We start from the raw sequence: 69,651 nt of genomic DNA, 5'->3' as shown, positions 1-69,651 counted from the left end.
GCAGCCGGCACGGGGCGATTCAGCTGATGGTGTCACTGGGTCTGCAGGATGAGCTGAAACATGACATGTAGCACAGCCACATCATTTGCCCATGGTTCTGTTAAAGGCTATTACTGTATTTTAGGATATCACAGCATTTAAAAAAAAAAAAAACCCAAAACGAAACACTTACATTCACAACATTCCACAATGTGAATAGATATTACTTTTCACTGAAGAGTAGAAAGTCTGATCATCTTAAAAAAAACTGAAACACTTAGAGGATGAAACGAGCAGTTGTTTAAAGAGTCCAGCACAGTTTGTATATCCTAGCTCTTATGGCCTAAGCTAGAGCTTAAAGAACTACCACAAAGCCATACCTGTGCAGCCTCCTCTCTCCTCCAGATGCATTTTAGGAATGAGACATCTTTAAACACGGCACACTTGAGACAGGATTTCCGGGGAGGACAGAGGAGACGAGGAGTAATGCATCAGAGAAACACATACGTGCCCATGCTACAGTATTGCTTGGCCTGTTGGTGCTGTGGACAAACTGATATACTTAATCACAGGGAGAACAGTAAAACAATAAGCGATGTTGTTCATATGCTAAAAATGGATTTTAGCCTGTTGCTAGGTGGTTGCTCAACATGCATAATTCAGCTTTTGTGGATATAAATAAGAAGTTATGAAATTAAAGCTAATTTTATAAGGTGTTATAGGAATGTAAAGGCTAAAAAACAGTCATTTGAGCCTGTTGCTAGGTGGTTGCTAGGCAATACCAGGACCTAATAATACCTGACATAGATGAGAACCTTCAGAAGCCTTCAAGATGTACCTTTGTGCCAAGTTTGGTGGCTCAAGTGATTGTGTGGGAGGAATTCACAGATAATGACAAACCCCTTCTCCAGCCTCGCTTCTGTCAGTCTGCCCCAGGGCAGCTGTGGCTACAACTGTAGCTGCCTCCACCAGTGTGTGAATGTGAGAGTGAATGGGTGGATGACTGGACGTGTAAAGCGCTTTGGGGTCCCTAGGCGGGACTAGTAAAAAGCGCTATACAAATACAGGCCATTTACCATTTACCCTTCATCCAGTTTCACCTGTGTGACTTTAATATGGCCACAGACTATTGCTGTGCTTGGGACAATTATCAAGCTATGGAATAGTTTAATAATAGTTTAAGTTTGAGAGCTCCAATGTGGTATAATGTGTTCGAAACTGCCTCTGCTTGGAGTATGTGGTGCATGCTCCAGGCAGCGCAATAGAAGAACTCAAACCTCTGATGCCCTCATGTTAGTGAGTGCAGAGCCTGCGGCAGAAAGCCTGAGTTAACAGACAGAGATGGCAGCGATGGCACAATTATGTTTTCTCATTTAAATCAACAGCATCACTACCTTTTAAAAGGCTTTAAATAATTCATGAGTCCACTAAGACGACCAGCCGAGTGAGTTTTAAGCACCAAAGTTAAACCTGTGTAAATAGTACAGTATAAAGACAGGATTAGCAGTAGAGTCAGTGTGACGTGACTCGAGGAGTAACTGGTCTGTTATAACTTAGAGGTCTGGCCATTAGTTGGTGTAGCAGAGCGTGAGAGGACTTTGGTCTGCAGGAAGTCCGACACGACTGGAGCGACGATGTCAGGCTTATTCAGGTGGATGTGATGATCACCTGGAACAGTCACCACGGCATGCTGAAAACACAGATGAGACCAGTCACGATGGTGAATAAAGCAGGCTTTCGACATGGAATAAAGGACTTTCCAGCCACTTGAGCCGCAGACTGCGAAGCACAGAAAGATCAAATAAGGAAGTAAAATTCAATTCAATTCAATTTTATTTATATAGCGCCAAATCACAACAAATGTCGCCTCAAGGCGCTTCATAGATACAGAGAAAAGCCCAACAATCATATGACCCCCTATGAGCAAGCACTTTGGCGACAGTGGGAAGGAAAAACTCCCTTTTAACAGGAAGAAACCTCCGGCAGAACCAGGCTCAGGGAGGGGCGGCCATCTGCTGCGACCGGTTGGGGTGAGAGAAGGAAGACAGGATAAAGACATGCTGCGGAAGAGAGACAGAGATTAATAACAGATACGATTCAATACAGAGAGGTCTGTTAACACATAGTGAGTGAGAAAGGTGACTGGAAAGGAAAAACTCAATGCATCATGGGAATCCCCCGGCAGCCTACATCTATTGCAGCATAACTAAGGGAGGATTCAGGGTCACCTGGTCCAGCCCTAACTATATGCTTTAGCAAAAAGGAAGGTTTTAAGCCTAATCTTAAAAGTAGAGATAGTGTCTGTCTCCTGAATCCAAACTGGAAGCTGGTTCCACAGAAGAGGGGCCTGAAAACTGAAGGCTCTCCCTCCCATTCTACTTTTAAATACTCTAGGAACAACAAGTAGGCCTGCAGAGCGAGAGCGAAGTGCTCTAATAGGGTGATATGGTACTACAAGGTCATTAAGATAAGATGGGGCCTGATTATTTAAGACCTTGTATGTGAGGAGCAGGATTTTGAATTCAATTCTGGATTTAACAGGAAGCCAATGAAGGGAAGCCAAATGGACTAAACTGTCATTCCTGTTACTGCCCAGCAGGGGGCGAGTTCTCCGATCGCAAAAACTGACCCTAGTTCTCTTTTTATTTCTGAAATCACTAAACATTTTCATGGTGAGTTTAAGGTCTCAATCACACAAGTAAAAAATTCAAAATGGAAACCAATGAGATAATGGCTACATCCATCTTTTTATGCAGTTTAGGTCATGAACTTAGACTAAATCTGAAAAGTCAACGTTAGTTTAGTTCAGTGCGGTTTGTAGATATTTATTTATGCACAGCTCTCCTTAGATCACATTACAGTCGGGCTGACGTCTGGACTTTGACTGGCCGATTGCAACAACTTGATTCTTTTTTTTTTTTCCCAGTCATTCTGTTTTCTGCTGTGCTTGGGATGATTGTCCCATTTCATGGTATTATTTTAGCCAAGCTTTAACTGTTTGACAGATCGCCTCGTATCCGACTCCAGAATTCTCTAGTATACAGAGAAGTTTGCGGTTGACTCAATGACTGCGAGGTGCTTGGGACCAGTGACTGCAAAACAAGCCCAAATCATTAGTCTTCCTCATCCGTGCTTCACTGTTGGTATGAAACATTTGTGCTGGTGTGTTGTGTTTAGAGTTGTGGTCAAACATCTCCACTTTAGTTCCGTGATTAGCACTTTAGTCATGTGATTTGTTCAGCACCTCCGCAAACCTAAATGTGCTGCCATTTTACTGAGAAGAGGTATCCATACTTGTTCAGTCTTTTTTTCTTATTGTGCCATCACAAAGTTTAACATTTAACATGCTAACTAAGTCCGAGATGCATTGAAGCATTGTGTTAACACACTTGTTCCAGCTTCTGATTCTATAGAGTTGATCACACCTGAGGGAAAGAGCTGAATGCTCCACTGTGCTCACCACATGCCACGCTTATCTTTTGTTGCTCAGTGAAAATCTGACTGGGAAAGAAATCCACTCAGTGGAGACGATTGGTGGAAACGCATCCTCTGCTCTCCCTCATCAGCAGCACTTGACCAAGTTCCTGTATGTAGGTCAGTGTTGAGATTCACAGCTATATAAATTTCTGCTGCTCCTGAGACACTGAGCTCATACTGCACTGCTACTCTAGCATCCATGCAGCTGTCTGTCTGCTAGGAACAATTATGCGCAGGCTTAACGGCTAAAAATAAACACGGGGATGCAAACATACCTGTTTTCCACACAAACAAACAGACTGTTAGGTGCACTCACATTTTTGTCCCTGTAGGCCTGAAGAAGTGCTGATGCAAATTTCTTTTGCTCGTCTTCAGCAAATATTTTCTCCAAGCCACTTTCTGCTCTGTAAAGACAAAAACAAATTGCAAATCTATTTAGTCTCTTATTTTTTTCCATAAGCAATAAGAGAACGAGAGGCAGGAGACCATCTTACAGAACAACTAGGACAGAGGCCGTTATCCTCGAATGCAGCTCCAGACTCTGCTCCAAATTGATGCGTGCTATGTTTTTCTGAAATTGAGAAACATTGTGCACGTTTATACCATCTGCTGCAAATGACAGCTTGGGTAGAAATGATCAGGGGAAACCTACCAGATTAACACGAAAGTCTCTGGAGAACACAACTCCTGCAAGGGAAAGAGAAGTTACACTTCAAACATAAGGGGAAAAAGAAATATAGAGATGAGTCGTGAGAGTAGGTAAACGAGAGGAAGATAAACACGCACCTCCCTCAACCTGAAGCAGACCTCGCTCCAGAAGGATTTTCGCAGAGCGTTCAGAAAGACTTTGGTTTACAGACATCAACCTGAAGGTTGCAAAAACAAAGTTAGCGCATGAGTGAACTCCTTTAAAGCTGCCGATAAGGGAAGGCGCTTTACCTTTCTACTGCCTTCTCGTAAGTGTACACTCTCTTCTTCTCCTCCATCGATTTTTCAAACAGAAGCATCTCTTCGAACCCCTGCCTGATCACTTTGACCATTTCCTTCTGCGAGGGAGCAGATATAAATAAGGACAGCAACTGAAAACGGCTCACAAGGGTGAATTGTACAGGAATAATATGGAGACATGCAACATGCAATAATATAATGTAAAGCCTTAGCCCAGGCCTAAAGGTCAAAATCGCGCCAGACTCAATTACACTGGTGGCCGCAAGTGTTTCTTAAATGCAACGCCTTTCAAAATGTCAAACCGCCTACAGCATTTTTCATTTTCTCACAATCCAGACTTCATCAGACACTGTCACAAAGTCATGAAGCCCTGAAGTGTAAATCAAACTATAATTAGCTAGAGGTCACTAGAGAGGTGTTTCTCTCTGAGGGGGGCTTCACGTCACTGCAAATTATATGCTCTCAGAAACCGAGCACCTCCTCTACTTTTCACCTACGCCTCAACGTGTTCAGGAGAAAAACTTAATTTAGATGAAGTTGCTAGACAACAACAGCCTTTTTGCATACTATAAAAGAAGCTGTCACATTAAAGTTCATCAAAAATAAATAAATAGTTGTCCACTTTTGAAAGCGTCACCCAGGTCATCTTTCTGTTTGCTGGAAAAGAAACATCGGAGTAAACCAAACAGCTCTTATTTCACACATAACAGCCATTTTTAGCTGTAACTAAGAAGTTTGTTCTTTTTTTTTTTTTTTTACTTACACAGAAGACTCTGGAAATTTTAAATAATAGCAGGCTGGATGAGATAATACAAACACAGTGAGAAGCCTAAGGATGCTTAAAAATCACACTTCACTCAGGAAGAAGTAATCAGAGACACGTCAGCGTTATAATTTCCCCCTTCATGGGTACACATGATGCACAAGAGGGTATAAATGAACCTCTGATGGGAATTGTATTTATGGTGACAAACAGTGCTGCGGAAAAGTCTTGCAATAACCTTTATTTCTTTATATTTTGTTTCTAAGGAGCCAGATTTTCTTGTAATGTTTTAAAGTGGTCTTGAAAAGCAGTTCTCTTGACTCCAAATTACACAAAAACTGGAAAAATCAGTGACATGTAGCGATGAATTCGAGAATTCAATATTTTTGGTTCCAGTTGGTGTCAGTATAAACGGAGGAGGAACAACACTGACTATCTAGGCTGTCTGGAGCCATCTGCAAAACACAGCGGAGGCTCTGCCCTGGTTTGTAGCTGCATTTCAGCCGGTGGTGTTGGAGATCTTGTCAAATTGATGGAATTATAAAAACAAAAACATATGGTCAGATTTTGATCCACCCCATCTGACTGGTAACAGTTTCATTTTTCAGTATGACAATGCTTCCAAACACATCTTCAATGCAGTAAAGTGAAATGACGGGCGACTCAAGACTTTTGCACGGCACTGTATTGCTGCTTTAACGATAACATTATTGCAGTCACGCAGGTTTCCCAGTCACATTTGAACCAAAGCTTCCACAGGTTGTGCAGAAAAGGTTTGACCATTTTTCTGATATGTAGTTTTACTTAACTAGAATAATCTACAGAGCCAGGTCTGCCTTGATGCCCCAAGAGCAACCCACATTTCATGCGGAGTGGAAATCAATTATTATGCAACATTTCTAGAAGAAGCTGGAAAGAAAATCATGGTGGACAGAACAGATTCTCTCTCTCTCTCTCTCTCTCTCTCCCCCCCCCCCCCCCCCCCCCCCCCCCCCGGGAAAAATCTCGTTTTTGGGAGAAATAATCATTGATAACCAGTGTACCAGTGATGGCTGCACTCCTGCATTTTTTGGATGCTAGTTAGCCATCATGGCTCACTGGGACACCTGCTAGAACCGTAACACCGCTACACCTGTTCTCCCCCCACTGGGCTGCTAGTGGCCTGCACTGGCAAAGGCACACCAGAGGACAGGCCAATATTTCAAGGCATATTATTTGTGGAAAACAGTAAATCATACGCAGCTACTGTTCAGTTGCAAAGTAAAACAATGCCACAGTAGCCCCAGTCTCTGGTCTACCACAGGATCCAAGGGACTGAGTTCTGAGTGAGCTTGAAAGATGCTATATGTGTATATATATAGTATAATCAGACAGTCCAATGATGCAAGAGTCACGTACAAATTCACTTTGGATGAGGTAAGACATGAGTGAGCATTTAACTACTTCAGTCTGGCATGTATATCCAACACCTTTACCCTAACCCCTTTCTAACTTTTCAATTCTTTCAACGTGCCACTACATAGGTTGGGATGGTGGTGGGGGGTGTACAGGGTTAACCGTATACCAGGTGAGTCAGAGAATGTGTGGGTATCATCTGCTGCTGTATTGTTGAATAATGTTTCCTATGAAAACAGATGTGGAGTAACAAAGGAAAAAAAAGAAAAGAAACAAGTACCTGGTCTGTAGGTAAAAATCCGTAGGAGTCCAGCAGCACAACGGCATCCACCATCTCCGGATACAGAGCGCTGAACTGCGGAAGACGCCACATGGACAATGATGCCACCCAATAAAGCACAGCACTCTCAAATATGTCTTAATCGTAAGTCACCTACCATTCCTGCAACGTTACCACCTGAAATACAAAGAGGTGGACAGAGAAATAAAATAAACGTACGCTTTTAAACATACGTTTTAAAGCTTGAATTCTTTATACAGCTGCACTCACCCATGCTGTGGCCTATAATGGAGAATTTGCTCCACTGCAGAGCTGTGGGAGTAATTTCACACATCATCAACCAGGTTCAGTATCTCATCACAGAACACAGACCATTTTTAGCTCAAAGAAATCCTCACTGCTGTGATTCAGCTGTCAGGAAGATGCATGGCAGCTCTGGCAATATGCTCGAAATTAATAACATTCATTAAAGGGCCTTTTTTTCTAGATCCATAAACTGCATATTAAATTATGTCAAATGTATATTCATATTAAAATCATCGCATTTCAGTTCAGAGTTCGCCCACTTTTTAAAAACAACAAAAACAACAAAACTGTCAAAGCTCACAAAGCATCCTGTGAAAAAGCTACAGATGCTTTTATATTCATATATTCTACATTCCCTCTGATCCACAGTGAAGGCTGAGTATTATGACACTGTTATGGATGATGCGGCAACTCATCACTGCCTATGAGCACAGCGTGAGTGGGTGAAACTTCAACAGTGGGGCTGCTTCAGTCCTCTGTGACGGGCCGTAGCTGTGATCGTGACTGCAGGATGGCTGAGCTTTGGCATAACACCCGCATCAGGTAGTTGGTGGTACTCCAAGTATAGATAAATATGTTACAGGCGCATTTATCTACACACCAAGCCACCACGGCTGTGCTCAGTTTGGGTGAAGCCACATTAGGTGATCACCGCGTGTACGTTTGATTAAACTAGGAGGAGTAGCCAAGACTTTTAGAGAAATGATAGGTCAGTTAACACAAGACAGCTCTTTCATACACTGTGCCTTTTTTATGGAAATGGATCAAACTGGCTTGCATCATGTCAAACATGTTGATGGAAAACAGCATCTTCTGTTCCACATGGGTGGCCTTTAAACCTTTTGTTTTATACTGTAATAAAAATATTGTAAATTTACCACAAAAATCCCACTGTGTGTTTTGATTATGTGTCTCATATAACCAAAACACACAATGAATCATCCTTCAGCCACAGCAGCCGCCGGCTCTAGAACAGTCCGAGTCCAGGATGTGATTTCAGCACACATCATCTACTGGCCTTCATTTACATTTTTAGCTTTTTATCCTTTGCTCTTCAAACCTCACTGTTTTCCTCCTTCTAATTCGAAAGCTTTGCCAAGATTTTTACAGATTTTTAGAATTTCACTGTTAAACTTTTTTTGTTCTGGGCTACAAGCCTGCTTCAAGTGCAAACTAAAACAATAATTATTTACATTTAAATTAACAATAACTATAACTAAAGTTTGCAGGAATGCCCAGTTATACTGCAGCCATGCTGCCTCCCGAACACCTGCGGTGTATTTATTACATACCTGTCATCACAGGCTCAGGCTTAATGCTAGCTCATGTTAACAGGACCAGTGAAGAATAGTTACTGTGCAGTCATGAATACATAAATAGCATCATAGCCCAAGCATTAGACACATCCGCATCTTCAGCCAGCAGCTGTGCTGGCTGCAGGGGCTGTATACTGCTGCAGCTTGCCTTTGAGAGCAGTAACGAGCAATAAATATGTCATGTTAGCTTTCACAACATTTCTCCCAGAGTTTCTCTCAACCTAATGGACCAAAGCGATTCCCATGGATATGAGGGAAAGCAACTAAGGGTACAGTTAAAGACCTCTTAGGATTATAAATGTGGGGTGCAGAAGTTTATGGAAGGATAACATGTAAGTTTCAGCCAAAACTCGATGATCACAAACTGCAATCCTGGAACAAACACTGATATCTCTGATGGGATTTAAAGGCTTAACTGCAACTGTCCTCGAACTCACACACCATCAACGACTCTGCGTACATCCATCACGTAGCAAGGAAAGGCATGCAGAACTCCAGGAGGACGGTGCGACGAGTGACCGTGACCTGCCAGGTCCATTGCCACATATCGGCACTCTGAATGGAGACACAGGGAGAAGACTAGGGATGGGTATCGTTTAGGTTTTATCCGATACCGGTGCCAAACTGGTACTTTTGAAACGGTGCCGGTGCTTAAACGGTGCTCAAACCGGTGCTTAAAGAATGGAGAACACAAAATTGGTCCAAAAACCTCTCATGTTCAGCTGTTTTTTTGTAAAAAGATAACAATGTTAGCCTTTTCTGCAGCTATGGGGCAAATATGATATCACTCTTGGCTGGAAGCAGTGCTTAAACAAAAACAAACGTTGTCCAAAAACCTCTCATGTTTAACTGTTTTACACTTTTTCTTTGGTCATTTTAGCCTTTTTGGCCAGGGTGAAGGGAGTATCTGCCATCAAACAAGAAGACAGCCACATGTAGCTATGATGATGTTTGCTAGTTCACCTTACATGCATTAATGTAATAACATGGTTAGCCTACTCAACGTAAATTACACACGAACATCATGAAGCTACTCACGCAGAGAAGAACGGTGTTGTGCCAAAAAGTGATTGTCTGCCAAAAACTGATTTCCGGTATTTGCCAAAAACTGATTGCTTGTATTTAAACTGCTATAAGTAACTTGTTGGGCTATAATATATGAAACATATGTCAAATGCATCGCTTATGGATGACATGAAGTCATCTTGAGCCACAAACAGCGACTTTTATAGAACCTTTATTTATGCAGTTAAAAAAAATCTCATTAACATTAAAAATGTCTTTTGTAAGAGTAAGTGGGCCAAGAGGACAGCAGAAATGGCAGCAAATATTACAATAGTTCTGTAAAAATATTTTAAGTGGGGATAAAGGACCGGATTGGTTATAATGTAAGTACAATGACACAGAGTTGTAAAGATACTTGAAAAATGGATAATTTTTTAATTCTCTATATAACCCCTTTGTAAACCCTGTTCACCGAAGTGTATTTACGAACATACGTAAAGATATTACACAGAAAAAATACACAGAAACATTGGAAATCAGTTTTTGGCAGACAATCACTTTTTGGCACAACAACGGCTGCCGCTGCCATCATCATCCGTCACCACCACACTCGCAGTAGATGTGCTCGGTGTGAGGTCTGGCAGCAAGCTATCAAATACGGCACATTTTTCTGCTTTAAAAAAAAACCGCTATGCGTCGCCAGGTGTTTCATCGGATTTGAGGTGTTACCTCCTTTGACAGTATCACAGTATCACCTTAAAGCACTTGTTGCAGCTGCTGAGTTTGCATCTTTTGCTGTGAAGTACAGCCAGACTTTGACCGCTTCGTCTTGGGCATTTTTAATCTGTAGCTCTGCTCTAAAAGTAGGTATGTACCTGGGCCCGCCTACTATCCTCGGAAACGTAAAATGATTGGCTAGAATTCAAAGTGTATGACATCTCAGGAAAATAAAGCACCGAAATGTGCGCTGCTTTTCGGTCTGGTTACTACCGTTTATGTCAGAACCGGTGCCATCATGGCACCGGACACCGGTACCCATCCCTAGAGAAGACAAACTAAAAATCGCTTTCAGGTTAATAAGGACACAAAGATAGGAAAACACTCCTAATCAGTCAGCTACAATTGTAAAATCTGGGTAAAGTGCTGTGGTAATTATGTCATCATCAGATCCAGTCTTTTTGGATGGGATGCAGCTGTTCCAGCAGCTGAGCGGCAGCACCTGTTTGCACAAGCTGTACACTCAAATTAACCGAACGCCACACACCTGAGTGAGCTGAGCAGAAGAATCTGCTGATTTTAAGAATTATTGCCCATGGGGTTCAATTTTTGGCACTGAGATTTCTACAGTGGGAGCCACTGGAGATGGTCAATGTGCATTGCACAAAACACTTACCTTTTGGCAGGAGGGGAACAAGCGTGTTGAATGTACCGCAGTTGTCAGCCCAGCCGTGCAGGCACAGCACAGGATGTCCGTGGTCAGGACCCCAGACTTTACCTCGTATCTCCCCCCACGGGACTGCCACGGAGAGCTCTGAAACTGGACACAGCGCACTCTGGTTTAACAAGACTTGCGACATCTGTCTGGTTTAGTTTCTGATCATGTGACCAACTGTAAGTCACACTGTAAGAGGCTAGAAATTAGCTGATCTGATTAGTTGATGTGAAGGAACAATCATTAAAAAAAAAAAAACTTTCCCTGGTGGACATGTGGGTGAAATATGTCTCCTCACGCCCTAACTCCCCTTTGTTTGGAGGCGGGGCTTGGCTTTGTGGGCACAGCCTTTGTTTGACTAATTGCAGATACCTGTGTCTCACTTGCTCAATTAACCGAACAGGAATAAAAGCCGTGCTCAGCTCGGGATGTCAAACTTCAGTTAATGGGCCACAAATGATTCAATCTGCTCTAAAATCTCAATACAGCAAGTCCAATATTCATACATCTAGTTATAAAATGGGTAACAGCTTGAGACTTTTTTTTTTTTTGCCTCTAAAAGGATACTATTGAAACACCTTGTCCAAGTCCCAACTTTAACTTTGCATACAGTAAGCATTACACTTTGCATTACAGTAGTAATGCTGGCCTCGCCTCACTAGGAGGAGCTGAACATCTTACTGAAACTAAAGCTATTTGAGACTTCTTAGCAGTTTTCAGACTTGCAAAGCTAGCCAGTGAGCCGGACTGGACCCTTCAGTGGGCTGGTGCTGGACCCCAGGCCTCATGTTTGACACACGTTATTCCTACAGTTAACAATACTTTAAAATCACAAGTTCAATCGGGCAATAACCTTTGCCCCACAAACCTGTTGGCTGTCCAAATATTTTTATTAAGTCTGTAAATGACATTATCGCTCATGTCGGCGCTGTAAGACTGCGAATGTGCTTTAATTGTGTACGAAGTCGCTACTTTGCAAACACTATTTCTTTCCCCCACTTAGGACTGCTTTAAAACGAGCACGAGCCTTGCCGGTTACCTGTTTGTTTCATCGTGCTGGATGTCACGTGTCTGACGCCTTTCAACGCCTGCATCATCTTTGCGCCTGAAAACACTGCAAGTAAAACCTGACTGACAACTTTTTTCCTTAAACGTGTAAACCGCTTCAATCTACTTCGGGCTCTTTGACACTCACTGTTGTCTTCCGGGTGTTGGACCGCACGCGAAATTCTATTGGCTAGACGCATGTTGAAGCCATAGTGTAAACCAATCACAGTTTAGAAGAGGAGGGACTTGCCGTTTGCCTCCCCAATGTTATGTGTAAAAGTCCAGCAGAGGGCCCCTGGTGGAATTCAGTGAGGTTTACTCACAACTGGATTTAAGATGTTGAATGCCCTCCCTAACATTAGCCCAGTAGTGACTCATAATGAATCCCTTCGTGTAATCTGCATATCCCTGTATTTTCTAACATTGTAATAGAAGACCAGTATTTTCCAAGAGGAAATGCCAAAGGAAAAGTGGGATGGGACAGGGCAGCCCAGTCAATGCACCAACTTTCAGCAGTGTAGGAGAGGTTAGAGGTGTTATAGGACACTAAATTTAAAAATAGATGGGATCTGAAAAGAATGGAAACTGATTTCGACTGAGAATGGAGGGGTGGAAAGCCTGTCTTCACTCTGACTTCATTTGTCCCTCTTCAGCCTGTGGTGCTGTTGCTAAAGTCCACCTGTCTATTCAAATTTCCCTGAGGTCACTAATGAGCAGCAGCAAGTGCTTGGTAGGGCATTTGTCTGGTCTTGCTCTTCACTCTAAATGCAGGCTGTATCTATATTGTTTTGGTGCCACACTAGTCTTGCACACTTAAGTGTGCATTCATGCTGCAGCAGATAGTAGGTGAGTGTTACATGCTGGAAAAATGCAGTACTTAACTTCAGCTTCATGCTCTTTTCCTAATGCTGCTTGCAACTAGACTTCAGAACTGTGCAGTATGGCCGTAGACATGAATGAAGACTCGTGAAAGAAGGCCTCCTAATATGTTTAGTGCAGCACTGATACTCAATTATAGCAATTGCAAACACACAAACTTCTCCCAGGAAACTGGTCAGGTTAATATTATATAGTTGACACTGTATTAGTTCGTAATTTTAACAAATGAAGGCGGCAGCAGATCGCAGCCTACCCCCCCAGTCATTAACTGTATTTGACCTCGGATCAGATGTGTCACCTGATTCCAAATTATGTTCAAATGCATCCAATCTGGACTGTGCAGCATCTGTGTTCACCCTTTCCGTTTGCTTGAGAGGCAAGCAAACATCAACACGGTGCACTTTAGCAGTTATGGGGGGGAATGCAATTTGCCTGAAAACCTAAAACGTTTACAAAGTTTGACTACTGTCCTATAGTAACTAAATGACTGCTATTGGCAGTAAAGTTCAAAATATTGACTAGGGCTTTAGTTAAGATGAGCTATAATGGGAATGTTGTATATGACTTTGTTACCGATGTGTGCATATCAGCATCACTGCAGTGCCTTAGCCTGGACATTTCACTTTGCATTTTTCTTACTGGTTGCATTTGAATAAACTAGCATAATTCTGCCGTGCATCTACCTGTGCAATGGCGTAGTAATAAATTAAAGCATGTGGGCAGCGCAGGGGCTCAGCTTTCAGGTTAGAGGGAATACCAAACAATCAGTCCTCAGTAACGGAATCTGATACATTTCAAATCGGCTGAGACTGGAAATCAAAAGAAACAGAGGTTTCATTGTTCAGTGTGTACCCTTTTGAAAACTGAATAATTAGGACTCGGGCAGAACCAAACGTACTGAGAAAATGTGATTCGCCAACACAAACTGACCCAAAACTCAAACCGGCTATGCAATCCAAATGTATCTCATGGAAATGTAAAGTGGCTCTAAAGGTTTTATTGGTTACCAGAGGAGCTTTCCTGATAATTAGAGTCATGAATGTGTGTACATTAATTAATTTTTCTTATGCACATGGTAAATGATTTTTATACAAAACATTACAGCAGGTTTATACTGAACAATTAAGCTGCTGGTGTCTTACATAACCTTGACTTCCTGGGTTGGTGTGCATTCCTCTGAGTTGGTGAGTGTGTCTGTCTGCACATATATTCTCCTGGTGGAATTTCAATCAGGTATTTTGTACATGTGGTTGCGGGTATTATCGGGATTTTATAGCATCCTCTTTAATTCCTTAATTACATTAACAGTGCATCAGATCTTGCATACAGTCATGACCACAAGTAATCTTGGCTGTTGGATATAAAGATTCCTGTATTTCCACCAACATGGCAGATAATCTGATCTTAACTGTGTTGAAATGTTGCTATTTAAGTGTGAAATTATGAATCAATTAGCAATAAAAACCTGACATGGTGCACAGCTGTTCTTGCATATAAAATTCTGCAACGTATTGGGAAAACTGTCAGGATTCTGAGACTTCTTCCTCCCATTAGAGGGTTTTCTAGATTAATCATAATCTAAGTGTCTGTCCTCCCCACCCCTGAAACTCAGGTGGTAGAAATCATAGTAATGTGTGTAGAAGTGTCCTTAAGTGTAGCATGGAAGAAAAGGGCACAGACTATTGTAAGCTGACAGGAGCGCTGTTAACAGACCCCAAGTGTTTTTACTGCAGGGTTTTTCTAGTAAACTAAAATCACTGGCTAGACTCAAGAAAATCAAGACTGAAACAATTCTGACATTTTAATACCCTTGGAAGCAATTTGATCAAATTTATTACAATTGAAACCCACTATCTGAATCTAAAGTCAAAATTAGGAAATTAATCTAGAAAGGTTTGATCAAAGCAGGGAAAGATCCTGAAGTATAGTGTGTGTGTTCTGCCTTGACATTATATCCATTGCTCCAATGGAGCAGAATTACTGTATCTCTGCAGGTTTTACTGCAGAACTATTTGAGTAGCTAATGACAAACTGATAAGTGAAAATACTGGACGAAGTTTTAGTGCAGGGAATTGCTGTGAAATCCACCTGCTGTGTCTAATGTGATCAGGCTGCTCTAAAATCACACATGCAAAAATGCTTTAAGATGCTAGATGTGCAGCTTGGAAAGGTAACACTAAAACTAAATTCTCAACTAGGGCACTATTTTGTATTTTTTGTATTTCCTTTTTTTTTCTCTCTCCCTTGATAAATGATCTACTCATGAGACTACCTGGGCCACTTGATGGCTCAGCCACAAAACACACCAAAGATGCCCCAAGTGGCTAAGTCACCTGGAATTAAATTTCCAGGTAGACGTTGGAGGCATTGGGAACATTTGGGAGACGTGCAGTAAGAGGCAGCCTGACCAGAGAGCTGGAGGGGGGGGAACAAAAACTTGGTGACAGGACAGAGGGAGGGAGTATAAAAGGTCAGCTCTGGGGGGGTTAGTCAGGACAAGAGGAATTTGGTGTAACTACACAGGATATATTACAAGCTTGCAGGTAAGGCAATGGATTCTGCAATAATATAATTAAACAAACAATATATATCATGACTTGGGATTTAAACATTTCAGGGGGAATTTATCTTAAACTTTTATTATTATTTGTTTTCTTTCAGAATGCTTGGGGAATCTGTTTTCCAGTTAAAAAGGGGGAAATGTAAAATGTCAACACTGCTAAATTAAAAGCTATCTTAATAAACGAGCGTAAGTAGAACAAAGGAAATGCATGACTGATTAGTGCACTGTGGGATAATCTGTAAAAACGTCACTTTGTTTACATATCTCGCAGCATTCTCATGAGCTCAAATGCATTAAAACTAAAAGTGAATCTGATTTCACTTCAAATAAACTATTTAAAGCTACACTAAGGTTGCCAGTCAGACTCCCTGAGTTCATCTGAGGTAATATATCCATCTTTCACAAATTGTCCTTGACTGAAATTGTTGTTGGCTCTCAGCCATTAACTCAAACAGAAGTGCAGTACAGGATAACTGCATCTGTAACTGACAAGCTTCATATAATCAGGCAACTTTTTTTTTTTTTTGGATGAAGTCTTCCAGATATAATTTTTTTTCTTTTTTTTTTTCTCTCCCCTCGTCTCCTCAGATCATGTGTGACTTTGACGCAGTTCTGAAGCACTGGGGACCAGTGGAAACAGACTACACTGGCTATGGGAGCCTGGTTTTGAACCGGTCAGTGACTCTGGAAAGAAAAATAAGATTGTACTCTTTGTAGGTCACATTACTCAGACCTGTGGCCAGGAGTTTAAAAATTCATCTCCTCCAGTGCAGTTTAAGAATAGAATTCATGTGTTATTTATGCCACCACCTGTCTAATTGCACACTTGGCAACCACTGCTACATCACTAACTTTTATGATGCCTACATTTGTGTTTGTTTAAAACACGGAGGTATTAAATCTCTTTGTCTTAAGGTCATGGTTAATGTTTGACTCAGTTATATTCAGTTGCTTCAGATTTCCTTCCCCCTTCTAATTTGTGTTAATGGACAAGAGGAAAAACGCCATTAACTGATCTAATTTAATTTCCGCCAGTGCCAACACAAACATGAGCATACTGAGGATCATAATGGTGGCACAGGAGCTATTCTACTGAAGGAGATGGGATGGGCCTTATTAAAGCGGTCCCGTGTGTTTGTATCCAGTCTTATCACAGCCAGGAATAAACATTTTGTGCATAAGAGTGATGTAATCAAAGTATGATAAATTATGGCGTCTACACTCCCCACCCTAAATGGCTAAAATGCAAACCATGATCTGTGTGGTATGACCCTGCTGCTCTATTTCCTCTTCAGTTTATTCACGGAGCACCCGGAGACCCAGAAGCTGTTCCCCAAATTTGTCGGCATCCCTCAGGGTGAGCTGGTGAGTAGCTCTGATGTTGCTGACCATGGAGCCACCGTGCTAAAGAAACTAGGCGAACTGCTGAAGGCCAAAGGCAACCATGCTGCCATTCTCAAACCTCTGGCCAACAGCCATGCAACAAAGCACAAGATCCCCATTAACAACTTCAAGGTGAGCTTGGTGTGCAAAAGGACAAAGTTTACTGTAGCTCCATCACCTCATGCTTGCCGTTAAACTGAGCTTGACTGAAGTAAATGAATTTTTCTCCTTCCAGCTGATCTCTGAGGTCATCATTAAAGTCTTTGCAGAGAAGGCTGGACTCGACACCGCTGGACAACAGGGCCTGAGGAACGTGATGAGCAAGGTCATAGCTGACCTTGAGGTCAGCTACAAAGAGCTGGGCTTCACAGGCTGAGACTGACTTACTACTCTTCCATACAGAAATGAAGGCATGAGAAATATCCACATGCAAATGATTTATAGCAAATTGAAAGCCTCAGTAATCTGTATGTTACACTTTCTGGAATCAGTTTCATTCAGAGTTGCTTGGTTTACTGTATTCAACTGCTTTACACTTCTAGTGTCACTCAGAAATTAACAGTTTTGTGTTTCAGCTAAATAAAATTCTTGATCTGCATTCTTGAACTTGGAAACGCATAATACTGAAATCACTCATAACAATAAAACTCTCTGCACTACTTTGTCCTTCGAAGTTCTGTTTGTTTTTCTCATTGTACATATTTGAATATGCATTGTCCTGACACGTTATAGTTAAACTTGATAGTGGCTGCTGACTGATCTGAAAGTCAACTGAGGACACTTGTCAGACTGTCTTGATAAGCAAGTAAAGAGTGAAACCCTTAGTGTTGGCATGCATGCCCGTGGTCTCAAAGACACCCAAAAAACCCTCAAATTGCTCAGTATTAGACTCTCACGCAGGGTATTATCTTTCAGACTCACTTTCCACTCTTGGTCACATTCATCCTGTGAACAGGATGAGACAAAGACTTTAGCAGTCCCTCTCACAGGGAGCTATTAGGACCTATCACCTGATCTGTGGACGTTACAAGATGCAGAGTCCCTCACATGAGCAGCTTTGGGACCTCCATTACTTCAACTTCCTGTGAAGCTGTTTTCAAGAGATAATACTCTTCCTTTCTACCCGTCCCTGTGTTCAATGTTATCCTTGCTGCACTCTTTACAAATTTGGAGCCCCCTCATCACCTGTTTCTTGGTTGTGTCCATTGTTTCCAGTAGAAAAAAATCTATAACATATGAAAGCATTGAGTTTTTCACAGGAAAAAGGCAAAATCAAACAATGCAGTGAGTATTTTACAACAGGTAAATTCACGCTCTGAAAAACATAGCATCTGGTTTTCAAGGCACTGCAGAGGTTTTGAGGACAGCCTGATAATCTGATTAAAGTGTTGTTGCCATAGAAACTAATAATATATACCCACTAGTCACTTTATTAGGTATATTCAACTACTCATTACTGCAAATACCTAATCAGTCGCTCACAAGGCAGCAGCTTAGTGCATTTAGGCACAAATACTTGTTTAGGACGACCTCCTGGAGTGCAAACAGAGGATCTGAGGTGATTTAAGAGACTTTGATTGTGGGGTAGTTTTATTTCAGAAACTGATGATCTATTTTGATTTACTCCTACACAACGGGTGTGCATTTGTCAGTGTTACACAAATTACAACCTAAAATGAGTCGGTGGTACTGAAGAGTCGTCCTTGGATGCCTCAAGTAATTAAAGACTCATCACTATTTGCACACTTTCCACATTTTGCCTGAATAAGAAGTGGAAATCACGTCTTATGGTTGAGCCATCAACTGTTTCTGAGAATGTAAAATGTGAAAAACAGCCGAGAGGGTCAAAGATAACAGCTTTATCACTGACATATCTCAGTCCCACTGACTCCTTGTTGTCCTTCCTGTTCCCGACTTGATGCCAAAACAGTGTTTGGTTAACTTCCATTACGGATGATGATAACCTATTATTAGTGAGTGTGTTAGTGCACGCATGCAGACGTGACATCAGGCACAGTGCCTCTGGCCGCATATCTGTGGGGGACACCTCTGCTTTCCTGACTCCGCCCCCTCTAAGCAGCTGTTGACTGAGCTGAGGTCAAACGCTTTTCAAATGCATATCCACGGGACAATAGTCTCAGGTTACTTATCCATTTAGTGGCACACAGAACAAGTGTTTTTTCACGTAATTTCACCGGCCTGGTTCTCAACTGGTACCAAAGATGGGAACGGGGGTGCTCCCTGCAGACAGTTCTTCTATTATTGTCATTGTCACTGCTCCTTTTAAGACTTTTCTTTTTGATGGGGAGGCTGTTTAGAAAACAAAAGAAGAAGTAGAAATCACACCTAACATTTAAACACGAAAGACTCGGAGAGTTCAAGCCTCTGCCAATCACGCAGCTCACTCTTTGTAGAGTATTTATATTTACTTTTATGGAAATGGGATTGCATTTATTATGTAAACATTTTTATTGTTGTTTTTAAATGAACTTTAAGTAGTGCAGCAATAACAAGTGCAAAGTGTTTCACTTCATCGGGTGAATTTTTTTTTTTTGATCATCAGTTTATTTTGCTTTCCAAAGAAGATTACAAAAAAAACCCCTTAGTTTGGAACATTATAAATGTATTCAAATTGTTTTAACGGTTATGACTGGTTATTATAAGGTACGTAAGAAAGTCACGATCAAATTATGCCAACAGGTTCTTGTCAGTCTGAAAACCTGTTGTTATTTTAATTGGCTCTATATTATTATCATTAACACATTCATGTTAGGTGTGTCTCCCTGACACACGGGATTGGTTCCAGCCCTCTACATCCCCAAAATGGATGAGCAGTAGATAAAATAGATACACTCCCAGGTTTTTGCACACTTACATCAGATAATATTATCCTGTCATGTGAAAAACTCCAAGATTGAATTTAGAAATATCCTTTTATCAAAAGTGTAACCAAAATAAACAGACATGTATGTTGATTATTTTAATGTTGCATGGATCAGTAGATCCCCCTTTTTCCTGCTTTAACAAGTTTTCCATTAAAATAGGTCACACAGGTGATTCAAATAGCCATAAAACACTTATGTAAGTCCCTGCACTTTCACACACGTGTTTACGATGTGACAGATCAGGCAGCTGCTCAGGCTGAAGATGGGTGGGCTGCACTGAATCATCAAACCTCATTTCTGATGTCTCAGCCTGTCTGCTGTGACAACACTAACCACAGGGACCAGCCGGCCACAGGTTGTACAAGCCTACAAGGGATTAAGAAGTAGTCCATGTATCCTCAAGTGTGCCGTTTGCAAATGATGAATACATTAAAAAAAAAAAAAATAGTCATTAGCCGTCTGTTATACTCGTCTAAAAAATATTATGTTTGCTGCTGTGAACTTCAGACCAGCTTGTTATCATTTTTTTTTTACATTGATTTCAGATATGAAAAATATCAACACAATGTCTGGAATTTTAATTATTTCCCGCCGAAATTGTTTTAATGTGCTCATCCTGAAGATAAACCAGAGGATGATATCAGAGATGCATTAACCTCTTAAGCCCCAAGCCTACCTGATCTCCTGCCTTTTGCCCCCGTATCAGGGGGCGTTGGGGCTTAAGAGGTTATAGCATAAAACAGGTCAGCGTGCTACAGCATGTTTGTACTGAACACCCGTCTCTATACTTAAGAACCAACAGTAGTCGCCCATCATTCTCGGATTCAATTTCTCAATGATGTCGGTTTTCCATCACTTTTATATCTTGATGAAATCTCGTCCCTGAGTCGAGCAGATTTGCTGGGTATAAAAAGTCAAGATGAGAATGTAAAAATCACGTCGTCTGTGACATTCTGCACTCATTAGCTGATATGCTTTCAGCATGTTATCCACAAGCTCAGCATAATTCTCTACTCTGTGACTGCATGAATGCTTCGCCTGCTGCTGACTCAGTTGGCTTCTGTTTCCTTTCAAACTAATCGTCATGTATCAGTTCTCAGATTTAAGGAGCAACAAAAACACTTTCCTTAATTATGGCTTCACTTTTATGGAGGATGGAGGCTTCTGGCACGACTTCACCTATTACCAAGGTGCAAGGCGAGCTGCACCTTGTGGACCACTGTTATTTGTTTATATAGGAAACATGTTCAGTTGATGGCAGCTGTCACCACCTGAGCAGAGACTAGTAAAAGCAATAACAAAAACAACAACTGGTTACCATGATGGTGAGGTGGCTCCTGGACTTATACACGAACATGTGTCCTGAGTGATCAAACACAAGAGAACATTTGCATTATAATGAGATCTTCACTGATTGTCACAGATTAGATCCCGCTTCCACTCTCCACATGCTAACAAATATGAACAGTTAATTCTTGGACAATGACAATATTTTTGTAGTTTTTCCTCTCGTCGCCATCATAACGGATTTTAAACTGAAACCAGTCAATATGTGATTGAAGTGCAGACCTTCAACTTTAATTTAAGGGATTTAACAAAATGGTTGCATTAACAGTTTAGGAATTAAAGCCGATTTTATACACAGTCCCTCAGCTTCAGAAGCTCAAACTGAAGAACATGATTTTAAATATGAGCATTTTTGTTTGTTTGTTTGCTTGCTTGCTTTTTAAATAAAATAACCCCTAAATGGAGTAGCTGAAAGAAGGATGAAAATGACCACCGGATATCACTAAATGCTGTTTTTCCTCCCTTGAGATGCTCTGCTAGGTCATTACTGCAGTTCCTGCTTGTTTGTGGGTCTTTCTGCCCCCAAAAGGTTTGTTTTTTTTTCAGTAAGTGAAAAGCATGCTCTATTGGGTTGAGATCAGGTGACTGACTTGACCATTGAAAAATATCCCATTTTTTTGCCTTGAGAAATTCTTGGGTTGCCTTTACACACGGACCAGTACCTCCTGTTTGCCTCCCATCACCCTCTGGAACACAAACTTGGAGTAATTAGGACCCTACACCACCGGGCAGAACATGTTCCCTCTAAGCCTGAAGGGAAAAAGAAGGAACACACACATGTTAAAGAAGCACTCAAAACGTGCGGCTAGCCTAAATGGGCATTCGTAAAGTCAGCAAAGAGGCACAGAAAAGAAGATCAGGCACCAGCGAGGGAGGATAAGAAGGACAGACGCAACAACATTGTCATCCCCTATGTAGCCGGTGTATCAGAGAAACTCAGGAGGGTTTTCTCCAAGCATGACATCCCGGTGTACTTCAGACCCAGCAACACACTCAGACAAAAACTGGTTCACCCGAAAGACAAAACGCCAAAACACAGACTTAACAATGTGGTGTATGCCGTACAGTGCAGCGAGGAATGCCCAGACCTCTACATTGGAGAGACCAAACAGCCACTTCACAAGCACTTGGCACAACACAGAAGAGCCACCTCCACAGGACAAGACTCAGCTGTCCATCTGCATCTTAAGGATAAAGGACACTCTTTCGAGGATGCCAATGTTCACATTTTGGACAGAGAGGACAGATGGTTTGAAAGAGAAGTGAAAGAAGCCATCTATGTCCACTGTGAGCGACCATCTTTGAACAGAGGCCGTAGTTTACGACACCAACTCTCTGCCATCTATAATCCAGTTTTGAGATCCCTTCCCAGACGCCTTAACGCCCACTCACATCCTGGGCCATCTGACCTCAGGAATTCGCATGATAAGGTGGGGCCAGGTTTCACAATGAACTCACCCGAAACTCTGGCTGATTGGGACCCACACCCAGTTCCACACCTTGGCTCAGGCGATTAGAGGATCATCAGGGGGTCCTTTTGTCCCTCTGTGGGGGGACACTCCCACTAGGTTTATATCTGGGACTCTCCACCATTTGACCTTAGAACTGAAGAAGCTTCTCGGATGAGAGGTGAAACGTCTTCAAGTAACTTAAAGAAGTCCAGACGCTTTTCTTTGCAAGCTCCTTTGACTACGATGACCTGGATGACTGAGGACCTTCACAGACATATAAGCAGCTAGCTAAGCTAAGCGCTCTGTTGGTGGCTAGCATGGAGCATTATCGTGCCAGACTGTGTATGAAACATACATTGTGTGCATTTTGCATTTCATCTAGAAAAAGAACATGTTTATTTTGTGTGAAGGGACAAATGCCTATTAGTATTTTTATATGAATATTTTGTTTATTTTCTGTACATTTCAGTTTAATGATCTAAGTTTGTTTATTGATTCATAATCTGTTTTTGTAAATTCTTACATTCAATTTAATCTGTAACTTAAAGGAAAGGAAAGAAAACAGTCTGGAGATATATTGTCTTACAATTAACAGAGACTGTACAGTGTTATTAAGATGTTTAATACTTTTGTATGTATGTTTATATTTCTGAATCATTCGCAATGAAGCTGCTGAAAGAGAAGCATCGTGTCTGAGCGTTGTCATTGACTTATCCCCTTTTCAGCCCCTTTTCAGGGTGTAACACAAACGTCAAGTACAACACATCAGTACATAAATGAAAAGGTCAGCAGTTCACTGCCGCCATCTCATGACCTTCTACTTAGTTTAGGCGCCAACATTTGTCTCAATAAGCAAAAAAAAAAAAAAGGGGGGTTATTTTTCTTTCTGTATACAGAACGTAAATGCGTGAAAGAGCCGTGAGAGTCAAAGATATCAGTGTTATTGCTGACATTCTCCAGCCCTACTGACCCCTCGCTGTCCTTCCAGTTCCTGGCCTGACACAATTACAGTGTTTGCCTAACCTGCGTGATAGATAATTGCTGTGATGATAACCTAACTATTAATAGTGTGTGTGTGCGCTGGTGCATGCATGCCGATGTGATACCAGGCACAGTGCTATTGGTCACACCCTGTGAAGGACACTCCTCTCTCCTTGGTTCGTACCCCCTTTGAAGTCTGAGCTGTTGACTGGGGCTGAGGTCAAACAGTTGCTGCTAATAAAAACGACAGGTTGTTTCTTCATTTAGTTGCAAGCTGAACAAACTTTATTTTAATCATTCTATATCGTCCAAGGCAATGTTCCCTGCGCGCGTGCGCAATTGCGCACTGCTGGCACGGTCTCTGCGCACAGAAAAAAAAAAAATCTAACCTGAATTGAAATAAAATGAATACTTTAACAATTCTGTTTTGCAGTGTTAGTCAGTGAGTGACTGGCTGCTCCCGTACGGGATTAGAACGATGCCACCATCCCATAGTCCAGCCAATAATGCGATTCACATTCGTATATACGCAGCTAATCAACGTTGTTGACAGGCTATGACAGCGTCTTTATGTGCCGACACCGGTGTTTTAGCTAGCAAAGTGGCGTGGCTGATGTGAAGGGAAGCCAAGTTAATGACCACGTGGACAAGCATCGGAGATGTGAGCAGGACCAAGGTTATTATCGTTAACAAAAACTAACGAAATAACGAAAACTAGAAGTGAAAAAACATTTTTGTTAACGGAAATAAAAATAAAAACAAAAAAAGGAAAACTAACTAAAACTGGAATGAGTGTTCAAAGGAGCTTGCAAAGAAAAGCGTCTGGACTTCTTTAAGTTACTTGAAGACGTTTCACCTCTCATCCGAGAGGCTTCTTCAGTTCTAAGGTCAAATGGTGGAGAGTCCCAGATATAAACCTGGTGGGAGTGTCCCCCCACAGAGGGACAAAAGGACCCCCTGATGATCCTCTAATCGCCTGAGCCAAGGTGTGGAACTGGGTGTGGGTGCCAATCAGCCAGAGTTTCGGGTGAGTTCATTGTGAAACCTGGCCCCACCTTATCATGCGAATTCCTGAGGTCAGATGGCCCAGGGTGTGAGTGGGCATTAAGGCGTCTGGGAAGGGATCTCAAAACTGGATTATAGATGGCAGAGAGTTGGTGTCGTAAACCACCGCCTCTGTTCAAAGATGGTCGCTCACAGTGGACATAGAACCTTCACAGACATGGAATGAGTGTTCACAAAACTAACTAAAATTAACTGAATTTATAGCAAAAATGTGTTTAGTTTTCATTGATGTGTGCGTGTTATACAATAGTCAAGGGTGAAAATGAAGTTTAGTTTCCAGATTTTTTTCTTGCTGTGTCTCTTTTTGCCAGCAGGTGGCAAGTACGTTAGTCGAGTCGTCTGTGTTGCTGCTCCATCCACGCGCAGAATCATGTCAGGAAAAGTCGGAAGAAAGCGCCAGAGTCCAATTTGGGATTACTTTGAATATGACTGTGTTTTGGATAAAGCAAGTGTCTTGTAGTGGAAACAGACAAATTATGAGGGACATTTCTAAAGGGAAAAAAAATCCCACAAACCTTAAAGTGCACTTGAAAAGCTCACACAAGAAGGCTAACCTAGCTTACCTTAAGAAGGTAAGGGAGCACACTCAACCCTCATCCCCAGAAAACAGAAGCTACCCCCAGGCAAGGCAGCGTGATGCATCCCGAGACAACAGGACTGGGATATCTACACAACTGTGTGAGTCAATTACCTTCAAAAAGTTTATCAATTCACTTGAACCAAAAACGACGAACACCCGGTGCTGCAAGAGTTAATAGTCTCATTGGGGCCAAGATATACATTTTATAGTTGCCTGGTATCAATGGTTGTTCATCTGCCTTTATTTATTTATTTAAAGAACCCATAGGTGGAAATGTGAGTTGTCTGTCTCTGCATGTTAGCCCTGCGGCAGACAGGCGACCTGTCCAGGGTGCAGGGTATGGTAGCTGGAATAGCAACATACCCAAGGATAAGCAGAAGAGAATGACTGATATGATGAAACTGGGATTTTGTTACATTTAATTATTGCAAACGCAACTAAAACTATAACTGAAACTAATCAAAACTAAACTGAAACTAAGGATTTTCAAAAAAATAAAAACTAAACTAGCAAACAATTGGTAAAAACTAATTAAAACTGATATAAAATTGAAAATCTGAAGTCAAAACTAAATAAAAATAAAAACGAATGAAAATTGCAAAACTATTAAAACCCTGAGCAGGACAGACGGAACAATTGAAGGAAAAAGTGTGGACTTTATACCAGTTTTTAAATTGTGTTGATAGGTCACTAAAACCAGAGTTATGATAAAAATATATGCAATGTTTGGATTTCTTCCTGAATGCTGTCGTTGTTTATATTTACTGAAATGGTAAAAAACGGTGTTTTATAAGAAAAACGCTCGAAAGCACCTGTGATTAAAACCAAAAACCCCCCACTCTTTCCTATTGGTGGAAAAATGTACCATGTCGACCAATCATAAAATGATATGGCAACATGGCATTTAGTTGTTTAGGAAGGGCGGGGGGTTAGGAGTGAATCTTGTGTAGTTAGTGTGCAGTGTAGTCAATAGATTTGTTGTGTGTGTCAGAACAATGAGGCGACTGCTGAATGTTACAGGTGTTACAGGAGTGATATATCTCCTGTTGTCAGGCCTGCAGGTATCAGGCTGTTGTTCTCCTTTATCTCATAGTGGACAGAAATTATTTTTTGGAGTGGCACAAATAATTTGTGTGGCATCAAATTTGATGCAGAACAGCTGATTGTTCTGTAAATAGTTTGAAATGTTTATTTTAAAAAATGCATTGGCTGAATTTTAGTTAAACAGCTGCAAAAAACTTTCTTTGCATAACTCAGTTACTTTTTTGAAGAAGTAACTATATAATTAATTGCCCAGCATTGGTCATTATATACTGCATTTTGCAGACAGAGAGTTACAGGACTCTCTCCCAGACCACAGACTCATAATACAAGTCAGAGCTTTATAAAAAAAAAAAAAAAAGAAAGAAAGAAAGTTGTGTTTTCAAAATTGGAGTTCAAGTTATTTTTACTTCCAATAGTGTTAACATACTGCACAGGTCATGAACAAGATTTTTTTTTTTAAAATTTCATTGTAAGTGGGATAAAGCAGTTAATTAAAAGTGTCTAACATAAATGTAAATGCTGTAATTTGATTATTTTAATAAACCATGTAACTTGGATGGATTCGATGGTGGCGTGACCACAGTGCACACGTCTGCTGTTGCTCACAGTGGTCCAAGGGATCGCTCAGGGAGTTTGTGTGTTCGCTCAGACACATGAAAAATTAGAGGGAACATTGGTCCAAGGTAAATACCACCTTTATTTTAGGCAGCTTGGTTCTGGTAATGGCTATTCATGCTGGGACACAGAATTGAAATCATCATTCTGCTTTTATAATTTAGTATTATTGCCATTTTCATTTATATATGGAAGTCTTTTATTTCCAAAATAGAGACCCTTCATTTTTTCTTGCATGGAGTCAGACTTTCTAGTATTTTTTACTTCGATAATTGGCATCTTACACCCGTTTTAAGTCTATTATCAATTAGAAAGTCCTACATTGCTTCATTCTTGAGTTATCACATTCACAATCTTGGGTGTCCACGTTGCCTGCCTGCCCGCCCAGCAGGCTGCTGACAATATCTCATCAGGAAACTAAAATCGGCAACAACAGGTCTTTAGGAGTGACAATCCAGTTGTGATATTTTTGGTTGAAATCATTATGAGCGTGTGGAGTAAGTATGGAGGCTCTGACATGGTTTAGAGCTGCGGTTCAGTCGGTGGTGCTGGGGTCTTGGGAATTATGAACACATGATAGTAAAGCAGAAAAGTATCATCAGGTTTCGATCCACCATACAAAACCATCTGGAAACTGTCTTATTGGCAAAACACTACAACACCATCAGTCATGGATTGGCCTCCCCAGAGTCTGAAGCAGTGTAGGATTCTCCTGATAGAGAGCAGAACAAAAGGCAGCCAACATCTAAAGAAGAGCTTTGATCGTCCCTTAAGAAACATAGAAAAATGATCCTGAATGAAGACATGTCTTGATCAATGCTCAACCAACCAGGTAAGAAATCTAAAAAAAGTTGAATCTGTTCATGGACGTAGCGCGCAGAAGTCACTTGGATGAGTGATGAAATGTTTCTCCCGCTGAAAACGCTATATCCAGATGAACACAATCAACTTTTTGTTAATTCAAGAAATGACAAGAAAGCTTGCCTAAGAGAGTTCAGACTGTCTTGGAGAATAAAGATGGTCATACCAAATACTGACTTTAAAACCGGTTAGAATGATTTAAACTCTGTTTTTGACTTTTTTTTCTGTATTTACACCTATTTGCCATATTTGTAGCAAAATATGAAGAAACAAGATGTGGGTTTTACTTGATTTAAAACTGTTGGACTGTTTTATTCATTATTTATTTTAGTTGGATTTATTTGTGCACTGGAAGGATTCAAATTTTGCCTCCAGTTCACAACTTTTTTTGAGAACCTAATTAAAAACATGGTATTAATGTAATGAAACTCCAAACAATCATATAAAGCCCACTGAAGAGTATTTACATGGAAATTTTTAAAAATTATGTTCAACCCTTTAACGCTTACTGCTTCATATACGGTCATGAACCAGAAAAAGTTTTCCCAGGATCTTGTACTCTGTGAAAAACTAAGTAGAACTGCTGATTCCAATGGAATCGGGGGAATTTGCAGCCAAACGGGTGCACTTGATTAATAGATCATAAGCAAGTGTGACCACCACTATAAAAGCAGAAGCTCTGGCACTTTGTAGATTTGGAGTATTCAGCTGTTTGTTAACAACAATCTTCCCAGGATTGGACAACCCAGCAAATTCATCCCAAGGTCAGAAAAAATAAACAAACACTCATCTACATCTCAGACTCTACAGACCTCAGTTAGCATGTTAAATGTTAAGGTACAATTAGAAATAGGGTGAATAAGCATAGTTTGCCGCACAGTTTAGGTTTGCAAAGTTCCATCTGAACAAACCACAAGCAACGTTCTTTGGACAGATGACACCAAAGTAGAGATGTTTGGCAATAATGCACAGCACCAGCACCATGGTGGGAGAAATCCAAACGCAGCAAATCAGCACGGTGGGGGAGGGGTGATGATTTGGACCCTGGAATCTTGCAGTCATTGAGTTGACCATGAACTTCCTTGAACATCAAGTCGAGTCAAATGTGATGCCATCTGTTTGATAACTAAAGCTTGGCTGGAAGTGGGTCGTGGACAGTAGCAAATTTACAGCAGAATGTCTGGAAAAGAATCAAGCTGTTGCAATGGTCCAGTCAAAGTCCAGATCTCAACCCGAAATGACATGCTGAGGTGGGACTTTAAGAGAGCTGCTGTAAACAAATGCCGCAAACTTCAATGAACTGTCACAACGTTGTAAAGACGAGTGGGCTGAAAGTCGTCCACAACGATGTGACACTTTGATAAAGTCATATGAGAAGCAATTAGTTCCTGCTGCCAAGGTGGTTCTACGATATTGAATTGTAGGGTGTACTTGGAGTGTTTTTCACAGCACTGTTCATGTAAAACATAATGTAATGGATCATTATATACACCTGGTAACATTTATTTGAAAAAGCAGACGTGTAACTGTCGACATTAACAACTTCTACAAATAAATATAAACATGATAAAGTAGAGGAAGTTATCACTTTAAAGGAATCAGTCAGAGGACCTAATCAAAGCTTGGCTGATCGATGTCCAGGGGAAGCGTGCACCGAGTCAGGTTAGACACGTAGAGAGCAGTGGCAATGGGAACGAGGCCGGCGGCCACCTTGAGGATAGTCAGCAGCCTCTCTGTAGCACTGGCCACTCCATCTGGAGTCTGTAGGGAAGGAAAGATTACACGGGATGGCTTTTTAGGAAACGCAAAAAGACACAAAAATTACATTTGATGTTTTATTGTCAAGAACAGCGCACAACCCTCTAAACTACAGCGATGCTGAGCTACACAACACACGCACACAAACAGCTTTCCCTTCTGAGTTCAATTTCAGGCTTTTCCCTCTGTGCAACTTCAGCTTTATGAATCAGTCAACAAAAAAGTTGCTTAGCCATCATACTGCTGAAGAAAAAAGAAAAAAAGACAAACAGCCAGAAGCTGTTTCACAAGCCTGAAAACGATGACTACAACAAGTACTGGATGTTTAATAAAGCCAAATAAATCCTTATGCAAAGATAACAAAGCTGTAATTTTGTTCTGCATACATTTCAACAAGAAATGTGTTCAAGAAACACAACATGTGACAGTGTGCAAGGTAAAGGTTTACTGAGAACATATACTGACATGCATTCAGATTAAATGTGTGAAGGGCTAGATTCGGATTTCACACACGACTTAAAACATCTTCAGTGTTTGTGACCCAGACTGCTACAAACCTGATCCTCCGCAAACAACAGGGGACAGTGGAGCGACGCAGCCAGCTTCCTGACAGCATCCAGGCGCTCAGCGGGGGCGGAAGCGTTACGAGCTACAAGAAAGAGAAGCATGAAAGAGAAGCATAAAAGGTCAGCTGGTCAGACACAAAAAAGGCTGAAAGTACAACAATATGTGTTGTGGGTGGTGTTCAACGGTGAAGTAAAATGTAAACAGTGGTAGACAATTTCTCCTTGATTTAATCTCAGCTTATTTTTTTCCCTCCTTCCTGTGAATCAAGGGACTGGGGAAAAAACAAAACATAAAACAAAACAAGACAAAAAGAAAAACACATAAAAGGATTTTAACCGTTGCCATACCATTCGTAACCATGAAGCAAACTTTTCCAAGGAAATATCCCGGGTCCAAATATTTCAGGGACGTTTCTGCTGACTGGAAACTACAACAAAATAAAACAAAACAGAATAAAGCACTGCTACATCGTATCATGTTCGAACTTGTTTTTAACTTAAAATATAAAATATTTTGGACAACGTATGTCAGAGGCATCGGGATCTTGTTTCTGCATGATGACATCAAGTTTCTCCTTCATGAAACCTCAAAATCTGAGGTTTAGTGCTCAGTTTGGGTGAAGGTGACGCTTCAAGTAAGGCGGAGTTTTAAGTACTGGAGATCTTGTATTGAAGAGGACTGAGTGGCACCAGAATGAGCTGTTGATAGTCAGAGTGAATCATTGTGATCATCAACACCATGGTGATCATGGCATCTGCCTAGGATGCCCAAACCACCTGGGCACCTCCTAGATGAGGCGTTTTGGGTCCTACTGGAAGGAGGCCCCAGGGCAGTCCCAGAACACACTAGAAAAATAAAGTCTCTGGGCTGGTTTGTGGCAATTTGTGTGGTTTAAAAATGACATCTCACTCTCGTAACAATTAAGTAAGAACAACACAAAAACAAAGCTGTTATATGAAGCAGAACCTGTGTGTTCAGGTGGCCAGTACAACAAATTGCATCTGGACATGTATGTATTTTTTCATCTTGGTGACTAGGAACAAGTTCAGGTTCCCTTTCAATAGACACTCACTGAAATCAGACAAAAGGAGGGTACCCCTGGATCAGGCCTCCGCGGACTGTGGAGTTTGCACCGACTTCTTCCCACAGTCCTGGCTTAGGTGAGTGTGAGTGTGAATGGCTCTTTGTCTCTCTGTGTTTGCCCTATAACAGATTGGTGAGGGTGTACCCCATGACAGCTGGGATTGGCTCCAGCACCCTCGCAACCATGAAATGAATAAGCTGAAAATCGATGGATGGATTTGAAAGTTACCTGAGCTCTGAGGTTAGGTTGATGATGAACACAACCAAGTCTATTCTGGGACGGCTCTCATCATTCTCCATGGGCAAAGGAAGGCTCTTAGCTAGTCTCCTGTTAAGTACAAAAAGCGATGACAATAATGGGACTCTCACCCACCTCAGGTGGTCTTCACACATCTCAAAGTCATTGCATAACTGAGTAATTCGCTGCAGCTGCAGAATAACAGTGCAGCATCACGTACGAGTTCCCCAGTCAGAATTGCACAATTATTTAATCATAAAGTCAACATTACATTACCAGCTGGAAACCTGTTATGACATTGCAGTCTGAGTAGTACAAAAGTCCTTTTCCCAAGTACATATCTACTTGTTTGTTATTGATTATAAAAAATATTTTGTTACTAAATAAACGTCTAAAGTCATACTGTTTAAACATAAATGCGACTGATGGTAGAAAACAAATCTTGTTTCGTTGTGAGGATGGCAGACTCTGTTTCCATTTGTGTGCTGCAGCCACTTTCCCCTGACAGATAGCAGACTTCAGCAGTTTGAGGGTTTGAAGCGAGCTTTACTCACACGTTCACGGTGACACTAGTCTCCTCCACCAGAACATCTGCTAAACTCTGCTGAAATTGCTCCTCACTCTCCACCAGCTGCAGGAAACAAAAACTAGCAGTCAGCACAAAACCTGATGATCCCACTTTACACCGTTCCGCAGGTTAAAAAAAATAAAAAATAATCTCTTAAACCTGAAAGAAGAAACATTTTGCAGTCACAGTTCAAAGATGTTGCCGCTTTTGCTCATATAGAGATTTATGATGATAAAATCATATATTACAATGCAATAAAACATTCTGAAAAATATTAATTTATACAGACTGTGATCTAATTTGACTGTAGTTACAGTGAGAGGCTATGGAAAATAAAAGGACCACCCTCTGCGCCACCTACTGGCCAGAGATGAGCAATTTATCCAACATCTGTTTTCAGCTGTTGCAAGGACAGATACTTAAAGCCCGTTATCAATAATCATCTGACCTCCTGAAGCAGCCCTGAACCACAAAATGGAAGCAAACGCTCTATTTTGGAAAATATGAATGGATTCTTCGCATTTTGTTAGAGTTGTGTCAAGGGGTATGTGCACAAAATAATTTAATGTATTTAAAGACACATAACAGTGGAGTGATGGGTTGGTTAAAGTGGTTAAAGAAAATGAATGGCTGGATAGCTTCTGTATAATGACTACTTGTACCTTCAATTATATTTTTGTTCATTTATACGAATGCACGAGTAAGATTTTAACAATTTTCAGTATAAAAATATTTCATCTCCTGTGTCGTGCCATTTTTAATAGCATGTGTGCTGCTGCAACAGCCTGAAAATCATACTCAATGTTTCTGCAACAATTTTCTCCTCTGTATTTATTGGGAACGTGGTGTATCAAATCGTCTGTTATAATACAAATTTTCATATGATATAAAAAAATGTCACTGATATAGTTATGTCATGGGTTTATCCTCCCTAATGTGGACAACAAGATGTATGCCTCTGGTGAAGACCTAGTGAAAGATACTACAAAATAAAAGCACAATGATTTGCCAAATACGCACAAAAACTATTCTAGCTGAAGATGGAAGCTACAACATTGTTTCTTCAGGCACAAACACACCATTGAGGACAACCGGGATATGTAGGTGTGCAAGGAGGAGATACTAACAGCTGGTGAAGTGTGACCAATTTTAAACAAGGGCATCGCTGGAGCACTGCACTCCATATGACACAAAGAGCATGTGTTGGATAGAAATTAGTGGTAAAGTACAGGTTTATGCAACTGCACCTAAGATGCAACATTCCAGCGAGAATATATTTTTATTTATGTGACAGTGTTGTAAGGGTTATTTTAGTTTAACTGTTGTTAGAATGTTTTGTTTGCTTAAAATTTCCGGGGAAAATACTACCTAGGCTACTTTTGTGCTTACATTTGACTTCTGCTGTGTGTCACTATTACTCTATGTTGCTGCTGGCAATGGATTCACACCCTGAACCAGGTAGTCTGCCAGGTGGATGTAAGATACCCTTCATATTTGTTCGCGCTAACAAATCTTTTGCCTGCAGTAAATAAAATATTGTTCAGTACTTTTTTCAATATTGTAATAATACCGTTATTATAAATTTCCTTGAAATATTGCGATATAATTTTGAGGTTATATATCAGCTGGCCCTAGTATTTACTTAAGAGAAAATATTCTGAAGGTTCCCCTGAAACAAATAACAAAAAAAATCCTGCCTCTAGTTCTTCTTCTGCTGCTCACTTCAGGGGTCACCACAGCAGATCATCTGCCCTCATCTCACACTATCCTTAGCATCCTCCCTGTCACACCAATCCTGTGCACATCCACAATCCTTCTTTTCCTTAAGTCCTTCTCACGCCTTTCCTTCCTTCTTCCTGTCTCTAAACACGCCTTTCCTTTTCCTTTGTCTTACAGTAGCACGGTTTCCACCAGCACCGCAGGCAGTCGCTGTCATCCCGGTATGGAAAGATCATTCTTGATGACCCGCATGTTTGTTTGGGTTGGCAAGATTTTGTACGCTTCCTGACACAACCCTCCCCTTTTATCTGGGCTTGGGATCCCCTCCCCCCCCTCCTCCCGACTGAATTGGAAACGCCTCTGGTTGTGGGTGTTATAGAATAAAAGTATTAAAAAAACGTTGAGATAGTGTTTGTTAGGTAGATCTACAGAAAAGTCAAGATTTATCCACACAACACCGACGACGCCAAACAGCTGCTAGACTGTGTAAAAACCTCTTCCTGATACAGTGATATTTGTCTTTATTTAAAGCTTAAATGTGATTTTGCTAGTCCAAGCTGACGACCATATATCTGGGATATTTACGACTAGATATCTCCCAATAAAAAACACATCCAGTCAGCCGTTAGCTCGTCCTGAAAACAGCTACAGTCACAGCACACAGCTCGATATTTGCCTTTTCTTTTTAAAATTTTATTTCTTAAAGTGAACAACTCACCAAGATGTTCGCTGTGTTCAGACCAGGGAGTTTACTAAAAGGCTTCAACAACGACATCCTCGCTAAACTTGATAAAGTTTTGTAAACAAACCCGGGGCGGACATTTCTTTCTCTCGCGCTTCTTTTCCAAACATGCGTCTGGCGCATGGTCTGGCGTCATGACGTATACCAATCTTCATTGGCTGTTTTCTTCTGCCACCTACAGGCCGCCGGGAGTCATGCACCTTTGGCAAGCGTGGACCTACCTCACATTCAAATTAGATCAGCTACTATACAACTGGTTACTATTCATACATTCATCGCATATAAACGGGAACTTGACAGTATATATACGTATATACAATATATAGGTATTTACAACAAAGAATATACAGCATGCTTTGATTCAGCAACAGTATATGAATGTTTTAGTGAAGACGATACCTTGTTTTTTGCATTTTATGTAGTTCTCACTCTGATTTTAATTTCCTCATAACTGTCATGCAACGTCATGACAGAAAGAAACGTGTACCTTCCATACCTGTAATGTGTACAATTTTAAATATATCTACATAGTTATTCATATTTTAATATCTTACTTTAAATCCTTCAGTCTAAGTACAACCTGCGGCAAAGATCATCAAAACTGTAAAGCTCAGACTTTTCCAACGTTTTCCTGCTATCTTTTCCACCACCAAAAGCAGGTCCCGTTACCTGAAAAATTTGGCTTCACTTTTGCATGAGGAAGTGGAGCTAGGGCATCCATCTTTACGAACAGCACCAGGCAAATGTTTAGACATGGTGAGTGTGAAGTTGTATGGATTCATACTCAGTGTTACATGAATCCATAGGCATGATTATGTTTTGTCTTCTAATAACCATTACCGCATAATCACTGGCAATTTTATTAGGTAAATCTTGCTAGCACCAGGCTGGACCCTCTTTTGCCCACAGAACTGCCTTAATTCATCAAGGCGTAGATTCAACAAAGTGCCAGAAAGATTCCTCAGATTTTGATTCATATTAACAGGAAATCATCACAAGGTTGTTGCAAATTTGCCAGATGGTGACCGTGGAGGCCATTTGAAATATCCATCAGAAGCCGGGTACACTGTGGTCATAAAAAAATCTGTGTAATTGAGCAGCAATACTCAGTATGTGGTGTTTAAGCAACATTCAGATGGTCAGGTGTGCCAAGAAAATATCCCCATTACAACACCCAAGTCTCAGCATCCTGAACCTTTCATATGGACAAGACTAGATAAATGCTTTCATGTTTTAAGCCCAATTCCAACCCTACCACCCACATCTCACAGCAGAAAATGAGAATCATCAGAGAAGTCAACATTTTTCCAATCTTATGGTTTCTCCTGCAAATTGCTGACAGGAGTGGGGTGGGGTCTTTTGCTGCCACAGCCAATCTGCTTCAAGGTTCAACGTACTGCAAATTCAAAGATGAGCTTCTCCATAACTCGGTTGTTACGAGTTATTTGAGTTATTGGCGCCTTCCTATCAGCCGTTCTCCTCTCACATCTAGAATCAAGAAAATATTTCCAACCAGAGAACATCAACTTACTGGATATTTTCTCTTTTTCAGACCATTCTGTGTAAACCCTAGATGGCAGTGTGGAAAATCCCACTAAATCATCAGTGAAATATTTTGAAATATACAGACCGGCCCATCTGACACCAACAACCATCCCCAATATACCTAAACCACCGCCCATTTTGATGGTCAGCTTGAACCTGTCTTTATGTCTAAATGGACCTAGTTGCTGCTGTGATTGACTAATTAGTAGCTGAACAGGTGTACCTAATGACGTGGGCGGAGTGTGTATGTGGTTTTCAGTAATGTCTCTATATAAGAAGACAGCATTTTTGGGTGATTTGTTTCATACACATGGAATTACAATTCACTGAAAACCAACACAACAGCTCTGCCACAACCTTCTTCACCCTTAGGCAACATCATCAGGAAGCTGTGATTAACTGAACTACATTTCTTTCATTCCATGATAGTAGGGAAAAAAATAGAAACCTATTTGTATAATGTTAAAAACGTGTCTGACTATAACTGAGGTACCAACCCCCCCCCCCCCCCCCCCCCCCCCAAAGCTTAAAAAACAAAAACAACAACAACAAAAAACTGTTGCACTCCAACCACAACTTTTGCTGCCAAGGTGGGTTTAATCTGATGCAGCTGTAAAAAGCAGGAGACAAGTTAGAGAGAAATCTGGATAACATTTTTTGTTTGAATGGAAGCCAAAAAATAAAATAAATACAAAATCATTCAATTAATGGTGGCACAGCAAAGTTGACCCCCCTCCCCGGTCTGAAAAGTGTCAAAGTCAAATATTCACATAATTTATATACCTCCTGGTCTAGGGAGAAATACTCGGATGACATCTTTTGGGTGGGTGAGAGTGAGTGAGTTTATATTCAAAGTACAAGCTCATCACGGCATCTTAACCAATGCATGTCAAATCTGTGAAATGAGATTGTCATGGCTTGAAGGCAGCAAGTAAAACACAACCATGAGAAGTGCCTTCAGTCATTCACACCTCATTTCAAGCATTACTGCAAGGGCCACGCCACATTATCAAGACCGAACGTGCTACTGAAACGGAGGTTCCTAAGGGAACGGGATAAACTGTATTAACATTAAACTAAGGATAAAAAAATACAGCACTTTGTGTGAGTAAAATAAAAATGGACTTAAAGCAGGGGTGCCGTCTTCTCACCACTCTTCCCCTCATCAGTGTGAAAGTAACTGTACACAGGACCATTGACATGACATGAAAAATGACGACTACACTGCTTCCAGATCAGCCTTGCCTCACTCTTATAAAACTGGTTTGCATGTTTCTGTGACCACCACCACCGACCACCACCCCACCTAATATACATGTCCCGTTTTCAACATGAACACGTATACAAAGTCAACACAAGCGCACACACTTGCACCAGCAGGCTCACATCTCTCCATGCTCTTATTATGTTTTTTACTAAATAATATATCCAAATTAAACTCTTTGGAGGCGCCCCCTGCTGTTCATATCTCCCCGGACTCTCGCTCTTCCGAGCTGGACCGTCGGTCCCGTTCGCACGACACGGATCTCTCTCGTTCCTTTTCCCTGGCCATGTCTGGAGAGGTGGACCTCTCCCTGTCCTCCCAGTCTCTGTAATCTGCTCTGTCGCCACGCCATCCATCTCCTGCACCCTCCCTCCATCTCTCCTGAGACACTGAGCGCTCTCTGTCGCGGGTGTGAGATGATCTGTCCTTGGAGGATCTGAAAAGTGAGAGAGAGAAAAAACAAAACAATCACTGACGTCTGCTATGGAATGAAAATGCTGAAGAAAGGTCCATGGTTAGGAAGATGGTTGGTAATATTTGGCTGGTTACATTGAATTTTAAACATGTGACCACAAAACCAAGAGGTTTTGCACAAAGTAGCTACTTGTCAATCAGAATGTACCACATTTTCCCTTATTTATGACTAATAGGGATCATATTTTACCAAATACGTATCATTGTCTATTCTTTAAGAACTGAAACTAGCAGCCGAGACCTTAAACTCATCAGCTTTTTGTTTACTCAGGTAATAAATGCAATGGGAACTAGGATAATATTCTCATACTTCTAGGACAAACCACTGGTTGACGTTGCAGTGGCTATGTCCATCTTTTAAATACCGTCTATGATTTCTGAATGTCAAAATGATCTATAATCCAAGAGGAAAAATGATCAAGCACCTTATATCCATATACATATTACTATATATAATGAATAGATGTTATAAATATGTGCAACAGTGTGTAAAGCTCCAGTACTTGTAGTATTCATTTAAAAGAATCACTTAAAAGGTAAATTTTAAATAGTTTCCATTCAGATGAATGTTACGCCACACTGGTCGTGATGCAGATTTCTGCAAGTTTCAGTGATGAATAAAATCTGCACCTTTTCTTTTTGCGTCTGTGTGAGTGGGAGCGTGAGCGATGTCTATCCTTGTGTCGATGTTTCCTCTCCCTCTCCCGATCCCGTTCCCCACCTTCTTCTCTGGAGCGAGAGGAGCGGTGGCGCCTTGAACGATGAGAGGACGAACTGCCTCCATCCCTGGATAAATCATTTTCAGCAGGGGAAAAAAAAGAAAAGGATATTGTTTATGTCTAAAAAAAAAAAAAGGGTTGGCTGTACTGATGTGTGCTATAGATTTAGATAAAGACTTTGTAGGAATTCGGAAGCATTTTGTCTTGTAAATGACATCCTGCACGAGAAGTATACGTCACTAAATGCAAGAATTTGCCGTTTTCCTCTCTGCTCTTTTACCAGGAAAGCAGAGGTTTTAGTATTTTTGTGGCATATTTGTGTATTTTTGGTGATGGCATTAACAACCCCACTGCGTGTATTTACAGATACCGCACCATTCGGCTTTATATTGTGTGAAATTACAAGTCGCCTTGCCAACCTGGGAAAAACAAACTTATACAGTGATGCTTGCATACCTGTATCGGTCTCCACTCCTAGATCTTGACCTTAAAAAAAAAAGACAAAGACATTTCAGTTTCACGATGACTTGAAACCGTTTCACAGTAACGACAGATTCTGATCATTCACCTCCTTCGGTCCCTTTCTCTCTCCCACTCTCGCTCTCGTTCCCGCTGTCTTTCTCTCTCTCGCTCCCTTTCCCGTTCTTTCTCCCGCTCCCTCTCCAGCTCCCACTGTCGCTCTCTTTCATCTTCTCTTTCACGTTCCTCTCGCCGCCTCGTGCGCATTCTTTCTTGTTTCTCGATAACAGCTTTCTGGATTAAAAAAATAAATGAATGAAGTCAACAGGCCTAACAGGGAGACAAACGCCCAAATCTGTTCTTATCCCTCACATCTTATGACTTTCTGAACTGATCAAACTTGTTTGACGTGCAAATTAATTCTTCTTGTTTTCGATTTGATTCCTAACGTGTTTCTTGTCACTTTGAAGCTTTATTTGGAAAAGTGTTGTATAAATTAAATGACTAAATTGGATACAGCTGAGCATACTGCCTCTTTAACTGTAGTTTGTATAACACTGTACAGATACATTTGTGGTACTAATCAATGCTCATGCATATAGTACCATAGACCTGCTCCAGAACATCCTTACCCTTAGCTTTTCAAGCTTCTCACGGATTTCAATAAAACCGAGGTGCAGCTTCCCCCCAAAGTGGTCAGCCAGGCGACGGTCATTGTCATGGAGACCCAAGTAGGCAGAGCACACCTCACACACTCGCAGTTTTTGCTGTTGAAAGCTTGAGGCAGGCATTGAGTTCCGGTAAATATCCTGCAGTCACAAATGTTATGGTTATAAGGAGCAGAATAAAAATTGTTCAACCTGTATCTCATTATTCTGACCTATTATGCAAGCTACAGATTGGGAGCTGATAAAATGTGTGTCCAATATGAGTTCTGTTACTTTGTGAAGAGTGCGAAGCTGCTCTACTCAGACAGGCAAGTTAACACTGGCATGAACCATGAACTCGCTGTCATTAAACCACACATTTAACCTTCATCTATGGTGTAAACAGACTAGGCCATCTGTTCCATCTACGAGTGCATCCAAACCCCCATAGTCTGGTTCACTTAACTAGTGTGTTTGCTGTGACTGTGCCCTAGTCCGGTGCTGTTGGAGTCAGGCACAGTATACATGTAGTGTGATCGCCACAGGACAGATCCCCAATCCCAAAACCACTTTATTTCTTAAGTTATTAACAACTGAGAGAACAGTGTGTCATTTACTTCCCCAACGGTGCCACAAAAAGCATTAAAAATCACAAAATTTTCACAAGTAAATGGCATGAAAGAGAGACCAGGTGTGACAGGAGTTGAGGTGGTGAAACAAACTGGTGTTTACTCAGGCACGGACACATAAGTAGAGTAACTGTGAGTGGGGCTGGTGAGCAAATGTGCTCGAGAACAGTAAACAGAAACTGCACCTCTCATGTGGCTGCAAACATCTTACCACTTAGATAGGTAACACATTTCTAACCTCTGCTTCCTTCTTTAATGCCCGGGTCTTCTCCACTTTTTCCAGCAGCTGCTGGGCCTCTTCTACATTCCCCTCGCCTCCCAGCTGCTCTGCCCGGGCCAGCAGCTTCCCGATCTCTTCGTTAAGCTCGTGGACACGTTCAGCCTTTTCATGACAGGAAACAAAAAGAAAAAAAAAAAGAAAGAATGCTAAGCTCATAGTTTTTAGGCAGTGTGTAGACTCTTCTTGTGATAATTAGAGCTAAAAATGTCAACAGTGCGTCACCTTTGCAGCCACTTCAGCGCTGATCTCATCCTGTGTTTCTGCTAGTCTTTTCTTGGCCAGCTCAGTTCTGCGGTCACAGTCAGCAATGAAAGACTGAAGGTGTTCAGCGGCCTGAGAAAAAATACAGAAATAACCGAGAAATATTATATTACAGGATTCTCAAGAATATTTAACAGTGGCTGAACTAATTAGTCTGTACCTGCTATGAAGTGAGTTTACAAACGCGGCTATAAAACATTCAGTTTCCATACATTTCCTGCTCTCATCTTAAGCAGTTGTTTAAAGCTTAATAGCAGCACTTACACCATACGTTTGATAAGCCTGGAGAGAGGGATGCCTTCTCATTGACATCTTAATGTGGTCTGGACTAATTTACCACCTTCCAGGCTATTCTATGACATCAAAGTAGCCTTGTAAGCAAGGATGTTGTGAACTGTGTTAATGGAAAAAAAAAGAAGCTTCTCAATCCTTTGGAATTACCAGGATTACTGATTTGATTATTCAAATATGGTTTCATCTTCAGCCAAGTCAAAATGACAAAAACACAAAGTTTTACTTTAATGTCCACAAAAAACACAGTGACTTAAAATATATACTTCAGTACTGGGAAAAGTAAGTGAACTTTTTGCTAATGACTTCTGGAAAAGCTACGTCGGACATCAGTCCACAAAAAAGATAAGCTAAAGACAGCAGACTACAAAATTGTGGAGCATAGTGGTTTGATTCTGCTTTGCTACACCAGGGCTTGAGCACCAATTGAGGAACTATACATTTACATTGGTATTAGGAAATTTTACTGGGAAATGTCAGGGCGGCAGACCATGGCCTGAAGCTTAGCAAAGACAGTGACGCAACAAGACAGTCATCAAAAGACCAATGGTGACTGATGCTGCTAAAAGAGGCTTGAGTTACAATTCAAGGGTTAACTTTACTCAGTGAGTTCCTATGTTCAATAAATGCATGAAAACCGAAGTGACATAACTTGTTACTCTGAAGTCCACGAGTCTGTAATACATAGACCACACAAACAAATTTTATGAGTGATTTGATGAATAACCTCTACAGAACCCCTGGTAATGCTAGAGGCATTTTTTGCAAATGTGAAGGAAAGTACATTTGAAGTGTGCAAAAATATTGATTAACGTCTTTCACTAATAACCCTCTTGATCACAAACTATGATGATCCTGAGTTAAAATTAAATACATAATTATTCTTCAACCAGAATTAGTTTTTCTGTGTTAGGACATTCCAGTAAGTTTGGACACAGGAAAACTTACTGTGTCCAAACTTACACTCATATGAACAAATGAGTGTGTCCTACCTTCTGACTAGTAGTGTGTATTTCTGTGTGTTTCTGAACAGTCCTTTAGGTAGAGCTTGAAACTAACTTTCTTGAGAAAAGTCTCAGCAATCAAAGTAGATGTAGACATTCAAGAGAATATCTTTGTGGGTGTGGGCGTACAACTTACATCAAGTTCAAAGAAGTATTCCTGCTCCTTAGAGGCAATCTCGTAATCAGCTCGGAGTGCCAAGTCATGCACTTTCATGCACTCTCCCAGGTCCATTCTCTACAGGAATCAAGATGACAATGATGTTAGCTGACTGCCTCATTTTACTAGTACGTTTTAGCCCAAAATCTGAAGAAGAACAAAAAAGCTACAAGATAAAATGTTCTGGACACAAGAATTTTCACTGACATCACACTGAAGAATACAAATGTGATACCCTTTAACTTGAGGCAAAGCTAACACAGGTCTGATGATTTCTATATACACTATTCAAACTGTCTGTTTATATTCAGTGCTCTGAATGTTCAACTTCAGAAGAGTCTTTTTGAGTCCAGTCCAGTCGAGGTTAAGGAACAGAAAGTAAGAGGATAAGTCAATGAATAAAAGCAACAACACATCATCAGAGGGGTAAAATGAATCTATCTCACAATCTGTCTCTAATCCCAACTCATATTTGTTATTAAAACAAAGTCTATGACTCTCAGGCCACATCCCCACTAATACATTTGAATGTTTAAATACAGTTTTAAATGAAACCAAACCAGCCTTTTTTTCAGCAGCCAATCAGAGAAAAAGCTCACCTCAGAGTCGTTGGCCTTGTGAGGAAGATAAAGCAGCATGTTTTAGAAAGTGAAACTGTGCGCTAGCTAGTGTGTTATGCAAAGCTGTTCTAGTAGAGTGGATCAGTAAAAATAGAAATGCTTATTAGTATGTTTGGATGTGTGTTTATTTCCCATATATATAAAAGTTATTTCATTTCAAACCCATTGACAATAAAGTAGAGCTCAAACACATCTAAGCTCTCCATACATTTCCTGTCAGCCTTGTGTGTGTGACTGTATTTACTGTGTATATTATACGGCTGTGTGTAAATATGATACAGCTCTCCTCTGTGTGTTCAGGCGTGCGTAAACACGATACTCACGGTGCCTGAGAGGATGTCATGAGGACATGAATCCAAGAGGTGACTTTTGCAGACTCGCTCATCTGTGAATTTGATTCTCTGCCGCATGGTGTCACCTTTACAAAAAAAGAAGGAAACCAGAAAAGCAGGCGTTCATGCAAAGTACAGTATTTTACTATCATACTGGGTTATTAGCCCGCACCTGTGACGGATTAAGTCATACATCTCTAACCACTGTAGCATCCAGGTACAGTAAACGTGTCCGATAAAACTCCTCGTGGTTAAAAAATAATAATAAAAAAACTAGGGAGGAAATGGAGGGAAGAAAAAATGAACACATGACTATGAGCCAAATAAAATGCCGACATAATGTTTGTTTTGGATTGGTTTTGTAACAGATGTGTGCGACAACCTAACTTGTCAAGCAAAGTTAAATACAACAGGTAGCTAGCCGGCTAGTTAGCATGATTTGTAAAGCATGCCGCACTGTCACCATAAAGTATGCTGGTTAGCTTGTCGGCTAATGCTAGCAACAGTCATACACGCTGCTGATTTTGTAAGTAACCAATCTCAAACACAGCGAGGCCCCTCTCACCGTCTCTCCCCGTCCCCATGAGCTGGTCCAGCATCGCTCGCATCTGTGCCTGGGCCGACATGTTTACGAGTGCTCAGATAACGTCGCCAGCAGCGGTCTTCAACACATGCAGCCTCCTCAACTGCAAGGCCTCGTCTCTTCCTCCAACAGCACCGACCGCGGATAAGTTTTCCCACCAAGAGGAAGACTCCGAGCCTTTAACCAGCGAGCTGCTTGTGTACAGCGTTACTTCAATGTACTGGTTATCCCTGCACTTCAACAAAAGCAAATAAATGTGACTTTGTGACGTTGGATGGCTTCGGGTCGGCCGAGCAAGTGCAACGTCTGTTTGAAAACTGCTGCCCGGGTCCGCCGGTCGGGTCGTGTGGTGAGTTGAGACAACGGTGACTGAATTTAGACGGGGCCTTTGTTAGCTAACAAAATCTACACAGAAATAAGTAACCAGTTCCACTGCCACACAGACAGATTTCTAGCGAGTCAGCTAGAAGTTATCAAGTTTGTTCAGCGTCCTGTCTTCCTTCTTCCTATTCCCCCTCCATGCGCGTCCCCGCGGAGCGCGCTCTAGTGCAGCGGCGAAGGAAGTGCTGCAGTCAGCCTCGCGGGCTTGTTTGGTGACGTTACATATCGCCAACAAATATTATTATTATTATTATTATTATTATTATTATTATTATTATTATTATTATTATTATTATTATCCTACTTCGTTTTTTTTCTCATATTCACACATATATGAATATCAAAATGATTGCTATCCTAGAGCAGACTCATTGCACAACACTAAAGACCACCTAAAGTTATAAACATTGTGAATAAGACACTGAAAGTTAAGAGTTTTAATATGAGAAGGATTGGCTAGTCTCAAGTGCCCACTCCCAGCTGTGATAAGGGGGATGTTATTTTGACACTTCACTCCATAGAGGCCTTTCTTGGTACCAGGCTGTAAACATAAATGTTCTGCCATTATAACAATGAAGTCTGTGTGGGCTGACTTGCTTTTGGGCCCTGCCTCAAGCGGCCACTCTCAGAACAGCAGTTTTAGGCACGTCTACATTAGCTTCATTTTACAGTCTGTCAGGCTGGTACATCATTCTTAATTTATGCTACCGTTGTGTCTGTTTGTGGAGGTATTTGCTGACAGATACCCTATGGCAAGGGTTTTCAAAGACCACAGAAGTGCTCCTGTGCAGTCCTCCAAAATCCAAACATGATCAACATGGATGCTAGGAAGGAAAGGGAGTGGCTCCTCCAAGAGGATGGCACATCAAAATCTGCAAATTTCACTTCAGCTCTCCGTAATGTTATGACTCAGAGATTTCAAGGGGCAGGCAGGTACACAAGGAGAGTTAGGACAGCAGACATCGTCAGCAATGACTAGTACTTTCTTCTTTGTTTGAAGAGGAACATGAGGAGCAGTGACCTCCAGAGGGTTACACAAATGTGCATGTTTCTAACCAAAGTGTCACGAATAACATATGTAAATATAAAAGAAAAAAATTCTTGAGACCTTAAGATAAACAAGGAGATCATTTAATTTGTTTTTTCTCATACTTTTTATACTCATTTGTCTCATTGAGTCTAAAAAGTTGTTTCTGTCCAAACAGAGGTGATAAACATAAACACACAAACTGGCTGCAAGCCCTGATTTTACCCCAGTTTAAGATGCAAAGAATTATAACCATCGGCTAGTATTTTACGTTATTTCTCTTCAGTTTCAATCCTGATATTATAATAAGCTGATAACTGTGATTGGTTGCTTTTATAAAGGTTTACTGTGTTAAATATGAACATAGTAAATTTTAAATAAAGTTTAAAAGGCCCTTAGTGACTTAACTTCAGCTATGTGTATTTTAGGGCCACATATATCTATCGGTAGCAGACCATTCAACTATAGTAACAATACATTAAGATGGAATTACTCATCATTTACCTGTCAAACCGCAAGCTACGCCCATACAAGGCATCCCAGTCCCACCCATATGTGGTCCAACCCTTAGAAACGTCCCATTACCGTCACAAATACAGGAAAAATGGCGGCGAGTATGTTGCGGCTCCCGCTGCGACTTTCCTCCAGAAATATGGGGATAATGACCCATAACACCGGCTTGAAGACCTCAAATATACCTAGGACGACTCAAAGCAGGACCGCAGTGTCCACGCCGTCTGGAGCAATTCTACCGAAGCCGGAAAAAGTGAGTTTCCAACGTCCAGTTTACAGAGGTAGCCGAGCGGAGTTTTACGAGTGGGCGGGACAGCGGTGGTTTGACGGAAGCTTTGACGAATAGAAAGACAGGATACGCACCGGACTTGTTAAATCAGCCAATGAACATTTGTTTTGTTAAAGGGAGAGACTGTCAAAGGAAATAAGTCACTAGTAAATTTAAAGGTCATTTATTATTCAAAGACTCGTTTTATTTGGGGAAATGTAGTGTTGTGTCGTTAAAAAATACGTCCGCTGGACAGCCGCTAATGTTGGCGAGTAATTTATAGACTTGAAGCCTAAACTCGTCGATGTTCGGGCAGGACATGTCCAGTTGGTCGCGGAAAAGAAAGGCTGTTTTCATGTCGCAATAAAAACACAAATACACGTTAATAAGAGAAATTGATATTTAATGATCGATTGACGGAAACTGCCCTGAGGTCAAAATGATCTGCTCTGTAACCACACACACTTCGTCCACTCTTTTTGGGCCTTCGACATTTGTATATGATTCTCTGCTGGAATCTGCTTCACGACTGGCTGAGGGGTGTTAACTCAAATACATGTATTCATATGGAGATACCCATCGACCATGCTTTACGGAGCCAAGTCAACATGACTCAGAATAGAGCTTCAGTGTAAGGATGTAATGACCTGGTGACATCAGTTGTGCTTTTAGTGAAAGCATTTTGTGTTTCAGATATTCTGAAACACTCCTGCCAGTTTGGCCTCAGTTTTTTTTTTACCTGGAAATTCGTAAAACGTCAGCTCTGTTACAACCAATCTCCCCTGAATCCAGCTGTGCCACAACACCTGCAGAAAACCTAGTTATGTTTAGTGATCTGAATAGTTCTTGCATCCTCTTGGTTTAACCATAACTTTTCTCATTGTTTGATTTTTGCAGACACCATTTGGTCTCATCCGCATGACATTAGTGGTGGTGCCTTTCCTTTATGTGGGAAATCTGATCAGTAAGAACTTTGCTGCCCTCCTGGAGGAGCACGACATCTTTGTCCCTGAAGACGACGATGACGACGATTGACCTAACTCTGGAAAAGTAAATGGTAAAGTTCAAGTGCTTATTAGCCACACCTTATGCAATCTTTAAGCATTGAGGCTGGGACCTTTAGTCACGGTCTTCTACTGTGTAAAGGGTGTGTCAGCTGCATGTCAAAGGAAGTAATCTGTGACATTTTTCCAGTGATGACAACTGTGTTCTGTTTTTTTCATTTACATCCACAGGGTGCTTTGCAATATTGACTGAAAGCATACCAGTCGGCACAAGGAAGATGGGGCACTTTGTCTTCCAAATAAATCCCTCTGTCTCCACCCTCTTCCTTTCCCTATTCTCTAATATTTAACTTGTTTTGCCTCCAAGAATTTATGAGAAATGTCATATCATGCGAGGCTATCATAACTACTAGTTTTGGCCTCGCTCCTGTTTGCATGTTTGTGTGTGACTAATAAATAAAGAGTCTCTTATGTGGAAAACACTTGTTGTTATTTAATCTTAACACCCATAATTTCTTAATTCTGGCTCATTTTAGGCTTATCAGGTCATGATAACATATATTGCTTTTTTATTTTATTTTATTTTTTAAATATTGGCTGGTTTTCTTTGTCAAAGTACATTTTTTAAGGCGTGTCCTCGTAGGTCAGGTCTGTCTTGCTCCCTCCTGAAGGGCAGCGTTGGCCAGTCTCAGGTGTTCATTGAGTGAGCCCATCTCCAGCTGGCCACGCCCCCTTGTGTCACTTAGCTCTACATATGCCTCCTTAAAACGCTCATAAGCGACTTCTTTCTCCTGGAATAAGGACAGACATGGTAAGCATAGTTAGGCCATTTAATTGTTCTAAATTTTTAATGTGTATTATTTCTGTGTGATAAAAGAGATTAGACTGTAAAACATACCTTTGTAAGAGATTGCACTTCATTCTGTAGACAACTGATTTCTTTTTTAAGATACTGAACTTCATTTTCTTTTGCTCTGAGTAGAGTCTGTAAGACATTAAACACAACCTCTTATTCAGTAAAAGGACTAGATGTTACAATCCCTGATAATGCATTGTTTTAAATTGAGAAAATCTTGAGGGATGGCTGTTATGAGAAAAGGCAGCCCAGAAACGTTACCAGTTTGGGACACATTGTCAGTAGTGGACCTTGGATTCATCGGGTGTTTCAGCCATTATCACTAGACACCCTCATCCAAGGAGGCCACTGGTTTATGTTTATGTTAAATTGTTATTTCTCTTCTTTCTTCTGTTTAGTTTTCTACAGTTTATTTTCTTCTATCTATTCAATGCAACTAAAACATAATACTTACCTCTTTAACATTTATGGAGCCTCACTTTTTCAAAGGGATAGAAAAGGTGATAGAGAGAAGTAAGACAAGAGGGACAAGATAGGAGAGAGCAGAGAGGAGAGCTGGAAGGGGGGCACCCGATCTGGCTTCCCACACCTCCCTGCCGGATCGGGCTGTACGCTCTACCTCCCCACTGCCTCCCAGAAAAGGGAAGAGGAGCAGAGGGAAGAAGAGCGAAAAAAACCCACCAGATCAAAAATGCAGAGCTGCCTGCTATGGTGACTCATTGTAAATAAGGAAGCAGCTGAAAGTAGCTTATCTTACTATATTCATCTAATTCATTTGACTATTGTCATTTTTTAAAACAGAGTTTACACAGTTCTTTAAATTTCAATGCGCTCACCAGTCACATTACTAAGCACACCTGTTCAACTGCTTGTTAGCACAAATATCTGACGTGTCAATTAAATGCCAGCAACTCAATGCATTAAGGTATGTAGGCATGGTCAAGATGATCTGCTGAATTTCAAACTGAGAATCAGAATGGAGAAGATAACTGATTTTTAACACTGTATAGTTGTTGGCATTTTCTGAGTATCTTTAAATAACTGTTGATCTACTGGAAGTTTCCCGCACGGCCCTCTCTAGGATTTACAGACAGCGGGTGAGTGTCATTTCTCTGGGAAAAATGCCTTGTTGATGCTAGATTGCTTTACTATCATAGGAATCAAAGTCACCTGAAATAACCACTCATCACAACCAAGGTATGTAGGTATGTCTGAAAGCACAATATATTGAAACTTGAAGCAGAAGGGCTACAGCAGCAGATGACCACACTGTGTGAATTGTAGCCTGGGCTCACTAAAACTAGACAAAAGAAGATTTGAAAAACGTTGCCTGGTCTGATGAATTTCTGCAACATTTGGTTGGAAGGGTCAGAATTTGGTGTGAACAACAAACATGGATCCGTCCTGCCATGTATCAACAGTTCAGTTATTTTGTAGAAAATAATAAAGAATCTCCATCAGAATTTTAATTATCACTTTACAGTGTAATAACAATGGAAAACATTTGACAGGCAGGAACTTGAGGAAAAGAAATGATTCAAATACATCCTAGATGTGCTTAGATTCACGAGTCAATTGATTCACCAGAGATGCGCAGGATGATGATGTACTTTATTTCAGCCTGTAGGTGGCGATATGTACTGCAGCTGAATGCTCAACAAAAATGAGGCCAAGAAACAGGTGACGGCCTCCACAGGGGGTCATTAAATCAGGATACAAGGCAAAAGAAAACACTTTGATCCTTTTGTTTTTATGGCATGGGTTCAAAATCCCACAGACATAGATCAGATGCTGTTGTGAGGTTCCCAGTGATGACAGTAACGTCAACATTTGTCCTTTAATATTTCCACACAGCTATAAATAAAGTTGGTTTGAGCGGGGGCAAATATATTTTTCAGCTTATCTCTTTTCATATAAGAAACTGTAATCAATACCTCGAATTCTGATGCAGCGCACTCAGTGTTGCAAAGGGATACCACATCCGACCTCTGACCTGTGATGAAATACCGCATACGGCTGATCTCTTCTGCCAGTTTGGCCTTGAGATCCTGTAATTGAGATGTGTAGCTCAGAAATAAGAAGTATTACAATGTATGTGCTTCTTTATTGTGTTTTCTCAATATGTAAATGTATAAGAATAAAATAAAGAGGATGTGAAGGTCATTGTTTCACTTTCTAACACAACATGTTGTTCTGTATTCAAATTCATTTGCAAACAAAGGCTGTGCAGAAACCTGGTTCTCTCTTCTGAGCTGCTCCAGCTCCTTCTCCTTGCGTCCGAGCTCTTTCTCTCGGCTCTTACTGCTGTGTTCAGCGCGGTCCAGCTCCAGGCACTTCTGAGAGTAACGCTCTGACAGCACATCTAACTCAGAGTGCAAGACATCCCCCTGGAGCCTGGCATGCACAAACACATGAGTTGTGAGGTTTTTGTGAGGTCTTAATTATAATGCATCACAACAGGCGTGTGGTCAAGTGTAGAACATCTTCAGCCTGCAGCGAGGAGGGCTATGGTACACTTACGCCTGCCCTCGGCATGATGAATCCACATGTGCCGCTCCTGCGAACGACTTCCTGGCCTTCTCCACTTGTCTCTCCAGCTCCTCTCTGTGAGCTGCTCTCAGTGCCTCCATAGCTTTTGATGAACAGTTAGTTAGCTAGTTAATGCATTCGGTAAACAACCTTAAAACAAGAACACCAAAAGTAGGCTTGCAGGTGACAGCAGCATCAGTAGGTAGTACTGTATACAGTAAATACCATATATTCTATTTTTGCACCACTGTTTTGTTGCACTATGACTCCAAGACCAGTTCCTTTTTTGTGTACACACTTGGTATTAATAGGTTTCTCATATGTGTGAGCTGATGATTTCTTGACTGTCATGTATCAGTCAAGAAATGCTAATTTTACTGAATTGCAAATCAATAAATGCCTTTTTTGGCATGAAATACGTTTTAGTGCAGGTCCCTAAAAAGTTTAAGTTTAGATGAAAGAATGAATGAATCAATTTCTTCACTTAGATGACGAATAAAGAAAAGTAATTTCAGTGCGGCCGTTTCGCACTGTCATCCTCGGTAGGTCTAATAATGGCTGAAATGATTTGTGCACAACTTTAATCTTTTCCAGGATTTAGTCTGAGCCATAAGAGGGAATTCGTAGAAAACACCCTCACTGGATTAACTGGCTAAGACAGTGGATACTGCCTTACGGTCATAAATTAATGGTCCCTCATACCTAAAGCAAGATCTTTATTTTCAAAAGATTAACTTTCAAAGTAAATTGGAGTCTAGTATCTACTCTACTATTGTGAGGTTTAGGACTGAAGAAATTAAATCTTGATAAATGATATGACTGTGTAACATGCATGTAAGGGACCAAGGGCTAAGATTCATAAGTATTTATTTTAGTTAAAATAAAAACTGCACCCTGCAGAGAGCAAAAAGCAAATCCTCATGTTTAGCTGAAGCTGCTGTTGCTGTTGATACTCCGTGACTCACCTTTAGCAGCTGCTTGGCTCTCCTCCTGTAGCATCCTGTCTCTTTCCTCTTCTAGCTTTTTTATCTCCTTGGCATGCTTCTCCTGCAGCTCCTGCAGTGCTTTCCTGTGTGCTACTTCCATGGCCTCCAGTCTGGCCCTACAAGGTGCCCCAGTGCCACAGGGACTCTCCACCTCTATACCCATGGCTGCACGCTCCCTCTTAATGCTCTCTACCTGCTTTCGAAGAAAAACAGCCTGGAAGATTGTTTTATAGAAAATGTGTAGGGGTAGAGAGGAAGGAGGGGAAAAAAAGACTGAAAACCAATCCCTGTTGGATAATAGTATAATTTTCTTGCCCTGACTCTGTGCATCGCTATTTTTTAATTGAAAGTTCTCTCCTACCTCTTTTTGCAGTGCTTCAGCTGTATTCATTGTGATCTGGGCGCCATTTATGGATGGAGGAGCCTCCTTCATGTTTGATGTATCGATTTGTGACCCGGTGACAGACTGGTTGACCTCTTGAGGTGGTGAGTGATCTCTCTGGGGAGTAAGTAGAGATGCAGATGCCTGTGCGGTGCTTGACTGATAAGCCTGGGTGCCTATGAGAGACTGTGAGCTCATGTCCTGAAATGACATTGTCTCAAATTCTGCCCACTTCCTGTTAACTTCAGAGTCCATAGTTTCAATAACAGGTACAGGTACACTCCCCTTTTTCAGCTCCATGGACTCCCACCTGCTGCCCATCTCATTGACGGGGAGCTCCTCCTCAAACCACTTGTTCCTCTCCTCCAGTCGTTTTGCCTGCTCACGGTCCCAGCCCTCCCCTTCCTCTCTCTGACTGGCTGGCGATAAGTCTGCACCCAGATCTCTGTCTGCTGCTTGGTGGTGGATTTCGGTCTGGTAGGAGTTTGCAGCTGTAGTGGTGGAGGTGCAAGTGGCAGGTTCATAGCCCGAATCCTTGCAGGTGAACTGAGCAGGGGGTTGGCATGGTGACGGTCTCCAAGAGAGGGGGTTCTCTTTCTCGCTGCCGATGTCTGATTGGCTGAGGTCCGAATGAGGGAAATACAGGAGAGTAGAGTTACACATTCAAAGAAAGATAAGAGAGACAAGGTCCGCTGCAGGCAGACCACCCAATCATAGCCGTGCTCCACAGAAATGTTCAGATCTTGTTTTTGGAGACTGAGGATTTTAGCACTATGATAAACATCAAGTATTCACCATGTAGGGTGTTTCTGTTCTGTGTGCCATTAATTAAGATCAAGAGATACCAGTAATTTTAATTTAATTTAAGATCATTTACTTTAACTTGATTCCAGCTTTTTATACTGCTTTGGTAATGAAATGCATAAAGTCTATGAAGGGCGCAGGTACAGGGCTAGTTAATTCTATGAAAAAAATAATAATATAAAACTATAAAAATAAGAAAGTAGAAAGAACTTTTGCAATGATGCCTCACAGCAAGAAGGGTTTCTTTTGGCTGGCTGGGCCTTTTGTAAGGAATTTTCATCTTCTTCTTGTGCACGTGTGGGTAATCCAGCTTCCTCCCACAATCCAGAGAGATTAAGTTAATGGGTGATTCTAAATTGGCTGTACGTGTGAGTGTGAGCATGAATAGTTGTCTGCCTCTCCGTGTTAGCCCTGCGACAAACTATCTGTCCAGACTGTAACCTGCCTCATCGGCTTGCATCCACCTCGACCCAGAATCGCCTTTATTTGACAGTTTCAGTGAAGAGAGACAAATCAGGGAAATGACGTACAACAAACAATCCAGCCAGACTGTTTTACACGCATCAGGTTCTAAGTTAAATGAAATGACTAAATAGTGTATGTATGTAATAAATAGTGTATATGGTTCTTGAAATGAACTCCAGTTCCAGCAGCTACAACAGTCACAGTCTGCTGCATTAAGCCTAATGCATTAATAATAGTAATAAAACAATGTAATATGTAAAAGCAAAACACACTGATCACATATTCTATGTGCACTAAGAATTTGGGCACATTTTGCAGATATTATTTATTTTCTGAATATTATTACAATATGTTTACACTTTCATGTGTTCCTTAAGTCCTAAGTAAAGGATCTGAACACTTCCTGTCTCACTGTCTCCCACCATAGTGCCAAACTCACTGTGTGTTGTTCTGGATCGCCTGCTTCAGTAACTTCAACCAATTTTTCCGAATTCTGGATGTCACAGCAGAGAGAGTGAACACTGCTCCTTTTGTCTGGGGCAGATCAAAAGACACAACCACACGCACGCACGCACACACAACCACGTGCACGCACGCACACACACACGCACACGCGTGCGTTAAACAGGAAGCAGCCAAGCATCTATTTGTCTGGCTGTGAAACTGGGAGTTGGGTGGGTGGAGGTGTGATTATTTGACAGTGTTTTCGTCTACTGAGCAACACCATTAATAATTCAAATTGAATTCAATTTTATTTATATAGAAAAAACAAAAGTGCTGTAAATACATACTTGTATTTGGAGTCCGTAGTTCTTGTCCACATCACAATCTGACACATTCAGGCAGGACGTCAGGTCGATCTCTCCATCCAGGTCATCTAACTGCAGCACGACAAGAGCAGCATAACTTTAGCTGAGTCAAATAAGGTCACAGTTCTCCCCCAAACAATTCATTTTTCAGGAAACTGACCTACTGGTATCAAAAAACAAACTTCATAAAGTCTTCCTGATTGTGCAAAAACAGCACACCAGAAACTGCTTTAATGTCATACCTCCTTAGCCTCTGAGTCTCTGTAGTATCTCAGCGAGGTGTCACAGAGAACAAACCAGTGTTTCCTCCACTGCGGAAAGCACAGTAAATATGGACAACGATGAACTAACTGGTGCCATGACCATCAAACCCATTCGTTGGCATTCATTTCTACAGTATGTTGAGTCTTTTCAAGATGTTTCACAATGATGAGTCACGTTGGTGGTGTTTTGAGCCTGTCTGGCAGGTTTTATGAGGATGTGGTTACAGCTAGAATTAGCATCTTAGTTAAATATAATAAGATTTTCAAAAGAATACCTTTACCTTGCCATGTTCATCCAGTCTGGACATCCACCCCTTTGAGAAACAACATCTGCAATTAAAGAGATACGAGGAAACAGAATGAAAGAGCTCTTTTTGTGGTTTATCTCTCACACTTCATTGTGAAACTAGAGGAAGCGGAAACTGTCGGAAACAGACGACTGCACTCTTGAGATAAATAATACAGATCGACGCATGTGGCGAGGTGCAGATAGAGAAAAATACAACTGAACAGAAACATTCAAAGAGGAAGCTGTGTAGTTTCTGTGAACCATCAAACTGTCAGAGGGAGAAAGGGAGGGAAAGGGGAACCAACGGTACATTATTAGAACGATAGTACGAACTGAAAAATACTCACCGTGTATGACGAATGTGATCCGTTGTTATCGTAATATGAAGAGGAGGAGAAATAGAGGAATTAGGTTGGAAGAAGTGCCCGATGTGATATGTAAAGAGGATGTCATAAAAGTTTCACACATACAGAGATGCCTACATATGGAAATGCTGTGTGAACTACTAAAAAAAGTTTTCAACAGTGAAACAGAAACATTGTTGAATGTTTCATTTCGTGGTCATCCATCAGTGTACAGTGACTCAGCTGTTTTAGTCATGACAGCACAACACTGCAAATACAGGCAACAGTAAACTGAAACCGTCCTGGAACCTATTAATAAAGATGATAAATCGAATGAACATGCTGCCCTAAAACACAGAGTGCTAGGTAATGACTTCTGCCTGCGAGTGTGTGTCTCTGCGAGGGGCTGAAATACATGAATGACCTATTTTCCTCCAAATGCTTGTGTGATATATACAGACGCAGGAAGTCATGAGACAGTGCTCACCTGTGTCTGCAGGCGTTCAGGAGGAGCCGGTCGCTCATTCACCTTGGAGGATCTGTGTTTTCCACTCTGGCTATCTGAGGTCTTTGATGGATTAAACAGACAGGACGTTCTTGCCTTTTTAAACACAGCTGTTTGTGATAAACATGCCTGCAGTGACTGCATCTTACCTGTGTATGAAGAGATGCTGCCGATCTTCTCCGAGATGATCGTCCGTTCTCAGAGTCTCGACATTTCTCCCGTCTGTCTCTCCCTCTCTCTCTGCCTCTCCCCCTCTCATCTGACTCCAGCCTTGAACTGTAGAACTGGCTCGATCTGTCTATTTCATCTTGATACCTTAAAGTTAATGTGTAGAGGAAATGAAAAGAGGAAACATGTTTTGAAAGTGAATTTTTGCAGACCTCTGCAAAAGGTTCAAGAGCATGTTTATTTTCTCAGGCCATAAATTAATGCTATCAGTTACCACATCAGATAAATACATATCTTCAAAGAGTTTTCTGCCCACTAATTTTCCAGCTAGTAAAGGAGTGACGCACAGATCACAGCAGATTGTAGTGCACAAGTCCAGACTTTACACACTAAGTGAAGCAACTGAACCAAAGTATTGCACTAACTGTTTATGGATTACAGCCATTTTATACAATTATCAGAGAGTGCAATGGAATGAGGTCACTAGTGTTTACTGGTGATGTGACTGCTCATAGAAGTAGCAGGATGAATTGAGCATTTACAGGGCTATACTCTGTGGTCAGGTTCCGCCAAATGCCGAAAAATTGATTGGACAACTCTTCAAGGTGCAAATGGATAATGACCCAAAACATACTGCACAAACATCTCAGTTTCTCAAGGCAAAGATTCAATGGCCAAGTGAGTCAGCTGATCTCAACCTAACAGAGCATGCCTTTTAATTTATTTTTTTTAACTGAAGCCAAAACTGAAAGCAGAGAAAGCAAATAACAGCCAGCAGGTGGCTGCCCTGAAGACCTACCAGAGCATCTCAGAGGAGATAATTCAGGCAGTCACTGACTACAAAAGACTTTTATCCACTAGTTCCTTTTGGTAGCAGTTAAGTAGTGAAAGGCAATATGAAGTGCTGTTAATGTTGATTTTGGTTCCTGCAACATTACAACTGAAGATTTATAAGGTTTAAAATGTGGTAAGAAAACTTCAACTATAACTGCTAAAGCCTATTTTGGCTACTGTGTGCATCTCAGAACCTCTGTCAGTCTTGGATGAGCTAAATATTTCTGTGTCCAACCACATTTTGGTTGGCATTTAGGTAAGGCCCAGATGCAAGTGCTCAAAACCAGCAGTGAGACAATGCCACATCACCAACCTGTATGTCCTGAGTCTCTGGTCCCTGCATGGACTGGGACTCTGGTTCCTCAACCTCAGCCCTGGAAACTCTTCTTCTGACTCCACTTGGATCTTGGGAATATCAGCCAGCATTATGTAATCATCTATGGTCATCCCCGCCTTAGATTAAGAAAAGATTTAGCACGTTAGCATGTGGCAAGACTGATTTTTATATGGTGTTTGTTAAACAAATAGATAATTCTAAAAACTGAAGCAATTGCAGGAGTGCCTTAAATCTGCATTCATTTCATTTATATGGCATAATGGAATATTTACTTTACCACTTTAAACACTTCCTAATGCGTTTATTGTGTCAGTTGCTAGTTGTGAATTAAAGATTAAGTCTTTTTTCTTAAGTTTAGTCATTCTAAGTGCCAGAAAGGAGCATTATTCACAGTATGTTCATTGGCTAACAACTCAAGGTTGACAATCAGCCAAATTCCTGCTCACACAACTTATTTATTTATTTACCTCCTCAGCATCTAATGCAACCTTTTTGGGTTCAGAGACCAGCAGGGTGTCCATGCCTCGTCTAATGGCGCTCCTGCTTCGGTCACCTATGACTTTGTTTTTTCCTTCATCGGCTTCATCTGTTCCTGTAATTGTAGCTTGTGACAGTGATCCACCAAAGATTTGCGAGACTGTGCCCCGCCTCGATGACGAGGATCCAGGTGAGGCCGGGATGCTGAGTAAAGAGTGTGCGGACCCCTGCCATGAGTTTTGTGGACTCAGCTTGCTGTCTCTGGAGCAGGGTTCTCTTTGTGGGGAGTGGCTGGTGCCGTAGCCGTTCCTGGATGGTGAAACGTCACGACTGTTCCGAGTTCGAGTGTTGGTCGAGCTGTTGACAGCTGTTCTGATTCGTGGGGATGGTTGGGATAGCTCATATGAATTTTGCTGAAGAGCTGACGAGCCACGACGGGAGATAGACTCGAGATTTTTGTACAGCTTCTCAGAGTCTAAACTGTGCCTGTTCGAAGCTTGTGATGGACTCCCTGACTCTCGACTATATCCCTTTTTAGCATCATATTCATCATTCTGTGAGAGCAAAGAGCCTGCACGCCTGTGAGATGGTGTGGCCCTGGAGGGAGACACGGTGCGAGAGGCACTGGACAACTTCCGGCAGGATGGACTGGACCAGCCTGACGTATGGCAAGAAGGACCATATGATGGAAGCTGTGGAGAGCTGTGAGATGAAGTATGAGACCGAGTCTGACTCCTACAGAGGGAGCTCCCTCTCTGAGCTCCCACAGGCGATTCGGTGAGCTTGTAGCGTTCTGGACTCATAGAGCTGTGACGTGTCGGAGAATTTGTCGGTGAATCTCCTCGTCTAAAGTTTGAGTGGTATGTGTATCTCTGCGGGGATTCACTTCTCCAAGTTTCCTGCATATATGTCTCATGATTTCTTCGCTGGGAAGGCACTCCCAGGTTGACGTTCCTGTAAGGGACACAGGCCTTGGGCTCGGGAACATAGTTGCTTGGAAGGGGATGCCCCCGCTCGTAGTAACGAAACTGACGTTTTTTGGCCTCCTCAATCTGCTGCTCACCATCACCTCTTCTGTCGGGAGAGAAGTAACCACTCTCTTGTCCCCTATCTCCCCAGGACTCTGAAAATCAAACAAATCTGTAATCATTGCCTTAATAATGTAAATAGCTTATCAGAGAGGATAATCTTTCTGTAAAATGCTCATGATGGAGTTTAGTTCTAACTGGGATGCATGCCTGTGACTGACCTGACACCTGGCGGGACCTGTTTCTCCCTCTCCTCTCATCCATCCAGGAGCTTTCAGTGCCTTGTGGGGGAGAGGAGTCCAGCCGTGTCATTTCTCTTTGAGCCACACAGTACAGCTCCAACCTGGGGGATCGGCCCCTCTCTGAAGAATCCAACTGATTTGGAGAGCTGGGAGAGGTAGCAGACAATCAGTCGATGGGCAATAAATTGTTATTTGAATGCATCTAAAGTGTTTGCTCAAGTTAGTGAAGAAGTGCTTCAAGAACATCTTTATACATCTGCTGTGCTGTCAGTCTAAGATTTCCATCAGCTTTGTCTTTCATTAAACTCTTGGCATTAAACAAAGAAGGAAAATAATGTTAATCTTCTTTTTCCATACAGGAACTTTCAGAGGAACTCAGAACTTAATTATGCTCAGCAGAGGAAACCATCAAAACAGCCCCCGCTCACATGGTATTTAATTTTACGTACAAGAATTTTGGGGGTCGGGCTTGTAGAGCTGAAGGATTAAGACTGATCACGTATTCATTTTATGGATTAGAACCGTCTGTAGGTTATATATAAAATATATATTTCTATAAACAGCATTGATTTTTTTCCTAGGTCAATTAAGTTACAGATTAATTTAATTATTATCTTAATCAACTTAATTATTGGCATTATTAATGTATTAGTTAGATGTTATCATGTACTTAATTCATCATTTATATATCATTACTCCTTCTTAGTATGCCATTTATAAAAGCAGATGTATTCTTAAGACCATCTTCAAGTTTCAACAGACTTTTCAAATAAATATAAAATGCTAGAGGAGTGTGTAGAGACTCACCGGTGCTGCTGCAGCTGTGATAAGAGGAAAAGACTCAGTGTACGGAATATAGAGCCTGAGTTATAGTCAGAGACTCTCTGAGATCACTACACTGTGAGAGAACAGTGCATATTCAGTGATTTGAACAGAAGCCCTGAGTGCTACGGTAGTTATTATGGAAATATGATGAGAGCAGATTTATGTCCACACAGATGAAGTGTATAAAACACTGATGTAATTATTACATTTTATGTTGATAATTATGCACCCGTTTCTATGCTGAATTTCCAGATAGGAAAGCTCACTGTGTCTGCACTATCAATAAGCAGATCAGTTATCATTATTGTGGCACTAAAACATCCAGCGCCATCAGCAGTCAATCAGGTCCTCTTCCTCCTGAAAGCCCCACTTAGTCTAAACCTTTTCCTCAAAAGTTTAGAGCTCACCAAAGCAAGAACATTTAAAATATCAAGAACTATAAATTGCGTGTTTTTTTTGTTTTTTTTTAACTATCAGCACTTTAGACTCTGGAAGCTAGGGATCAAGTGAGGTTTGTGGTTTGCTGCCAGTGGTACTGGTACGTTGTACAAAAATGGTGAATTAAAAAAAAGGAGGACCAAATTCTTCCTCCAAATTCATCAACTTCATCTCACATCGACGTCTTGAGGCTTGATCCTGGGTGTTCCAACATGACAATGATCCCAAACACACATCAAAACGGGTTAGGAATGGATAAAGCACGCTTAACATTAAGCGTTTTGAATGGTCGTCTCAAAGCCCCGACATCAACCCTATTTAAAATTGAGGACTGAAGCCACAGTTGTGTAAGGAAAACCAAAAATGTAAATGAACTCTACCAATACTGCCATAAAAAGTGATCAAATATGTATCCAGAATTATGCCAGAAACGACCAAAACAGTTTGGTTGAGGTTAGGGATGCACCGATACCACTTTTTTGGAAACGAGTACGAGTACGAGTACTTGCATTTCAGTACTCACCGATACCGATACCGAGTACTTAATAAAAACACAATTTAAATTTACAGGTAACAGCTTTAGTCCTATAATTTAACAACAAACAAACAAACAAACAAGGGACTAGTTTGGAATTAAGAACATTTATTTAAAATGAAAAGCATGTTGTATGCAACATATTACAGAATAAATAATTATGAAAAAAAAATTTAAACAGTGACAGTGCAACTCAAGTATTTTTTTTCAGTTTATTGTATAGTGCACAATATTTGAATAAACTAACAACATCCACCGACATAGAACTGTGGCAGTCAGTGCAATTGAGGTAGGTATTAACATCAAGTCTAAGATGACTCACTTAATGGAGAGAAAAAGTGAGTGGCAGGGTTTTTTTTTCACTAGCACAGTCACAGCTGGGATGACATCAGAGGCTAGTGCGTCATAGCTGCTCACTTTTTTAGTTAGTTCCTCAAAGGGGGCGAGGATGGCAACAGTCGTCTCCATAAGAGCCCATTGGTGAGCAGTGAAATAGTCAGGGAGTTCGTGCTCGGACACGCCCAGCACTCGCTTTTGCTCAATGAGGGACTGGAGCATGTAATACGTGCTGTTCCAGCGCATCTGTACGTCCTGCTGCAGTCTCTTTATTGGCTGGTTGAGCTGTCCCTGAATGTCCTCGAGGCGGGAGGAGGCTAAGGCGGAATGTTTAAAATGCCCAACTATTTTCCGTCCCACTGCTATAGCATCAGCTATGCTCCTCTGTGCTAATAAGTAGTGATGGGATTTCCGGCTCTTTTTAGAGATCCGGCTCTTTCGGCTCGGCTCACTAAAAAGAGCCGGCTCTTTCGGCTCCGAACCGGCTCTTCAGGTTGTTTTGTTGCTTTAATTATTTAATCATTAACAATAATATAAAATTATGCAGAAAAGGAATTACTAATGTAAAAAAAGTGGTTTTATTTATATGTGTTTATATATGGCCCCTAGAGACAAAGCACGTACGAACTCTAAAGCATATACAAACTCCAAAAAGCACGTACAAACTCCAAAACACATTTCTAGCGTTTACTGAACTTCCAAAACAGAGCTACCCAGATCACTTAAATTACACAATTGAAAACATGTGTGTATTGTTTGTGTATTTATAGACAAGCACTCATATTTATTCAAATAATTAAAAAAAAAAGTTCATTTACCTGTTACTACCACACACCAAATCCGGTTGTTGATACTTCCTGGCTTGTGTAGCCACTAGGTAACAAAAGCTCAACACTGCGCCCTAGAAACCTGGAGCACTTCTGTTGTCTTTTGTACGTGCTTCTGAGTTTTTACATGTTTTGGAGTTTGTACGTGCTTCTGAGTTTTTACGTGTTTTGGAGTTTGTACGTGCTTCTGAGTTTTTACATGTTTTGGAGTTTGTACGTGCTTCTGAGTTTTTACGTGTTTTGGAGTTTGTACGTGCTTCTGAGTTTTTACGTGTTTTTACGTGTTTTGGAGTTTTTATGCGTTTTGGAGTTTGTACATGCTTAGGAGTTTGTACGTGTTTTGGAGTTTGTACGTGCTTTGTCTCTAAGGTCCACCATAAATATACTTTATTTATTCACTCCACATAAAATGTAATAAATAAATCATATAATACAAAAAACAACAATCTACATTTTAAACTTTTAACTATTTAAATTTTCAGCTTTTTCCTTTTAAACAAATTTAACGTGAAACAACACAAAACACTGCAAACCACAACACAATTAAATATAAATTAAAATATTAAAACAAAAAGAAGATGCACATTCTCTGTCATATGGGCCTGCATGATTTCTGAATCCTTTATCATCTGCAACTGAAAATAGTGGATGATTACTATACCTTTTTAATGTGACATTGTTGTCCCTCGCTCTCTTTCTCTTTGGCTCTGTTCCTGTGCTACTGCCAGTGTAACTAACGCCCCTCCCCCCTCTGCCCAGCGCAAAGTACAGGCCGCGCATGCGGAGTTTAGCGGAAAAAAGGGCGAGAGAGAGGGTGAGAGAAAAAAAAACCAAAAAAAAAAAAAACCTCACGGCTCCCAATAAGGAGCCGGCTCGCATCGTTCACTTCAAAGAGTCGGCTCTAAGAGCCATTTCGTTCGCGAACGACCCATCACTACTAATAAGCATGGGTAAATAAGCGTGGGTAAACTCTTTGTACTCGTTGTCGTGTTGGGATTTTAGGTGCTTGATTAAATTACTTGTGTTAAATGCGCTACCTTTTGAGCCTCCTCTGGACAATTTCGCTGAGCACAATTTGCAGTCCGCCTTTGTTTTTGCGTCTTCGTTCACTTTGAAATAGTTCCACACGGCTGACTTGTCTCGCCTCGCCTTCTCCCCGCTCTGAGATGCACTCAGGGCCTGGGGGTGGGCACTCTGCGCCTGTGATTAACCCCTTACATGCCGCTCAAACATAGACAGGTCTCAGACCGTGGTATCGGTCCTCGGTATCGGGGGACTTTTAACAAGTACGAGTACTTTAGAAAATGTGGTATCGAGGCTGATACCCTAGTTGAGGTGCAACTTTTTAAGGGACATTTAACCAAATATTAATGAGGGTATACTTTTGACCCTGTGTGGATTTAAGAAAATCCAAAATACATTAAAACTTGTGCACCCAGCTCTTGTTTTTAAAAATCTATACAGTGGACATTACAGTTCACATGATTAAAACCCCAGAATTACCATGACATTCACACCCATGATGAGTGTACGTAAATTTATGATCACAACTCCATGATTGAGCTAATAGATGTTATTGAGCTGGCTGGTCAGTGTATATAGTACAGGCAGGTTCTTGGTAAAAAGTGGTTTCTTAAAAACGGGACACTGGATACACTCACCTGGATTGTATGTCAGTATCACAGATATTAAGTTCCCACTCAGGACTCAGACTGTGCTCTAGACTCCACTCATAGGTCCAACCGCCTCTGACATCATCACTACTGGCACTTGTGGTCACCTCAGACAGGGCACATGTGTCGTCATCATCATCATCTGTATCCTGGTTTGTGGGGAGCAGAAACATATCTTAAGCATTTGGATTAATAGTGACAATTAGATATTTAAACAAAGAAAAATGCTGTCAATCAGAATGTTTTGTCTCTATTTTTGAAAACTATTTAAACTCAAAGTAAAAGTGCCGAAACAATGTCTGCTTTTTTTTTTTTTAAACAGTTCAGTAATAACATGTTTAGCAGTCCTAACTGGAATAATTCAACCAATTTAAAACCAAAAAATGACAGAATTCAACAAATTTATGGGAACCAAAATTGTCAGTTTGGCATAGCTACTGCAGCCTTGTCTAATTTGACTTATTCTGCAATTCTTAAAAAAATATTTAACCTCCTAAAAGTGCAGGTTTCTTAGTTATTTGGATTTACAATAAACCAGCCAATGCTTATATCTAATTATGACCCACTAAAAGCTTCATACAGCAACTATGTGATGGCATGTGTCTACTCACTTTAAAAATCAAACAAGTCACAGCAAAACAAACTGAATTTTTATACAAAAGTAAAAAACAAACTAACTTCCTGAGTCTGAGCATTAACACAAATTCACTTACTGTCACTGATCACTGATCTTCAGGCAAATCTGCTGTCAAAGCTGTGTAGCCACTTCTGTCTTTGCTTCTCCAGTCGTTCCAGCTAAGCCAACACATCTAGCCTGCACAGGACGTAACTCAAGCTAGTCTCTGGTCATGCTCATCATTATTTCATTGCTCCAGTGCTTTTACATCACCAGAACTGCCCACTTACTGTCTTTCTTATCATTATCTTGATCTCTCCTTCAGGTCAGCTTCTCATTAACACAAAACTTTTTTTCTCATTTTAGCTCCTGATGCTTCTTGGATGCAGGACTAAATAAAATGCATCTGTTTTTCTCTGTTTTCACTTGAAAATAAAATCTACATTAGAGTCATGATGTTGACTAACGTAAGTTTCACAATGACATTGCTCTGAATAATAAGTTAAGTGGGCCGGTGTTGCACGAGGATATGTGCCTGCATGTGTAATATGGGCGTATCAGATTACAACCTATTCCCTAAGGATGGTAATGAGCTTTCATTAATTAATGATACAGAATCAAATGCCACCATCCTTCTCCCACCTCCACAATTTTATCACTTGGTAATTGTATTACAGGCTGACATCATTCTTGTAAATTGTCATTTTATTTGATTTTAAATGTTTATAAAACTGTCGTATAAGCAAAGAATCTGAGCATCTGGGTAGTTTTGCTGCCAACCTGAACCTTTGGTACACAAATATATAGAACTGTGCAATGTTGACCCTGTTTTGCACCCATCGTATGAATTATAAATATGGGCTGGTTACCTAGGAAACAAACCAAAATAATGTTGCGCTTGTGAATTGTTTTTGAGCTGTTGGAGTGAATAAATCACAAAAGAATGGATCTACAATTTTCATCACCTCAATGAGGGCTTCCAGTCAGAGACCATGAGGGTAAGGCGGTATATCTGTGCTAATCAGAAAGTTCTTCTTTACATCCATGTTAATCCAAACTTGACCTTTTACCTTTTGGATATAAGAATTCATAGCTTCATCATTTTCAAGTTTGTGAATAAATTGTTTTATCAAAATTCTTTCTTTGGCTGCTTCACCATAACAAACAATCTGCCTCCAACCTTTGACTCTTCTTAGCACAGAGATCCTGACCATCTGTTCAAGTCAAAGCTATTTAAATTTTATTCAATTTTATTTATATGGTGCCAAATCAAATGAAATCAAATTAAATTAAAGACTCTAGAAAAACACAGCGAAAACCCCAACAACCAAACGACCCCCTTTGAGCAAGTACTTGGCAACAGTGGAAAAGAAAAACTCCCTTTTGTCAAAAAGAAACATCTGGCAATATATGTATGCATCCTTAATGAAGCAGAGGATTACCACACAGATAGTAGCTAAAGTAAGACTTACAAGTTTTAGGTCACTGTAATAAAGGGTATTCTGTGAGACCATAAAAACCTTTAGTTTCCATTCTTTAGTACCTTTAGCAACACAAACATGACCCTTGCTCCACATTTGGTTTTTTGGGATCTGGTCAAAAAGACCTGGGAAATGCTCAAATCCCTCTTCTAGGTTTAAAAACCTGTAAGTGGCATTGTGATCAGTTATATGATCAACTGAACGATGCTTTATCTTTAATTTAAAGACTTTGTACATACCCAGGTGGCTACACAGAAAGCACAGTAGCTGATGTAGCTACATACCAGCTCCTGCAGAGTATCCTGTTGTGCAGCATCTGCTGCAGGAGCGCTGCTGGCGTGCATGTGATCTGGCCGCAGGCAGGAGCTACAGCGGGAGGGGTCAAAGGTGTTGGGCTGGAACTGGCAACAGTAAAAGTCTTCAGCAGGGGGCGACATGGTCCTGTCCTGTCCTCCGAAGCTTAGGGTGCACATTTCCAGACACATTACTGCTCTAACTCCATTTGAGTGACTGGTTTCATTGGACCTGGAGTGCTGTTATTTCCCAGGAGGCTCTTGGTGGGAGTTCATTAGCATAAACACAATCAAAACAATTGAATACTTATTATACTAATTAAGCAGACTTTAGGAAATTAAAGGTTAATTCTCTAGCTTTTTATATCTGAATTGCTTATAAGCTGAAGCATGATTCTTAAAAAACAGCCGCTCTGTTGCTATAAATTGATCTCATTGAGTCATAGCACTTACAGTGGTATGTATGTAATGCTGAACTAAAGTGAAATACACACCACTACTGCTTGGACACCTTTACACCTGCTCACCTGCTTGTAAAAGAACCCCCCTATGGCTTGTAAATCTCTAATGGAAAATAAGAAAATTGTTTACCTTGGTGACATAATCCAATGGTTTACAGAGGTTATATCCAAAAAAGAATCCTCCAGCAAAACTTGACATCAGAATGGAAATGATCTCGTGCTACCATGCAGGAGTTAAAGACTGTGGTCTTTTGTCAGAAAGCAAACTTTCATTGGTTCTCACAGGGCCCCAATATGGCAATTGTGTCCTATCAGGTATCATCACCTTTAGAAAATGAAACTGAGCACTAACTCCTCTTAACAGATGTCTTATGGCTGATGATGTGCTGCTGCACAGATGGTTGCCCTCACCCTGAAGCCTCAAAGGAAAGAGATAACTGGACAGAGAGTACAACCAACATAACACGATACACATGACCAAATCATACTGTATCTTAAATAATAATTTTCACTGGGTGCAAGAAAGTAAACACAGAAACTGATGTTGTTTAAATTAAATTGTGGATGTATGTCCTCAACCTTTGTCTTATTTATGTGTATTCACCACAAACACTAAACATCAAAAACTTTCAAATAATCGTTTTTTGGGATATTTGTTCTTTAAGCCAGGTGCTGAAACCTCTGAAACTACATCAAGCAGCTTAATAGCTTAGCTTGGCAAAAAGACTGGTAACACTGGGAAATATCTAACCAAGTGGGAACACCAGCAGTTCCGCATAAGGGTTTGTCAGCTGGTTGATTGCAATTTCCTGTCTTTATATTAAAGTAAAACAAACACACTGTTTTACACTGTAGGGCCTCTCATTTTTCTGCCTAAAGCCTGTCAATCGAGTAAAAATGTTTCCAGATTTGTAATTTTTTTACATGCAGTCCACTCACATTTAGATTATCAAGTATATAAGACAGTTTAGTAAATTTCAGTGATGAGTCTGAGGCCATTTTCCTGCAACTACACAATATGGGGGCTACAAATAAACACCATAAGTCCTTTGTGTTATTAATATTGGCTTGATACCAGGGTAATCACAGTACAGAAACTTTAATCTAGCAACACTTAGTGGTGTTACTCGCTGATGCTCATATGGGTGTTAAATGTCTGTAAAGTTGTAATGATGGAGGCCATAGCAGCTTTGTAGCAAGAAGGTTGTGGGTTTGAATCCAGTCTGGGTGGAGTCTGCATGTTCTCCCTGTGTCTGTGTGGGTTCTCTGCAGGGTACTTTCTTGGTCCCCAACAACCCTGAATTGGAAAAGCAGAAGAAAATGTTTTCCCTGAGTCATAACAAATAAATATATTAAAATGCAACAGTTCTATGGATAAAAATGTCTTGTTGATGCCAGAGGTCAGAGGAGAATGGCTGCACTGCTTTGAGCTCATAGGAAGGCAACAGTAACTCAGATAACCTTTCAATACAACCAAGCTATGCAGAAGAGCATAAATCTAAATGCACAACACCTTGACAGCAGCATAAGACCACACCGGGTGCCACTCCTGTCAGCTAAGAATAGCAAACGGACACAATACTTCAAACATTGCCTGGTCTGAGTATATGTTTCTGCTGTGATATTCATATTAAGACAGTTCTCAAGACAAAAAGGGGCCCAGCCCTGTATCTCTAATGGTGTATCTAATATTTCTTTATATCAAATTACTTGATGGATTGAATTCAAACAACCTTAGCCTAAACAAAACGGGCCACAGAAAAATAGTTAAGGTAAGACAGAACATGAACTAATTTAATTCAAATTCAGTAACACAGCCATTTTTTTGCAGCAAACTCCTATAAGTGAGCAAATTTCTGAGAGCTGCTGGCATCATTGGCTAATTCCTATCGGGAATACTCAGTCTGCTTTCTTCTGGGATTATTATGCTTGAGCAAGCCACGAGAGGGGGCCTTTGGTCTCAACAGGGATGTACAGTACACAAACTGAGGACAAACATTAAATGCTCACAATCACTCTCTACTGTTTTCTCCCCCTACAGTGCCTGGCCACGGACCATCTGCTTGTAGATCCCCACACTGCTCATCAAACGTCCGCAGAGGTTCTGTGTATTTATAAACGCACTTTAATCTGCCTCTTGTTATAAAATGACAGTTGAGAATGAAGCGCTCAGGCCCACTTTGCTTCTTGTGAGCGTGTGCATTTGTCTCGTTTTAGAACATGTTCACAGTTTGTGATGATTAATTACAGTTTCGTAAGCCTACATTTTGTCAAGCAGTGGTATCAAATGAACTCCCAAGACGAAGTATAATTAAAGATTTTTGGCAAGTAAAATGACAATTAAGGGGAGATATTTTTGTCTTTGCTGTGTGTCACATGCGTACTGTAGCTACATTCAGCTGCTCTGGCAGCAGTTGGTGTAATGAGAGAGTAGAGCCAGTATCCATGGAAATGCAGTTGGAAAAGTTCACCTCACACAAGTTAAAACTAACACCAAGGTAAACATGTTAATGACTGGATTAAAGCTATTTCATGGCCACATGGAGATTTTATTCCTCCCCCATGTCGAGCACTGAGGTAGTCCAGGTTTTCTGTTGCTGTTTTTTTTCTGGCAAAATTATTCAAAAACACTGGCTGACTGAATTTAGATAAACTTTGAGGAAAGGTATAGCATGAAAAAAGAAAAAGGCAAGGAAAATGTGTGGATCTGGATCATTTTTACTATACAGTTGCAATGTTGGTCTATCCATTTCAAATGTTAGTAGAAGCATGTGTCCTTGGCAGTGGAGAGGGATGTGCTCTCTGATTGTCAATTTTTCTGTTTTCCTGAATAATTAGTGATGGTGACTCTACTGTTCATAAACACACTTAGAAGCTAAGGTCTGTGGGCTCGTTTTGCAGCCACAGCATCTGTGTAGCATCACTGAGTTGACCATGAACTTCTCTGCATGGCTTAAAAATGCTTAAAAATGCAGCACAGCAGCAAAAGTTGTTGGAATGGCCCATTCAAAAGCTAGAGCTCAACCTGATTGAAATGCCATGCTGGAATCTAAAGAATGGCCTCAAATCTCTATGGAATAAATCAGTAGTGCAAAACTATAGTGGGCTTGCAACAACATAAGAGACCAATGAAGTTTTACAGAAAATGATTATTTCAAGTTATTGCTGCAAAAGCTGTTACTGCAGGCTATTGAACTATGGGATGTACTTATTTTTACAAAGCACTGCAAAAAAAAAAAATCACTCAGTTCCCTGATTATTTGTTATTATAAAGTCCACCTTTTCCTTTCACTGATGGATTGGGAGCTGTGTGGTGGATAAATGTAACACTCCATGTGTTGGAGCTCAAATAGAGCATTATACAGTACATAGAAAGTGATTTTGGACACAAACTTTGTTTATTGTTAGTTTAAAGCTAGTTTTCACAATAAAAATTAGATTGTTCAGTCCTTTCACGCATAGCGGTCACTACAGTGGACAGCTATTCAAAGGCTCTTTTCTTGTATTTGTGTCAGTGTTGATGATATACTTACACATAAATCACTACATTGGACACTGATGTGTCACTCCATACCCTTCCACCCACTGGTTGTTTAATGTTACTATAGATGTATGACGTGTTTCATTGTAATTATTGTAATTTAACCCTGTCATGTATGAATTATGACAACCTCAATCAAGATTTCTTTCTTGAGTATTTTTATTCATCTTTTCATGCCTAAAGATGAATAAAAATACTTGAAAATCCTGATTGTGGTTGTCATAATTCATACATGACAGGGTTAAGATCTACTTTCCCTGCACCACATAACAGACAAGCACAGGGTACAGCGAGGTAGTTGTGATTTGCTGGTGCAATATATTTCAAATAAATAATTAAATCATTACTCTAGAAATGCAATCTAAAGGGTAGTTCAACTGTTTGCATGTTGGGTTCTTATCTTTTAACAGCAGACCAAGAACTGCTTGGTGTTCACTTCAGCTTCATGCTTTGTACTTGTCAATGTTTCCATTACTTCACCCCTCTTCTGGACATGGGGCCACTCGCCATGTGCTCAGCTTTTAGTATTGTGGCTTTTACGTCAGAGTTACAAATGCCATCACGTGTGATCG

The 69,651-nt window shown here is 40.9% G+C and overlaps 6 protein-coding genes across 8 annotated transcripts; 2 read left to right on the top strand and 4 right to left on the bottom strand.

Annotated features, from left to right (window-relative positions):
• Positions 1 to 905: 905 nt before the first annotated feature.
• serhl (serine hydrolase like) lies at positions 906 to 12,250 on the bottom strand. Its single transcript, XM_085164264.1, has 12 exons — positions 11,941 to 12,250; positions 10,863 to 11,006; positions 8,906 to 9,019; positions 7,113 to 7,154; positions 7,000 to 7,019; positions 6,843 to 6,917; positions 4,396 to 4,502; positions 4,243 to 4,322; positions 4,109 to 4,143; positions 3,951 to 4,027; positions 3,773 to 3,860; positions 906 to 1,669 (listed from the first exon to the last, which is right to left on the bottom strand). Exons 1-12 carry the CDS (start codon positions 12,146 to 12,148, stop codon positions 1,526 to 1,528), a joined length of 1,134 nt encoding a protein of 377 aa, XP_085020390.1. The 5' UTR covers positions 12,149 to 12,250; the 3' UTR covers positions 906 to 1,525.
• Positions 12,251 to 15,262: 3,012 nt separating this feature from the next.
• On the top strand, positions 15,263 to 17,432 carry mb (myoglobin). 2 transcript variants are annotated; one of them, XM_085164270.1, is made up of 5 exons: positions 15,293 to 15,370; positions 15,662 to 15,773; positions 15,979 to 16,064; positions 16,686 to 16,905; positions 17,009 to 17,432. In XM_085164270.1, the coding sequence occupies exons 3-5, from the start codon at positions 15,982 to 15,984 to the stop codon at positions 17,147 to 17,149; spliced, it is 444 nt and encodes a 147-aa protein (XP_085020396.1). In that variant the 5' UTR covers positions 15,293 to 15,370; positions 15,662 to 15,773; positions 15,979 to 15,981; the 3' UTR covers positions 17,150 to 17,432. The 2 variants fall into 2 exon arrangements, with proteins under 2 accessions (XP_085020395.1, XP_085020396.1); XM_085164269.1 differs by lacking the exon at positions 15,662 to 15,773 and having other exon boundaries at positions 15,263 to 15,370.
• Positions 17,433 to 25,900: 8,468 nt separating this feature from the next.
• Positions 25,901 to 36,324, bottom strand: cenpm (centromere protein M). The gene is made up of 6 exons (XM_085164267.1): positions 34,254 to 36,324; positions 31,803 to 31,879; positions 31,240 to 31,338; positions 30,275 to 30,354; positions 29,918 to 30,009; positions 25,901 to 29,363 (listed from the first exon to the last, which is right to left on the bottom strand). The coding sequence occupies exons 1-6, from the start codon at positions 34,398 to 34,400 to the stop codon at positions 29,214 to 29,216; spliced, it is 645 nt and encodes a 214-aa protein (XP_085020393.1). The 5' UTR covers positions 34,401 to 36,324; the 3' UTR covers positions 25,901 to 29,213.
• Positions 36,325 to 36,399: 75 nt separating this feature from the next.
• On the bottom strand, positions 36,400 to 44,128 carry LOC146516774 (putative RNA-binding protein Luc7-like 1). The gene is made up of 10 exons (XM_085164263.1): positions 43,525 to 44,128; positions 42,951 to 43,045; positions 41,987 to 42,085; positions 40,517 to 40,627; positions 40,253 to 40,396; positions 39,371 to 39,547; positions 38,848 to 39,032; positions 38,736 to 38,765; positions 38,191 to 38,346; positions 36,400 to 37,522 (listed from the first exon to the last, which is right to left on the bottom strand). Exons 1-10 carry the CDS (start codon positions 43,583 to 43,585, stop codon positions 37,285 to 37,287), a joined length of 1,296 nt encoding a protein of 431 aa, XP_085020389.1. The 5' UTR covers positions 43,586 to 44,128; the 3' UTR covers positions 36,400 to 37,284.
• Positions 44,129 to 45,524: 1,396 nt separating this feature from the next.
• Positions 45,525 to 47,215, top strand: smdt1b (single-pass membrane protein with aspartate-rich tail 1b). Its single transcript, XM_085164271.1, has 3 exons — positions 45,525 to 45,716; positions 46,629 to 46,788; positions 46,967 to 47,215. The coding sequence occupies exons 1-2, from the start codon at positions 45,555 to 45,557 to the stop codon at positions 46,764 to 46,766; spliced, it is 300 nt and encodes a 99-aa protein (XP_085020397.1). The 5' UTR covers positions 45,525 to 45,554; the 3' UTR covers positions 46,767 to 46,788; positions 46,967 to 47,215.
• Positions 47,004 to 69,237, bottom strand: LOC146516772 (myosin phosphatase Rho-interacting protein-like). 2 transcript variants are annotated; one of them, XM_085164258.1, is made up of 18 exons: positions 65,067 to 69,237; positions 62,676 to 62,843; positions 58,033 to 58,199; positions 56,774 to 57,906; positions 56,283 to 56,422; positions 55,117 to 55,282; positions 54,950 to 55,030; positions 54,111 to 54,143; positions 53,809 to 53,877; positions 53,549 to 53,638; positions 53,197 to 53,291; positions 51,468 to 52,107; positions 51,086 to 51,320; positions 50,112 to 50,223; positions 49,826 to 49,985; positions 49,526 to 49,639; positions 47,634 to 47,720; positions 47,004 to 47,526 (listed from the first exon to the last, which is right to left on the bottom strand). In XM_085164258.1, exons 1-18 carry the CDS (start codon positions 65,267 to 65,269, stop codon positions 47,380 to 47,382), a joined length of 3,840 nt encoding a protein of 1,279 aa, XP_085020384.1. In that variant the 5' UTR covers positions 65,270 to 69,237; the 3' UTR covers positions 47,004 to 47,379. The 2 variants fall into 2 exon arrangements, with proteins under 2 accessions (XP_085020384.1, XP_085020383.1); XM_085164257.1 differs by lacking the exons at positions 54,950 to 55,030; positions 55,117 to 55,282; positions 56,283 to 56,422; ... (2 more) ...; positions 62,676 to 62,843; positions 65,067 to 69,237 and adding an exon at positions 54,466 to 54,929 and having other exon boundaries at positions 54,111 to 54,159.
• Between the last annotated feature and the right edge of the window lie 414 nt (positions 69,238 to 69,651).

The sequence above is a fragment of the Neolamprologus multifasciatus genome, chromosome 6, assembly GCF_963576455.1.
Source record: "Neolamprologus multifasciatus chromosome 6, fNeoMul1.2, whole genome shotgun sequence".
In the NCBI taxonomy this organism is placed as follows: domain Eukaryota; kingdom Metazoa; phylum Chordata; class Actinopteri; order Cichliformes; family Cichlidae; genus Neolamprologus; species Neolamprologus multifasciatus.
Note: the sequence above shows the minus strand (reverse complement) of the source record. Positions and strands in the feature narration are given on the sequence as shown.

Coding starts and splice junctions, on each gene's coding strand:
- serhl (XM_085164264.1), bottom strand. CDS start 12,148: ATGCGTCTAGCCAATAGAATTTCGCGTGCGGTCCAACACCCGGAAGAC. Junction 6,918..6,999: donor GTGGTAACGTTGCAGGAATG/GTAGGTGACTTA, acceptor CGTCTTCCGCAG/TTCAGCGCTCTGTATCCGGA. Junction 4,028..4,108: donor GAGACTTTCGTGTTAATCTG/GTAGGTTTCCCC, acceptor TCTCAATTTCAG/AAAAACATAGCACGCATCAA.
- mb (XM_085164269.1), top strand. CDS start 15,982: ATGTGTGACTTTGACGCAGTTCTGAAGCACTGGGGACCAGTGGAAACA. Junction 16,065..16,685: donor GGGAGCCTGGTTTTGAACCG/GTCAGTGACTCT, acceptor TTTCCTCTTCAG/TTTATTCACGGAGCACCCGG. Junction 16,906..17,008: donor TCCCCATTAACAACTTCAAG/GTGAGCTTGGTG, acceptor TTCTCCTTCCAG/CTGATCTCTGAGGTCATCAT.
- cenpm (XM_085164267.1), bottom strand. CDS start 34,400: ATGCGCCAGACGCATGTTTGGAAAAGAAGCGCGAGAGAAAGAAATGTC. Junction 31,880..34,253: donor TGAACACAGCGAACATCTTG/GTGAGTTGTTCA, acceptor TGTTTCCTGCAG/CTGGTGGAGAGTGAGGAGCA. Junction 31,339..31,802: donor ACTAGTGTCACCGTGAACGT/GTGAGTAAAGCT, acceptor TGTACTTAACAG/GAGACTAGCTAAGAGCCTTC.
- LOC146516774 (XM_085164263.1), bottom strand. CDS start 43,585: ATGTCGGCCCAGGCACAGATGCGAGCGATGCTGGACCAGCTCATGGGG. Junction 40,397..40,516: donor GCGCTGAAGTGGCTGCAAAG/GTGACGCACTGT, acceptor TGTCATGAAAAG/GCTGAACGTGTCCACGAGCT. Junction 39,033..39,370: donor AGAAGCTTGAAAAGCTAAGG/GTAAGGATGTTC, acceptor TTTTTAATCCAG/AAAGCTGTTATCGAGAAACA.
- smdt1b (XM_085164271.1), top strand. CDS start 45,555: ATGGCGGCGAGTATGTTGCGGCTCCCGCTGCGACTTTCCTCCAGAAAT. Junction 45,717..46,628: donor TTCTACCGAAGCCGGAAAAA/GTGAGTTTCCAA, acceptor TGATTTTTGCAG/ACACCATTTGGTCTCATCCG.
- LOC146516772 (XM_085164258.1), bottom strand. CDS start 65,269: ATGTGTCTGGAAATGTGCACCCTAAGCTTCGGAGGACAGGACAGGACC. Junction 56,423..56,773: donor TTGCATTAGATGCTGAGGAG/GTAAATAAATAA, acceptor TCTTAATCTAAG/GCGGGGATGACCATAGATGA. Junction 55,283..56,282: donor CAGAGACTCAGGACATACAG/GTTGGTGATGTG, acceptor ATTAACTTTAAG/GTATCAAGATGAAATAGACA.